The sequence below is a fragment of the Grampus griseus genome (genome assembly GCF_964374135.1).
Source record: "Grampus griseus genome assembly, chromosome: 17".
Classification (NCBI taxonomy): domain Eukaryota; kingdom Metazoa; phylum Chordata; class Mammalia; order Artiodactyla; family Delphinidae; genus Grampus; species Grampus griseus.
Window position 1 is genome coordinate 42,393,621 of NC_139011.1, and position 72,089 is coordinate 42,465,709.

Below are 72,089 nucleotides of genomic sequence, written 5' to 3' on the forward strand. Positions count from 1 at the left end.
CAAATATTGTTTATTAACACACATATGTAGAATCTAGAAAAATGGTACAGATGAACCTATTTGCAGGGAAGGAATAGAGACACAGACATAGAGAATGGACATGTGGACACAGTGGGGAAGGGGAGGGTGGGATGAATTGGGAGATTAGGACTGACACATATATACTACCATGTATAAAATAGAGAGCTTGTGGGAACTTGCTGTATAGCACAGGAAGCTCAGCTCGGTGTTCTGTGATGACCTAGATGGGTGGGATGGGGGTGGGTGTGAGGGAGGTCCAAGAAGGAGGGAATATATGTATACATATAGCTGATTCACTTTGTTGTACAGCAGAACTGATGCAACATTGTAAATCAATTATACTCAAGTAAAAAAATAGCATGTACTCTATGATCCCAATGTTGTTTTATAAATAAATTAATAAATAAAAAAATAAAAGCCAGTAAAGAAGACCAGGAAAGTGATGATGTGGGTCACCATGGTAGAGATGAAGGGTAGTGGATTATGTTGGCCTTAACTCAAATAACCTCCCTCTGTCTCATTTTTCTGTCTCTTCCTCTTTCTTCCCTGTTTTCCTTTCATTCTACTTCTCTCTACTTCTTACCCTTCTCCAGATGGAAAGCTATAACTGATTGTTTACCATGGCCCTGTCTTTTGATCATTTTCTCTGCCCACTATTTGTTCCAGTCTCCTATATATCTTGGGGAGATAAATTGTCTCTAGTAACACTAAAGCAGACAAAACAGTATTAAGCGAAGTCTTGATTTAAAACACATGTGGGAAAATTTAAAGACTTTGAGGTTCTGTATAGGCTGTGCGTATTATTATACAATAATCATTATTATTTAATGAATGCCTTCTATGTGCCAGAAGCTTTCTTAAACTCTGAGCCTACACAGTAAAAAAGGCTAAGCCTCTTACTCAAGCAACTCATCATCCAGTTGGGGGAAAATATACACACAGAGATTTAAATGCCACAAGTATTATAAAAGAAATATAATTGTGTATAAGGCACAATGGGGAGTGTCAAGAAGGAGCTTTGAAGTTGCTTGGGAGGAACTCAAGAGACAAGCTTTTAGTTAAAAATTGTAGTAGGTGGGCCAGGGGCATTCTAGGCAAAGGTAGCACCATGTGCAGAGAGAAATGGCAGAAGTTTACTGTGGATGCAGTGTGAGTTGTAAGGCTGGAAAAGAGCAAGAGATGCTCTTCCTTCCTATTCAGGTAGGAAGGAGAAAGATCACAGTAGGTATTGTATATCATAGTTCTTCACTTGGGTGATGCGGAGTCACAAAAGGATTTTAAGCAAAGAAGAAACATAATCTGAGTTGAGTTTTAGAATGTTCTATGTATGAGATTGAGTGGGAAATGATTATTCTGGAAACAGAGAGAACATTTAGGTGGTGTGACAATGGCCTCAGTAAAAAGTAAGTGAACCTAAACCAAGGCAATATTTTTAAAGAGGAAGATATGGTTTGAGGAGATATTTAAGAGAATAAAATGTACAGGACTTATAAAGTAATTGGATATACTCAGGATTTTGGTTTGAGTGATGCACAGACAATGGTTTTATTTATTCATTCCATAAATATTCATTATATATCTATCAGGCCCCAAGAGAAGTGGTGAGTGCTGAGGATACCTAGATGAAAAGACATAGGATCTGCCTTCGAGAGACTTTAACTTTAGTAGGAGAGATAGACACCACAATTGACAGGTGAAATAGAGCACTTGCATAGTGGAGCTGTGACTGTTACCTCTAATAAGGACCTCAGCGAAGGGCTGTAGTGATATCTTCACTTATGGACGTTCTGAGCTTAAGGAACCTGCAAGACATCCAATGGAGATGCAGTAACCTGCTTATATGGAGCCAAGACTCAGAAGACACACACTTAGGAAAAATCAGGGGTGAGGTTACAGCCAAGATCTTGTGAGTGATGAGATCATGAAGGAGATTAGGTAGTGCCATAAGAGAAAATGGGCAAGGAGAGAAATAAATTTTAAGGGGAAACTGGGAAGAGATGCCAGCAAGTAAGACTGAGAAGAAACTGTCACAGAGCTAAGAGGGGAACAATTGCATCTTATCTCCAATCGCTCTTAAAAGTCCTGCTTTGGTGGTACATAGGGGAGAGGCACCACTATTATTTCTAATATAGAATTGGTACCTGCTATGAAACAGGTACTAAAACAAAATGTTGATTTAGTTAAATGTAATATAGAGATTAAGAAATTAATTGTATCCTAATAGTGTGATGAAGGAAATAGAGAAACAGTACAATATATGAAATCTGAAAAGAATTGGACTTGGTATTTACTGAATTTTTATAAGGGATGCATTTGTTCTAGACTTTATCACCAACTACTAGGCAAGTTACTTGTCCTTATATATTGTACTTGTGCTATGTACTTCAGTGTCCTCCTTGGTAAAATCAGGAGATTGGGTGAGGAGACAAAGTCCTTTTTGGTTCTAAAACTCTGAATCTGGAGACATAATTAGCAGGTCAAGCTGAAGAGATGATGTATTATCCAATGGAGGTGTGCTGTCAGTTCTCACTGATATATTATCTTACTGGGACATTAAATATTTGATAGTGGAACTCTGGTTATTGATTTTTTTTCCCCTAGTTGCAAATGACTTTTGCTTCTGAAGAACGGTAGGCATTGCGGAGTTGTTTATACCAGTAGATTGCATCCCTGCAAAACGAATGTCAAACTATGCATCTGGGTATTGTCTTGATAAATTACATGACTCAGTGATCACTGACCCACATTTTGTAATATGATTTTATAAAACCCATGTTACAACACTAATGGAGATAGGTGCACTATAGTTCTTATACAGTAGAGGCCAACAGTGTTCTTGGAAATAAATGAAAATAGGAAATGTAATTGCAGATTTGCTATTATAAGATTGCATCTAAAGAAAGAATGTTAGGTGGGTGGATATTCTATGCAGAGAAGTTGTTAGAATTTCAAGCAGATTTACTGCATGCCAACAAATAATACTGCTTTGTAAAAATAACTGTTTATTTCTTTGCTTCTAGAATCTGCACTGGCATAGCATGAGGTGTGGAATAATAGGCTTGCCCTCTGTACATATGCTGGGGTGCATGATACTTTGGCGTATGCAGTCTCGGTCTGGGATTTCCTTTTTATGACTTCATTTTCATGGTGGTAGCCTCCACCTGAGGATTCACCACACAAAAAAGATGCTGACCTTATCAGAGAAGATTTTAGCCTCACTCGTGAAAGGAAGAAGAGTACCTCAGACAACAAATTCACCTGTGTTTACAAAAAAAGCATTGGAGTTTTAAAGATTTTTTTATCTTGAAACATAGCAGCTTATATTGTTTTGTCATGTAAACTGCCAAGATAGGAGGAATTTAGTGAGCTTCAACCTGCAAGACTTATTCACAAAATCTCTTTCTAAACCGAACATCTGAATTCCCAGAGTTCTGTGTGTCTGTTCCAGTTTGGGGTCTGAGCTTTTGTAAGTTGAAAAAAATCAATTATGGACTGGCAATTGCACCTGATTATAGCTACTCTTCTAATTTCATTTCTTTTAATAGTGGTAGGAATCTGAAGAAACACTAACCTGGTTTTTGCATACTTTTTGAAAAAAGAGTTTCTAGTCTCTATCTGCTAAATGTCTTAATATTCTATTTTTTGTATCCTGGTCATTCATTGTCAGAATCAAAGTCATGGCAGAAAGGTAAAGCCAAATAAGAAAGGCAGACAATTTAGGTTTATATAAGGACTTTCCCCTTCATTTTTTTTTTTTTTTTTGATGTGTTGGGGCAAGGAAAATGATGAGGTTGGTTCTGGTCAGTTTGAAATCATAAGCCTATTGCATATGCAAGTAGAGATGTGAACCTAGAGGTCAGATGTCACCATCTGCAAGCATTAGTTGAAGTTTGTGCATGGATGAGATTACCCAAGGGAGAACATGAGCAATGAGATAAGTAAAGTGCTGAGAGTAAAATCTTGGTAAAGATCAATTCTTAAGTGGCTATTAGAGAGAGACAAGGAAACTTAAAAAGAAGAGCCAGTCAGTCATGAGGAAAATCTTGAAGGTTAATGTGGAAGAGAATTTTAAAAAGAAAATGGTCAACAAGGACAAATGCTGGAGGGAGATAAAGAAATAATTGCAAGGGAATCTGTCCATCCTATTAGGCAAACAGTAGGATGTTACTGACCATTGTGAGAGCCAGTTGAGTGGAACAGTTGTGGCAGAAACCCAGATTGCAATAGATTGTTGTGTAAATAGGGAAAGAACAAATAGAGCAAATGGTATTTTCCTTTAAAAGAAACTAGTTTTTCTTTAATAAAGTTATAGTATTGCATGTGTGGGGGGAGGGGTTTTATATTAAGATTTAAAGGAGAAAAAAGGATTTAAGTAAGTTGTAATGATGGAAAGGAAGGTCTATTGTGATCTCTTCTGGGACCAGTTTTGGAATTTTATCAAGACAATACAATTTGACAGAACATCAAATATCCCCAACAAACTAGGTGGACATCTCCAATATCTTGAGTTCATTAATAGACATTTTAATCTTCAGCGAAAAACTCTGAGAGATGGTGTAAACCTCTCTAGTGATAGGAAGATCACAAGCCATAAGGCTGCCCATTCCATTTACAAATTCTAAATTTCTAGTCATCCAATGCTGTACAGTTCCCTCAATCCCCAAAATTATTTTTTTAAAACTATCTACCTTATATAGAGATTTCACTTAGTAGCTCTATTTTAATCCTCTGAAATTATTCTTTTAAAAATCTAAAGTCCTCTATATTTTTAACATATATCTTTATACATTTTTTACATCATATACCTTCCATGTTGTCAAATACCTTGACAACATGGAAGGTATATGACACTGAGTATCAGGATCTAGAACTGGACATAGTTCTCCAAATGTGAGCTAGTGTATTTAGTGGAGCCGTTGCCCATCTTGGTTCAAACACAATGGTATCACTGAGAGTCTTTTTTTTTTTTTAATTCTAGCAAGAGGGTCACAGGGCTCTCTAATATAACAGTGTTTTTGACCTTAGAATTTCTATTTTCACATGAAGTGCTATAAAGTGGGGATTGCCCATTTTATTCTTCTACAATAGATTATTTTTTAAACATAAATGCAGTTTAAAATTTTATCTTGCTGGGTTAGACCCTTAATCCTATCTTGTTGAAAGCTTCCCAAATCGTGATAATGTTGAACAATACATTTGCCGCCTTCTTAGCTTTGCATCACCTGTAAAAAGATTTTGCCCCAGTTCTTGACACATTTGCTGAATAAAGTAGAATCAAGGAAAGGGTGTAGAAAAATGCTAACAAAGTTCTTTCTATTTGCTAACAATTTTATGCATTAACATTTTATAGGACAGTTTTCCAAATGGTTACAAGTGTACGTACTTCATAACTGCCTAGTCCATCGTTCTCCACTGTATCCACAAAAATGTGATGAGAGATTGTCAAATGTCTTGGTGAAATCAATTTGCATTTTCTGGCTTAATATCTTTCAAAGTTTCTCCAGTAAAGTCCAAACTCTTTACCACGGTTTTCAGGTCTGACTTTTGCCTGCTTCTCCTACCGTTCTCTCTTCGTGCCTTACTCTACACTTTGAATTCTATGTTCCAGTCTTCTTGAACTTCTTGCAGCTCCTTAAGCCATCATGCACTCTATCACCCTGAAGCTTTTCACCCCGTTTCCTTCATCTGGCATATTCCTGGTCCCCAGTGTCCAGTCCTCAGCTCTTTTGGCCTGTCTCATTTCTCATTGTCCTGATCCTAGTTGAGATGCCAGTCTCTTCAACTACTTTCCCTCGTCTAAGACCTTCCTTTCATCTTTCTTCCTTACATCCATGTTTTACTCCATGAAGACTGACCTTGTCTTCTTTTCTATTTCTCCCTCTAGACTGAAATCCCCTTGAAGGCAATAACTGTGTTTTGTTGGGCATTTGGGGATGAACTCCAAGGACTCAATATATTTTCTTTGACTCAATCATGACTGGTGTTTGAATGAATTTTGCCTGTGATATTCTTTCCATCTACTTTCCTTCTAATATAGTAACCATATAAAAATAGTTTGCACTGAATTATTTTTTGGCAATCTCATTCTGGCCTGTGGTGATCACCCCTTTCCCTAGTAAGTGCATACAAATTATCTAGTGAAGAATACACTTTAGAATGTTCTGGGTATAAAAGTCAAACTCATCTGGCTTTGGAATATGAAATTCCCCTTTTTGAAATCTGAGGCATATGCTTAGCTCTGATCTTCTGGCAATTTTCCCATTCCCTCTGCTTTTTTTTTTTCCAGGACACTAGCAGCTGTGATAACAGCTGCAAATTGTTCTAATTGACTTAGATGTAATGCATCTGGGCTTGAACACATTTTAAAGCTGCTAGACACTCTCTTACTATCTTTCCTACTAAGATTTGTGCTCCATCCATTGCAACCTGAATATCATTCTCCTTCATGGAGGAAAAATGGAAGCAAACAAGAAAGACAACTGTTCTGCCTTTTTCCTTCCATCATCTTCATCAAGCATTTAACTTATCCATTCCTTTGTCTTATTAAAAATCATAGCTTTAAAACACAACAACATTTTTATTTTGCTCTCATCTAAGTTGAGATCTGGAAGTTTTCACCAGCCAGGTTGGTGAGGCAGGAGGAATATAAGTGGATAAAATGGAAACATCAATCATCTCTATGTATCCAAGACCTACTTGGTGCCAGACACTGTGATATATGGAGATCTTTCTACAAATAGGAATTATTCATTGTTCTTAAGGAGCTCATGGTCAAGTAGAGAGTGTCGAAGACCATAGCATTACATTTCAGTTAGCTGTGCGTCAAGCTTGGTTAAAAAAAGAAAAAGAGATGTTGATAATTGTTTTGTATGATTTAGTTTTATGTCCAACAATCCACCCATTCATCCATATAACTTTTAAGTCATGATTCTCAACCATAGTTGTACGTTAAAATCACCCAGGGATTCTGGACTGGGTAGCAATAAAGTAGGTGGATTTGTAAGTATTAGGAAACTGTTATAACACAACAAACCGACTCAATCAGGATCTCTGTGAGTTGAGGGCTGGGGGCGCTATTTTTTTTTAATATATATTTTATTTTTATTTATTTATTTGGTTGCCCTGTGTCTTAGTTGTGGCAGGCATGCTCGTTAGTTGCTGCATATGGGCTCCTTAGTTGTGGCTCGCCAGCTCCTTAGTTGTGGCATGCGAACTCTTAGTTGTGGCATGCATGTGGGATCTAGTTCCCTAACCAGGGATCAAACCTGGGCCCCCTGCATTGGGAGCACGGAGTCTTAACCACTGCACCACCAGAAAAGTCCTGGGGGGCAGTATCTATTAAAGGCTCCCTTAGAGAGTCCATGTTCAGTGAGTTGATTATCACCATCTTAAGAACTTACTATGTGTTAGATAGGGCTGTGCCAGGACCTGAGGAAGATACATACTATCTTATGTAATATAAATCATTGGCCTGCAGGAGGTAATACTTTATGAGTTGACAAGGCATTCTTATGGAAAAGAACAAAGTGCAAATGCAAGCTAGTGTATTGTATGATTAAGAGTCAAAGTGAGAGGTCAAAGCAAAAAAATAACATGGAAGTTATAGGTAAAAGGAGACAAATCTTTTAGGACTAGAGTTGTGAGAGAAGAGGTGGGGCAGGTGGGTTGAAGTTGGACTTTGAAGAAAGCATAGGATTAGCTGAGTAGTAGGACAGGGCCATGCAGTTCTGACAAGGAGTCCATAAATGAGCAAAGCCTTGATGTCAGTAATGAGCATGGAGTATTCTGCGCATTTTATGGACCAGATCAGCCAAAATTGAGCAGAAACTTTATTTTGATGAGCAGTCAGACTAAGGTTATACAAATATGGAGAACTTTGTATGCTATTTTGAGGAAGTTTTACCTTAAAGTACAGGCAATACTTTTTTAATAAAAAGAACATAATCATAAGTTTTGAACGAGCAAATACCGTATATCATTGATCAACCTCAGCTTTGTTATTAATTGAGTTTAAAATCTGCAATACAAACTTGGTAAAGGAGAGAGGAAGCTGGACCTCATGGCCAAATGGAAGTATTCTCTAATGCTCAGATTCACCTGTGCCAGTGTTGTTCTGGTAAATGTGTAACAACCAGCTCTCTGAGGGGAAAAAAAGCCCTAATGTATATAGTGTTTGCCAATTTCCATGATGTAAATACTACCACTGTGACCAATACCAAGCTACCGATGGTTTAAAAGTCAGTTTGCAAAATTCCTAAAAATTTGACATTGACTTTCATGAGCTGATATGAGCTGGCTTCAGCACACCACAGCTTGTGCTTACTACGTGAATTCTCTCCTAATAATGATTTGTCTCTGGAAGATTTGCCTTTGAAGGATAATATTCAGTTTAATCTAAACTTATGTAACACATTAAAAATTGGGGGAGGGGTGCAGAAAATTCCTAACACTTTCAATGTAGTTAAATTGAAAGAACATTTGAACATCCATGTCTTACAACATGCGATTCTAGAAGCATCTTCCACCAACTGAGGGGCCCCGGCAGGCTCAGTGTCTGGGCGGGGCTCTTCTCACCTTAGTTTGATGGTGTTTCTATCAGATTTCCAGGCAAGGGTGCTTTGTACGCCCCTGAAGGAGGAATCATGGGCACTCATGCTCCCATGTCGCTCAGCTCCTGCTGCACTGGATCCTTTCAGCTTTGGCTTTCTGTACCCCCTGCCCCCTTCGTTTCCAGATAACAGCACCTGCCTTGCCTGTGAAAACTCTTTGCAAGACTTTAAGCACCATCAGGCCTGGTCTGATTGCAGTTGTGTCTCCACAGCCCCCATCAGCCACAGTGCAAATTAGCTGTGGTCCTTCCTGCCAGCTGCATGAGGGTGCGAGCGCGGGGTCCATTCCCAGTGCCCAGATGCCACCTGAGGCCCGTGCCCAGCTGATGTGAGCCTGAAAGAGGCAAAGCCACTACAAAGCCCTTCCGACCGATTCACATTTCCCTATTCTCTGCCCCCCAACCCCCCCGCACTCAAAAACAACTGATGTGTGGGTAGGAAAGCCATTTAGTCAAAAATAAAGACTAAAATGTTTTTTCCTTCTGATAATGTTCCTGACTCCGTCCCTCGGTATTATGCTCTATAATGCGCCGTGTGGAGCCATTTTGTCATTGCTTTGGGTCATCCTTGCTCACAATTGGTTATTTACTCAGGGGCTTTTGAAATTATTGAGTTGACACATCTGTCAGACGGCAAAAGCAGAAATGCTGAAAGGTCACTTGGAGAGAAACCAGCTGCTTCAGACAAACCTTTCTGCCTCCAAATAGCACAATCATTACAGCCTGGCAGATGGGGCCTCTGCTTTCATTTCAGGCTCCCCTTGCCTTCAGGTATTTAGCTACACTACCTCATTGCCAGGTCAGCCGGGCCTCCTTGTAATTACCCACACAATAGGCATCTCTCTGCTTAAGAATAACAGCTCCATTTTCTCTAAATAGGAAACCGGTTTCCTCCCAGATAGGAGCTACCCAAGGCTTGCCACAAACTTTCCTATTAGCAGATTAGTTTTGACAGTGGCAAGTATGTTTCTATTACTTCTGCAGCCTTCATTACACCCAGAAACATGAGGCCTGGTCTGATTGAACAGTTTGGAGGGCTTTCAAGGGTCTCTGAGTAGATGGCCTCCAGAGAGTAGGTCTGGGATTCCCTTTTTCCTCCACCTAATCCTTCCTCGTACTCACCCCCGCTTACCTCTGTGAGCCCCTGAGGAAGTGTTGGGAGGAACAGGGTAAAAGGTGATGCCTGTTTGTTCTACTCCACGGGAAGCTTTCATTTAGAGGATTTTTCAGTCAGCCTGGCTCACCTGAGGCTACAGAATCTGAAAGGGGTGTGTGTGTGTGTGTGTGTGTGTGTGTGTGCGCGCGCGCGCGCGCGCGCACGCCTGTGTTTATGGCAGTGAGAGATAATGTAAAATAAAAATTAAAAATGAAAACAAGCTCATGTTGAACCTCAACCATACAGGGAGGAAATTCATTCTTTCATAAAGAAGGTTCTTACAGACTAAACTTCGGGGGACAATTATTATGTCAGCAGCTATAATAACAGCATCTTAACCTTTCAGAGTAATAACAAATAAGTTGATAAATGTAAGGCTGTGTCTCTCAAACTTAGTGGCCATGGGGGTGGTTTTAGAAACCCCAGTTTAAACATGGCTCTTTTCCCTGAAGTAGTAATATTACCAGCAGTAAGGTAAAAGTTTACTCTCTGTTATTAGGGATATTTCAGTGGATAAATTCAAAAAGCACCACATTGAGGTACATGCACGGGGCTGGGGGTAGAAAGGAGTATGGGAGTTAAGAGTTCTAAAGTCAATACATGCTGAGTAGATCACTTGACCTCAGTCTCCCGTTTCAGCCTGTTAGGGCTTCCCACATAACGTGAACCTAAAGACTTCGCTTGGGAAATGCTACCAGAGAGCTTCAAATGGAAAAACAATAACAAAGCTTTCAGCAACACAATATCATGGCAACCCATGATTGATGCCCTAAAAATCAATGATTCCTCTTTAATTTCCCCCTGATCTGCTACCTTGCCCATTAATCTTCAATTTCCACCTTTGAATTCTTTTCATTCTTTTATTCTGGGGGGTTAAACAGTGACTCTGCAGTTAGTTGACTTTAGGATCTGTGAGCTCCAAGAGTATCTGCTATTAGGAGCAAAAGCGGGGCTGTCTGCACTGTACCTCCATAGTCGTATGAGAGCTCCAAAAGTTTTGTTATATACCATAGCTGAGTCTAGCAATGAATCAGGAATTGGAGAGACGTTTGGAAGTGAGACCACCTATGTCAGCGTGACCTAATTGTTCTGCGAAATTCTTCCTCAGTAAGATAAAACTGTAAACCAGTAAATAACTTCTTGCTTCAGGAAAATTCTTAAAGATTACTTTTACCTGGGCAAAGAGTTTGGTCACATGGGCAAAGAGTTCTATCAGGATGATAGATTGCTCATTTAGGCAACAGTTCACTTATCAGATAATAGTTTATCACTACTTGCTTCAAGACGTGTTGCCTTGTACATCAATCCAAAATTAGTATATCATAAAATTTATCTAACCTCAATAATTCTCCACCTTAGGAGAAAGGACAGCCTCTTCAATAAGTGGTGCTGGGAAAACTGGACAGATACATGTAAAAGTATGAGATTAGATCACTCCCTAACACCATACACAAAAATAAGCTCAAAATGGATTAAAAACCTAAATGTAAGGCCAGAAACTATCAAACTCTTAGAGGAAAACATAGGCAGGACACTCTATGACATAAATCACAGCAAGATCCTTTCTGACCCACCTCCTAGAGAAATGGAAATAAAAACAAAAATAAACAAATGGGACCTAATGAAACTCCAAAGCTTTTGCACAGCAAAGGAAACCATAAACAAGACCAAAAGACAACCCTCAGAATGGGAGAAAATATTTGCAAATGAAGAAACTGACAAAGGATTAATCTCCAAAATTTACAAGCAGCTCATGCAGCTCAATAACAAAAAACCAAACAACCCAATCCAAAAATGGGCAGAAGACCTAAATAGACATTTCTCCAAAGAAGATATACAGACTGCCAACAAACATATGAAAGAATGTTCAACATCATTAATCATTAGAGAAATGCAAATCAAATCTACAATGAGATATCATCTCACACCAGTCAGAATGGCCATCATCAAAAATCTAGAAACAATAAATGCTGGAGAGGGTGTGGAGAAAAGGGAACACTCTTGCACTGCTGGTGGGAATGTGAATTGGTTCAGTCACTATGGAGAACAGTATGGAGGTTCCTTAAAAAACTACAAATAGAACTACCATATGACCCAGGAATCCCGCTACTGGGCATATACCCTGAGAAAACCAAAATTCAAAAAGAATCATGTACCAAAATGTTCATTGCACCTCTATTTACAATAGCCCAGAGATGGAAACAACCTAAGTGCCCATCATCGGATGAATGGATAAAGAAGATGTGGCACATATATACAATGGAATATTACTCAGCCATAAAAAGAAACGAAATTGAGCTATTTGTAATGAGGTGGATAGACCTAGAGTCTGTCATACAGAGTGAAGTAAGTCAGAAAGAGAAAGACAAATACCGTATGCTAACACATATATATGGAATTTAAGAAAAAAATAATGTCATGAAGAACCTAGGGGTAAGACAGGAATAAAGACACAGACCTACTGGAGAACGGGCTTGAGGATATGGGGAGAGGGAAGGGTGAGCTGTGACAGGGCGAGAGAGAGTCATGGACATATATACACTAACAAACATAAGGTAGATAGCTAGTGGGAAGCAGACGCATGGCACAGGGATATCGGCTCGGTGCTTTGTGACCGCCTGGAGGGGTGGGATAGGGAGGGTGTGAGGGAGGGAGACGCAAGAGGGAAGAGATATGGGAACATATGTATATGTATAACTGATTCACTTTGTTGTAAAGCAGAAACTAACACACCATTGTAAAGCAATTATACCCCAATAAAGATGTTAAAAAATAATAATAATAAAAATGTATTATCTATATAAAAAAAAAATCTCCACCTTAAAAGGCTCCCCCTTAAAGCACATCTCTGAATCCTATGAACATCCTCTCTGGCCTCCCTCTTGGAGACATTACTAAGGTATCGTCATAGTGTTGCTCTCCATCACTGTGGTAAATCTGATAAACTTAGCTTTGCTGAGTCAGCAGGTTTTCCTGGTGGTCTATTTGTGGGGAGTTGATAGTCAACAGAGCGGATGGGTGTCCAATCTTGAAACAAATCACTACGGGAAGAGAAAACACCTAAAAGAGACCCCAGGAGAGTTCTGATATAATAGTAATTCAGGACACGGGTGATGGAGGGAGGTCACAAGATAGATTTGGAACATGTAAGTATTCTACGAAGTTCCCAGAAGTTATATATGGAGGGAAACTGGTAGAAAAATAGAATTCCTGTGATTCATGGGACAGGGTTTGGAGTCATTATAATTTTGCTATTGTAGAATAAATGATCTTACTTTGATATCTCCAGCTGTTGAAACCTGAGGGATTCTTAGGCAGAAGACATATTCTGGAGCTTTGGAAGAGGCAGAACACTTAAGGCAGGAGGGGTGGGATCAGGGGAGACTTTATGCAGGAGGTAGCTAGCATTTGGAGTGGGTCTTGAAAAATGGGTAGAATTTCCATGAGCATGTGCGTGTGTGTGTGTGTGTGTGTGTGTGTGTGGTTTTGTGGAGGTGGGTGGTAAGGACATTTGGAAGAGAGAGAGGCGAAGGAGGTAGTATAATGAAGTGGTTAAGGAAACGGGCATATGATTCAGATGCCTTAAAATTGTGTAGGTGATTGTGGGCAAGGTACTTGACTTTCTCATTATGAGGATCAAAGGAGATAATGCATGTAAAGTGGTTAGAAAATTATGTGGATCTAGTAAAGACTCAATAGATGATGTCTATTACCATTATTATCACTTATTGTTATTATAGGCTAACACAACAGGGAAGAGAATGGAAAGAAAGCTCAAGGCATATTCTAGGAAAGACTGAAGATTGGGCTATGCATACACGAATACTAGAAAACGATATGGAAAAGCTGGGGCCAACTGTAAAAAGTCTTGAATTTATTATAAAAATATATTCAGTTGGCAGAGGGGAGCCCATGAAGGATTTTGAAGCAGGGGACTGACATGATCAGAGCTGTGCTGGTAATTCATAGGCTGGGTGAGAGGAGAGAAAAGGCCAAAATTGCGAGACCGAATAATGAGCTAGTAGGTTATAGCAAAGTAAAAAGTGTGGTGTTTCTAATACTAGAAAGAATAAATGCAAGAGAGAGCATGGTAGAGTTTTGGGTTAAAATTTCATTTTGTGCACTCAACTCAGACTACACAAATCAGCATAGAACTCTAAACCCTTAATCTAAGACACATCAAGTGAACTTTAGTCACATGTTTAAAACTAGCTCATGCTACTGTCACAGTTTATGCTCTGACCCTCCCTGCTATCTGACACCTGATTCCAAGAGCACAGGGCATGTGAGATGAATGCATAGCAAAAGCAACTAGCTAATGCATCTGAACACTGTCCAGTTTATATTATATTTACATTGCCTAAGAAGTGACTGTAGGACTAGGCCCTTTAAGTAGTAGAGTGTGTTGCTTAGTTTTACTTCAGTTCTGCAAATTCTAACCTACTCTAACTTTTTATCATAGAGGTAGCTAAATTTGATGCCCTCCCCTTCCTTTTGAGTCGATGTCAATTTGGGAAGGAAGCATTAACAAATCCACTGAATATAGTATTTTTTTGAATCAATTCTTGCTCTGCTTTATCTATTGGCATTCAAATTTATTTAATCAGTAGGCTTGATTTGCAGTAAACAGAAAAGCCAGGATTCAGAGCAAGCATCAGGTGACACTAATGTTAGCCTAATTGGTCGATCTGTGTTAATTATCAGGTAACAGCTAAATAATAAAGCCATTCACAGACAGGGACAAAGTGATTTTAAAAGTCTCTCTTTAATAAGGCCTCCCTTCCCTAGAACAGTCTAGCAGCCTTTAGAACCACAACTGTTATTTACAGTGGCTCTTGTTAGAGTTTCTATTTTCAGACAGAAGATGAAACTCAAGGATTGGGATTTAAGGTCAGGAGATTCAAATCAGAGTTAGTGGAAGCCTCACACAGGAGGGAGATCAGCTCCAAGGGTTTGGATGATATTTAGAAGGGAAACAAAGAATGTCATATGTTTTATTCTTAAATAATTAATTAAGCCTTTGAAAAGTCTGAGAACAATCTACACAAAATTCAAACCACCTTCAAAATTAATCAACAAAAAGTAACTCTCCTTTAAGGATTGAGATCATATTGTGTATATAGTGTGGTTTTCTGATCATTTTACTTAACATACTGTGAGCATTTTTTCCCATAGTGCTAATTATTCCTCAAAAATACTTGTCTAACTTTACAATTAAACTGGAGAAACCCTAGGTCACATTTTAGCCTTCTTATATGAGAAGGAAGATATGAATAAGATCAGGGTGGAGAGGGCTTCTGCCAGGTCCAGTGGTTAATCGGAAGTGCCTTGCATAGAAAGGAGGGGAAGTTAATATGAAATGATGCTGGGAGGGGAAACTATGAAGCCATACTAACTTAATTGTCTCTTCCTTGAATTTCTTAATCCATAGAAGATCTCATTCAATCACCCTTTCAAAGTTTAGGTTTTAGGATTGTTAACACGGGAAACTACAGCCTGTGGGCCAGATTTGTCCTCCTGCATGTTTGTGGATAGTCCATGAGCTAAGAATGTTATTATATATTTAAATGATTGTAAAATATCAAAAGAAAAATAATGTTTTGTGACACATGAAAATTTATGAAATTCAGATTACAGCATCCTTAAATTTGTTTTGGAACACAGCCATGCCCATGCATTTACACATTGTCTCTAGGGCTGTTGTCCTGTGGCTTCTTTCCTATTACAAGGGCAGAGACGAGTAATCGAGATGGAGACTGTATGGCCTGAAATGCCTAAAATATTTACTGTCTGTCCTCCACAGCAAAAGTTTTTCCACCCTTGCTCTAAAAGGTGAATTTTTATACTCATATTCACACATTCTTCCTAGAATTTTAAAAGGAATTCTAGGCCCTTAGTAAAAACTTCCTGACATCACAACCTTGTATCTGCTTGTTACTCAGCATGTTTATTTCAAATAATTAATCCTTACTAATAAGAACATTGCAGCTTGGACTAACTTACCATGGCAGTGCTAACACTTTAGAGTCTTCTGCCTCACTTCTGACTTGTCAGAGCTACATGTTATCACACAATTAGAATCATTCCTTAAGGGAAAAATAACTTTCATTAGTTATTTCATTAAATTGAGAAATAAATTTTAAATATTATGTTAACATAAAAATAATATGATTTTAATGTCTTTGCAAAGCCGCTTGAGAGATCCTAGATGATAGTGAGAGCTGAACGTGTAGTGGGTAAAGCTACATGCCAGCCAGCTGTTTGTTCAAACACATATTCACACATTGGAAGATAAAATTACCTGGAGATTGTAGCATACTCTCTCTCTCTGTCTCTCTCTCTCACAAACACTCAACAGCTAAGTCTAAACTGGCTACTGTATAGATATAGTGATTGTTACCCATGCAATACAGTATGTATTTTCACAATATGAGTCAGTTGAATTGTGGCTTAAACATCAGATGTTGCCTTTGTTGACTATGTATTATTTATTAAATGTGGGGGGAGCAACAATTTCATGTTTAACATGTAATATGCACATAATAAAAGGTACCTATTTTTCTTATTGTTATTAGCCACTTGATTAACTTGAGTATGTCTCCAGATAATATTTTGGAGGCCAGCTAATAGAATGCTATTGATATTAGAAGCACAACTGGAGAACATTCCAGAGATTAGAATTCATACTGTGATGAGGTGTCTCCAAGAATGTTTTGCTGCATGTAAGACCAAAAGTGAAGAGTTTTATGGTCCATTTAGAGCAACAGAGATAGAGAAATAGAATGTGGAGTCTTGACAGAAGTTAGTTGTTTGCAGAGATCGCAAACTTGGACCCCCATAGTTGAATATGGCCAGGGATAGCTTTAATTAGCAAAAATAGTACTGGTAAAAAATAAATTTGAATATTTTTAGGCAGGGCATGTACTGTCAAGTTTGCCATGGTCTTTACTATTCCCTATTGCTGAACATTTTACCTTATCCCTAGAGGCATCTGATTTTGTGACACTTGACTAGAAATACTGTTGAGAAATCCATTAGAAAGGTGTTTTACACGTGTGTGTTTTTGTTTGCGTATATGCACATATCAGTAAATAATTAGTTTTGCTGCTAGTTCCTGATATGAAAATAATATATTTAAATAAAGCAATCCCAACTAAAAAGAACTTAAGGCAAATTCTGTAGTACATTTCTTGTGTTTGGGCGTGAAAAAAAATTCCCTCCTCTCCTTTTTTGGTAGCATAGTCTTCTTACTATTTACAATGCTCAAAAATAAAAGTGAGAGGGCCTCAGCTCACGGAAAGATGGCATTCCTCTGAAAATGTGTGCATCTTGGGGTTACAGGAGCTTGCTCTTCTGATCTGAAGGTACTGTAATGCCCTTAGGGAAAGCGCAGAACACTTTCCTGTCCAGAGCAGTTTGAACATGAGCCAGAGTAAATGGATGTCCTCTCGCAGAATGAAGAGGCTCAGATATTATGTAGAAAACTGTCCATTAAATACTTGTTAGACACTGTCCTTTTGCTCTCCAGTGGTCCTGGGTAAGTCTGATTTCTTTTCCAATCACCTATTGTGGGATATTCTGAGAAAGTGACTTGGTTATCTTGGCATTCCTAATGGTAGAGGAAGAAAATTTTGGATAGAGCAGGACGCTGTAGTAAGGTTGGAAAGAGAATTTTTGAGTTAACTTAATGGTTTTTATAGCCAGAGACCATAGAAGGAAAGCTTACTTGGGAGGAAAAAGAAACTATAAAAATGAAATATGGACTCTGACCGTAGTAGGGCAATTCAGGAACACATCTGCCCTTTGTGGGGGCTTGGCCTCTCTATGACAAGGATGTTCCTCACCAAAAGGTAATTGGTGCCACTTGCCTCCATGTATGCACTTGAACTTTTGATCCTAACCTTGGTTCAGCACCTGCCCACTTGCCTTCAGGTCTCCAAGTTTAGTCAAAACTTGTTAAACACTCTTCTGCCTGTTCCTTTGTCTGCAGCCCTCTCCTTTGCCCAGTCTGACCTCCTTCCTCTCTGCCCTGTGTTGCAAAGAACCAACTTTAGATCAAATACTGTGACTGCGCAAAGTTTTAAGGCAGATAAAAGGATAACAGCTCTTACTTTTTCAAGGTTTATAGTGAAAGAGAGAGAGCCACATGTAGGTACTAAAATAGAGAGAAATGCAAAGAGCTATGGGAAAATGAAGGTGGACTTTGTCCCTGATATTTGCATAGCAAAATATATTCTCAATTAGTATCTTGCTTAATCTCCTCATTTTCTTGTGATGCAGGCAGTATTTTCTCTCATTGGAAGGTGAGGAGATGAAGGCTTAGAAGTGAAAGAAGAAACAATGTGTGGAAGATTAAAAGGCTCTAAATGCACTAAGATTGAAAAAAAGTCCCCCCAAAAAGCAAAAAAGGGAGAACAAATAGTCTCATTACTGGAGGATTTAATGTTAAAATGATAGAGGGAAATAGAAATTACATGGTCCTATTTGGCTTCCATATTCTCTAAAAAGGAATAAAAATCCATCAACTGTTAACATTTACTGAAAAGACACTAAAAGACACATTTGATAAAATGAAGCAGTAAGGAAGACAACCATTTTTACCGGAAAGAGGGTAAAAATGGGTATTTATGAGGTTTTTAGGCGTCTGAGTTAAGAACAGTTCTTTCAATAGGGGGGCCTGATTGGGATGGGGCAAAATTCATGATGTAATTGTTTAGAAATGATGGCCAGGTGGATTTTGAAGGGTAAACTATCACGTTGTGAGTCTGGTTGGGAGGCCTATTTCTGCAGAAGGAGCTATTAACTCTGATGAGGGTAGTAGAGTTGTTCATTGTTTGGAGAAATGGATTTTCAGAATGTTCCTGAAACAAAAAGCAATGCAACTTCATTTTCTTGGAAAACTTCCTGGCAGAATTTTCGTGGAATATTAAAGCCATATTAATGCAGACAGGTGAATAGTAAAGTCATATTAATTATAGGCAGTGTTGCAGGTGGCTTCCATTCTTGGTGCTAGTAGGAAAAATAAAAGATACTATTGAGTAAACAGAAGTTCAAGATAAATAAAGAAAATAGAATGAAATTACCTATGTTTAAAAGGAAATCAATTATTGTTAATGCAGAGGAATTATGTAGACAAATGTTTTCTTGTAAACATGTAAACTTATAGATGTTTAGATATTTTCTCAGATTTGCTGCCAGTAGTCCAAGAGAAATTAAAGAAAATGTGAGGGAGATGGCAGAATGCCAGATATGAACAAAAGTTGCCCGGATTTTCAGAAAGACATGGCCTGGTAAGGCTGATATTGAGCCCGTACAAGATTCTAGATTGCTCAGAGAAGTGCCTGGTTTGGATGGATCACTTACCTATTCTAGGCATTGGGAATTCCATGGTGAGCAAGGAAGATGTGAACTTCCTGAAATCCTGATGGTTCCTTCTTGAAAATAAATTCAGAATCTGAACACTATTTTAAAAATAAAAACATTTCTACTCTGTTATTTTGGCTCAAGCCAGCATCTCTTGTCTAGATCACAGCACCAGTCCCCACCCTAACTGGTGTCCCGGCTTTTACCCTTGTCTCCCCTTCTCATCACAGATCTCAAAGTGATCCTTTTAAATATTTTTGGGAAATCCCAAGTCAGGTCCTGTCACTCAACTGTTCAAAATCTTCCAAAGGTGCCATCTCAGAGCAAAATCCAAAATCCTTACATTGACTGCAAGGTTCTCCAACAGAGCCTACATGATCTTGTTCTCTGATAACTCACTGATCTCATTTCCTGATACTTTCTATCCTGCTGACTCCCTCCAGCCATACTGGTATCTCGGTGCTTCTGTGAACGTGAAGCAATGTCTTGCCTCAGGACCTTTGCACTTGAGGTCTTTGTGCCTAGAACTCTTTCCCCTCATTTCCTATTAGCCTGATGCTAATAGGAGGTGTTATTACAGAGAATAGAAATGAGGACCAAGGGAAGGGAGGTGGGGAAGGAGTGGGAGATACAATGAGGTATATTATCAAACTAGTTGCCTAGATGAGACTGACTGCTTGATCTCCTGGCTGTCTTACAAGAAGTTGTATAAGGTACATTTTAGGACAATTTGCTTGAGGGCTGTATTAGTTGGCTTGGCTGCTGTAACAAAATACCATAGACTGGGTGGCATAGACAACAGAAATTTATTTTCTCATAGTTCTGGATGCTGGAAGTCCAAGATCAGGGTGTCAACATGGATTGGATTCTAGTGAGAGTTCTTTGGCTGCTGTCCTTCTGTGCCCTCACATGGCAGAGGGAAAACTCTGGTGCCTCTTCCTCTTCTTATAATGACACTAGTCCGATGGGATTAGGACTCCACCCTTCTGAACTTATTTAACCTTAGTTACTTCCTTACAGGCCCTATCTCCAAATACAGTCACATTGAGTGTTAGAGTGTCAACATGAGTTTTAGGGGGACACAATTCAGTCCATAGCATTCTCTGTGCCACCCCCATCATGCCCTTCTTGCGTGCAAAACACATTTATTTTATCTCAACAGCCCCAAAGTCTTAATTCATTCCAGCATCAACTGTCTAAAGTCCCAAATCTCATATACATATCATCCAAATCAGATATGGGTGACATTCCAGGTGTGATTCATCCTGAGGCAAAATTCCACAGCAGAGACAGAAGGTGGGGAAGGATTTATCCACTGACTCCAATCTCTCTTTGTCCAAAGTTCTATCCCCCAGGCTATAAACTGTTTTCAATGCCTGATTGTGCATTCCTGGTTGCCAAGTAGGGCCTGCCAGCATCTAGAGGGAAGCCTTGAACATGAGATGAGAGGCCAACAGTGTGGCATGAGGCAAGGCTCTGTCAGGTTGGACCTGCATGAAGTTGTTTGGAGCCCGTGTGGGGCTGGTTGGTGCAGTGCTGGCTGGAACAGGGGACTGTAAACCAAAGGGATCTGAAATGGCACATAATAAGGCAGGATTAGTTAAGAGAGAGACTTTCCCCATTGTCTCCCCTGTCCCTTAGCCAACCTAAAAGGCCTGTGTTTAAAAATATTTCTGAATATTTGCTTATGATGCTGAAATTTATTTTAACATGGAGAAAGCATTTTATTACACAAATAGAAATAAAATTTTGGATTGTAAATTGATATCTAAGGAAATACATTGACCAAAAATCATCACACTGAAGAGTAATCAAGCAATTATGGTACAATTATCTAACAGCAGATCCTTTCCTTATCTGATGGAAAAACAGGGAAGTGAAAAGACATGGACACCGGAAAGGGGGAAGCAACTTCACTAAAGAATACACTAAGTAGAAAGGAGGTGGAATTCTATCAGCAAATGTTTATTGCCATGAATTTTCCAGGCACCCTTCTAGCCACTGGTGTACAGCAGGTTACAAAACAGACCAAGCCCCTGTCTCGAAGGTCAGAGTTGGAGGAAGGAACAGACATTAAGCAAACAGTTAAATGAAAAACGTGTCAGTGAGGATAAAACTTACAAATAAATATAAAACAGGGTAGAAATAAAGAGAGGGAAGGGTATTATTTAAATAATTGAACAGGAAATCTTCTAAAATAATATGAGGTTTTAGTAGAGATATAAACAATTGAGAGAGGATGTCATACCGATAGCTGGACAAAGAAGCTTCTACACAGAAAGAATAGCTTGTGTAAAGGCCCTGAGTCAGGAGCATGCTTATTATATTAAAGTAACAAAAAGAGGGGCAATTTATTTGGAATGGATTGAGGTAGGAAGAAAATGGAGGTGATGAATCAGAGGATTGTCTTGTGATGGAGTGAAAAAGGACAGATTTTTTTTTTGGAGGCTAATTAACTTTCTGAGAGTAAGTCCTTTTTACTTCACTTGGATATAGACACACAGAAGGTACAAGGTTTTCTACACTCCAAGTTTAATGGAACACCACCCTGAAGCACCACGTGCACCTTTGCTTATAGTATTTTCTGAACTTCTGCCTCATGCCTTTCGTACTGTACAGGTGGCAGAAATTTCTACTTCAGATAGAAAAGAGTTCAACATGCCTGCCACCCAGCACCAATGGCTCAACAATATCTGCTCTAATGAATCCTCCTTCCTTTATTCTTTGTCCTTCCTCCTCTTAATATGGGCTCTGGGTCCCATCCTCTGAATATCCTTGTTTACAAATCACTGCCCTCTCTCCTTCCTCACTGTGAACTTCTCCTCTTCCGCTGGTACTTCATCTTCATCTTTTAGAAATGCTCGAGTCTTGCCCATCTTAAAAAAACTCCCCCTACACCTGATGACAAACTCTAGCTATCATCAATGTCTTTCGTCTCATCCATAGCCCAGCCTTAGAGTTACCTCTACTCATGTTTTATCTTTTTCTATCACTTTTATCCTTCATCTCCCTCTAGTGTTTTTTTTTTTTTTTTTTTTTTTTTTTTTTTTTTGTGGTACACGGGCCTCTCACTGTTGTGACCTCTCCCGTTGCAGAGCACAGGCTCCGGATGCGCAGGCTCGGCAGCCATGGCTCACGGGCCCAGCCGCTCTGCGGCATGTGGGATCCTCCCGGACCGGGGCATGAACCGGTGTCCCCTGCATCGGCAGGCGGACTCCCAACCACTGCGCCACCAGGGAAGCCCCCCCTCTAGTTTTGATTCTACACCACCTCTCCACAAAACCCCTTTCTCTCAGTTCATCGTTGACTTACTCTTTGCCAAGACTGACTCATACTTCTCAGTTTTCATTTTATGCAACCTCTCTGAAGTTCCTTTTAACAAATCTTCCCTCTCCCGGCCTCCACGATGGCAATTGTTCCAATTTCCTTCCTTCCTCAGTTTCCTTTGTCCTTTTCCAGTTACCTAAATGTATTTATTCTGCAGGGCTGAGCTTCCCTATCATCATAGATAGTGACCCCCTCAGTCCTTGCAGTGGCTAGAGCCTACAGGCTGGGTGCCTGCAGACTTGATCTGCCTTGTCTTTTTAACCCAGTGAGCTGCACAAATGTCTATGTGTCTTGACATGAAAAAAGGCTGGAAAGCATTGCCCTGGGTTTCCATCCTCAGCCCTCCCCATTTTATATTCTAGATACCCTTAGTGATCTCATTCACTCAACTACTCCCTATTCAGAGATGTATTCTAAACCCTTATCTCTAGCTATCACTCCTCTATTGAGTTCTAGATCAATGCAATCTAACCAAACACCTCTTCCTGAATGATCCTCAAATTTAACATGTTAAATATTAATCCTTTTATCTCCAATCCAGTTCTTCTCAGTGAATGATATCACCAACGATCTACAACGGTGGAAATGATTCTCACTTCTTTTAACTTCATTACTCTTACATGCAATCAACCACCAAATCTTCTTGATTTTGGTTTTGTTTTATCATATCTAGTCTTTTCTTGTCATCACTCTGGTGCCACTTCAGTTCAAGTCTTTATAATTCTTTACCTGAAATACTGTGGTAGATCCTTCCTTCTTGTGGGAGGACCATACATCCCTGCCTCAATGAATTCAGACAACGTGGTCTAGGATTTGCTCTATCTGAAGAAATGTGAATGGAAGTTACTCAGAGTTAGCCAAACTGAAAGTTTGAGGGCACAGTCCTCCAGGCTGCCAATTCTGCTTAAAAATTCTGATACCAGCTACAAGGTTAGAGGGAGAGTCCACATAAGACCACCCTCACTTCTGACACCTAGTGCAAGTTCAGAGGTTCCCCACACTACTCTCAGTTTTCATATTTGCTATAAAGACTCACAGAACTCCAGGAAAGCTATTGTTTTCATGGTTACATTTATTATAGGAAACATATATAGATGAAAATTCAGCCAAAGGAAGCCACACATAGAGCAGAGTCTGGAAGGGTTCCACTGTGCTCAGGATGTGTCACCCTCCCAGCATCAATGTGAAACCATATGCATAGTGTATTGCCAATCAGGGAAGTTTCACCTGAGCTTTGACTTCAGAGTTTTTATTGGGGCTCCATTACATCGGCATGATTTATTGATTAATTGCTGAGGTGGTTGACTGAAAGCACCTCTCCTAAGTCCCATGGTTGGTTTTTCTGGCATGGCCACCCCCCATCTTAAGACCACCAGGTGTTGCTGACTCTCTTAAGGTTCATATAACCAGCCCTGGCCTAAATGAAGACATTCCTATGAGGCAGGACATAGATTATCTCCCAGAAACTGGGAGCAAAGTTGAGATGGCTCTGGGCAAAGCCAGATTCTTTACTGTTAATACATGGAAGTGTAGTGGATCATTTCTGAGCAGCAGCTTTAAACACCAGGATGAGATTTGCTATATGTCTTTCCCCTCTGCCAACTGGCTGGCAATGCCCCAGATGAATTAATTTGGTCCTAGAATTAAGACTAAGAAGGATAACAATCTGCTTGCTATTAAGGCCAAAAAGAAGGAGCTAGTGGGGTGTTCTGGGAAAGAATAAACATTTTGGTTTAATCAGTTTGGGTCTTCTTCTGGGATGGAGTCAGTTAATGGATGAGGCAGTTGGCATTTTCAATGAGTCTGAGGCTGTCACGTGCACAGGCAGGAAAGCCAGAAAGCGGCTGATGGGCTGGCCACAGCGCAGCTTGTCAAGAGGGCAAGAGAGCCTCTGAGAGGGAGCTGAAGTGTTGGGTGGTTCTGAAGAGGAAGCCAAGAGTCTATATTTGATCTAGGAGGTAAAAGGATAAAGCGGTTGAAGCAGTTCACAGAAGAATTAATTTCCAGGGAAACAGGATACTTAGCAAATTGTCTCTTTTCCTGAATTGACAGATATGACAGGAACTATAGTAATACATCTCAAAGGATGAGCAGTTTATTCCCGGGGGTACTTTATTTACTGAAAAGTAAATCTCACTGAGGACCTGGCTGGAAATATCTTTTCATTTACTATGCTCTCTTCCTGCTTTGCCTTTAATAGAAAACAAGCCAAGAATGTTCTCAACTAAAACTAAAGACCATACGGCCAGTAGTGAGTTCCAGAGGAACACTTATAACAATAATTGTAGACAGAAGATCATTCTTTCAGGGATTTTGGTTCCCAGGCCTCCTTGCTGAAGTGGAATAGAATAACGCTGGGCAACACTGGGGTCGATGTTTCCTATAAAGTTCAGAGACAGTCGTCGGGTACTCAAGGGGAGAGGAAATACGGACAGAAGGAAAATACCCAGGAGAAGGATCTTTTTTAAAGGGTAGGAGGACCTTACAAGAAGTATGTGGAGCAATTTATTAACTCATGAATAGCTACACTTTTCTCCTTTACTTTTTCTTCTTCTGTCTTTGACACCAAACTTTCTTCTGCTTCTGTCTCCACAATCCCAGCAGCCGCAGTCACTATCCCTGGACAGAGATCAAAACAGAATTGCCTTTAGGAACATGTGAGAATGTTTTTCAAAACCAGAAGAGGAGTGACAGTGATGAAAGCAGGACAGTCATAATGAAATAACCACATATGTAGAGGAACTTTCTTCCCTTCATGTGATGAGCTTCATTGACATGTACTTGGCTTGGTGTAGAAGGTAGACTTTCCTTCCTTTTCTACTGACAGGCAAAGAGAGCAGCTCTTGAGATGGTTGTGGTGGGTTTGAAGCCATCAAATGGCTCATATGTTTCAAAATATCCCCTTTCCAGACCTGGGAATCTGAAAGATGCTTTTCTTGCCATTAAAATCGTTTCTTGGGTGCCTGCTGAAGACATGCAACTTTGATTAAGCCAAGCTGTGGGACCATGGCGTTATCTGGCGAGAGTGAATGCAAGTGTCTACACGACACTTGTATGATGTGGTTGGAATACTTCCTTCTCCCCTTTGGCATCATTTCTGTGAGGACAGAAGCCCTGTCCTCACCGTGGAGCATAGTGTGGGTATGTTTTTATGGGCAAGTCAAGGTCTGGAATATGGATGGACTCCTGTCAGGAGGATGGTGGAAGGCTCTGGTCAAGCACAGGGCAGCATGAGGACACTGTGTGTGTGCATGTGCATGTTGGGAATGCAGAAAGGGGAAGGAAAGTGAGAAATGAATAGGGCCAGTTTGTGAGACAGATATTTTTAATTTCTCACCTGGCAGTACCACTTATTTCTTGACTGTACCATCTTAATTTATGAGCTTTTTCTTTAGTGGTTCCTCTAGGAGGAATTATTACTACGAAGGAGACTATGTTTTAGAGCAGTTTTAAATTTTTCAGAAAAACTTGAGTGTGTAGTATAGAGATTCACACCCACCCCCACAGAATTCTCCCATTATTATCTTCTATTTGTGAAGTACATATGTTAGCATTAGTGAACTGATATCAACCCATTATTGACTAAAGTCCATAATTTACATTGTTTCATGCTTTGTTTTGTATAGTTCCATGGGTTTTGGCAAATGTATAATGTCATGTATCCACCATTACAGTATCATACAAAATACTTTCACTGCCTGAAAAATCCCTGTGCTTCACTTAGTCTTCCCTCCCCCAAGGTTCGTCCTTTAATTGAATATGGTGACTAATGTAATAGTCAATTAAATGTATGTGCCTGTGATATATGAATATGCAAGTATATGTGTGTGTATATATACACAAACACACAAACTTTCTTCTAAGTGATGCAGTTTCCTTCTGGGTGCTTTTATACTATCTCTAATAAAATCAGAATCTGCATATATGCATATATGCTCTACCTTGAGTCTGAGGTGTTTTCTTTGATGGGACAGTATTATTATCTATCATTAAATCCATGGAAGGTCACACTTATCACCTTAACACCATCATTGTGATCCTTAAGATGTCCTTGTAAATGCTGGATGCCATGGCAACGGATGTTATCAGGATCCAGTGCTGCTGAACTTCTCTTAATAAATCAGGCATAATTGGCATATATGCATTATAATGAATTAAAAGTTGTTCAAGTGGAATGATTTTATATTGTGTCATATTAAGTCATTAAATTTGCTTGTCCTGATCTTCTTTCAATGTTGGTATTTTTGCTTAGCTTAAAAAAACCCTTACCTTTTACTACCAATTGCTTTAAGAGTAGATAGTTAAAATAACATATTGTGAAATAGCTTCATGCATTGTTTATGTATTTATATATATATATTGCTTTTGACAGTTAAATTTAAATTCTGATGGGTTTAGGTCAGAGGGGAATGAGTTACAAGACTGTCTTTTTTCTTCTTCAGTGGACTGAGGATGCTTGCAGGGCACATCAAGGCACCTGACTTCTGTCTGGTCAGTCATGGTGCTAGTTAGTCGGGTGGGTAAATAACTCATGGACTGAGTGCATGTGCCAGAAATGATTAACCCACCCACTGTGCTCTCATCTTATCTTCTTGGTTGGCTCCAAATCTGGGGAGACACCAAGAAGAACTAGCTGTTCAAAGCCTAAAGGCATGGCAGAAATTAGGAAGTGTGAATGGCACAGTGTCTTGCTACTGAAAGAGTCATCAGAGGGTGAGCACATCCATCTTCTGGGAGCTTGTGAGAAATGCGGAATCTCAGGCCCCTCCCCAGATTGACTAAATCAGGACCTGCTTGTAATTATGAGCCGCAGACCATTTGTGTGCACAGTAAAGTCTGAAAAGCACTGGCTTAGGGGTTAGGGTTACTGCATCCCAGAATAGGAAGGCTATGGACTTGAATTGCAGCTCCACTACTCTTTAGTGGTAGAAATCAGGCAAAGTTCTCAGTTTTTGTTTCTTAATCCTTTAACATGGGTATCACAGTGTACTTGACTGTTAGGGGCAAAATGACCTCATGAATGTAACGTGTCGAGCAGAGCACCTCGTGCATAGTGGCGCTTGTTTCAGCTGTGATTACAGCTGGTGGGAGGGTCCATGTGACTGGGGAATCCCAACGTACGTGAGAGAGAATGAGTCCCAGCTGGAAAGTGTGCAAATTAGTAAAAAATGATGAACAACCTTAGAATTTAGGAGACGACGAGAGAGAGGAGGAACTCTAACCAAGTTCCCTAGTGACTTACAGGGCCAGAGTCCACCTTCCTAGTACATTTTGGCTTCTCTAGTATGTGCGAAACATCTTGGGTATTCAGGAATTCAGTATCGTTGAAGGTTCTTGGGTTCTCAGAAAGTAGAAGGAGGGTGAACAGGTAGATGAGAAAGGACACATTTCCTTAGAATCAGAGGAGGCCATGTCTGGAAGGACCTGAAATGTTATCTGGCCCATACATCCATTTCATATTTCAGTTCTCACTGAGGTGTTGCCCAGTCTATGACTGAATACCGTCTGTGACTGAAAACCCACCACTTCTACTGAATTCACTGAGATGTGGCTGCTGTCTGTGGGCAGAGAAGTGTTTTAGAAGTTGGCTGACTCAGATATGTAATACCCAGCACACAGACAAAACAACGAGAGAATTTCAAACAAGTTATCGATTTTCACAATCACATTTATTGAAGCATCTACTTGTTCCAGGCATCAGGTTAGGTGCTGGGGACAAAAATCTGAATACGACATAGAGATCATACTTCTGTTGAGTTCTTGGTCTAGATGAGGGGTAGACATATAAATAATAATCATAATGCAATAAAGGCAATAATAGAAGAATGAATAAGTGGGCAGGATAATAAAGAAAAGGGTCATTCATTTTGTTGAGGCATGTTGGGGATTTTTTGATCAGATGATTTTTGAATTGGGTCTTAATTATAGGCCGCTAGTATTTGCTGAATGAATAGATGGACATGTGAATTGTGTGCATGTGTGTGTGTGCATGTGTGTGTGTCTGAAAGTGTGCATGTGTTCTTGAAGGGAACATAGCAGATGTCTAGTATCTTGTAGTCCTGAGATGGGCTGCTACTCCATCCCTCCTTCTCATCTATGAAGTCAAAACAAGGACAGTTCTTACTGTTTTCTAATAAGTAATATTGCTTTGCAGATCCCACTTTAACACACTCAATGTGTGATAATAGAGATTTGTAAAACATAAATAAGAGCGTGATTAGACACAGAAAATCATTCTTCACTTTATAGAAGGATTTATTTTCAGAATGTTTATAATTTCTCTTTGTACATTTCAAATGTAATTTGACTTTTACTCTCCAATATTTTTTACTTAAAAATTTTTTTTCTTTTTTACTCTCCAATATTTTGAATACCTGTACATTATCTTGTGATATGCTAACTACTTTAAATGCAAATATTTTGTAATTCATTTGACACATTTCACCGTGTTCACCTAAGAAAAACTTCTAAATATCTGAATACTTAGAAGGTTGTCTTTGGCTTTTTGGACATCAGCTTAATACAAAACAGTGCTTTGTTACAAAAGGTGTAAACGACTTAGAAACAGATGAATTATATTTCTGTGAATAAATACAATTAAATGTTTAAAAGCTTGGATAAAAATAAGTGTTCAAAACCAATGGCTGAACAGATAGGCTGGAGGTGTGAGTAACCTCAAACAGGTTAGCGTTCCCTTCCAAGTCCATCTCAAAGTGTATTTTTGTTTACTCATGTCTGTTTATCCACACATGTTTAATGTTGGTTAGTGTTTGTAATGGATTTGGAACTGTCAAACAGAGTTAGACTACTTGGCACACACATGAAAGGAACCGCACCTTAAACCACTTCATCATACCATAGACTTACCAGGTATGGCAGTCAGTAATCCCTTATCATTTCTAGCTCTTGGCTGTCTTGTCAATGTACACTTGTTGCATCCAGAAATTGATTCTGGATTCTATTGCCTCTCTGGAGTGGGCATTATTGAACCAGGTCCAGAGTTTGCTCAATTAGATGGGACCAGTAAACTGAATTCCCAAGCAGATCTGATGTTGGATATCCAGAAGAGGGCAGTAGGACACAGAGATTAAATTCTAGTCAACCAGCCACTACAACAAACAATGGCTGCCAGCACCTTCTCAGTGTTAGACCGAACGCTTACCTTCCCTTTGATGCACATGGGCAACATGGTGTCACCAAGAGAAGACACTAACACTTTCTGCAACCCTACTATGTGTCAAGCACTAACTAGGTATTTTTCACATGTGTTAAATCAAAACAATCCTGAGATGTAGGTGATATACTATTTCCCTTTATACTATTAATGAGAAAATCAATGCTCAGAGAACTCAAGCAACTTGCCTGAGGTCACATAGCAGGTGGTAGAACCAAAATTAAAATCCAGATCTGACTCCATAGGCTCTGCTCTACCATATCAGAATTTGACTACTGACCCCACCACTCATAAACTTACTGACCTTGGGCAAGTAATTTAACCATTCGGAACTCCAGTTTCTAAATCTTCAAGGTAAGACTAACAATATCCTCTTATTTTTAAGAATTAGTGTCTGGATCAATTTTTCCATGATAGTTTCTGTCCAACCGGGAAGGTTTTGTTCATTGATAACATTTTAAATTAGAATTATAGAAAATTAAATCTAGAAGGGACACAGGAGAGTTATCTAACACTTTCATCTTAGAGATGATAAAAATAAGACTGGAGTGTTTATATGACTTGCATATGATCAGAAAACTTGAGAGTGACAGACATTGGAACTCAGGACTGGCAACTCTTAGCTAACTTTCTTCTCTCATCTCTCTGCATCGTTTGTTAGGGATGCAGACACATGGAGATGTTGATGACAGTAACGTTGTTGATGAGGGGGTGAAGATAACAATAAATGTGCCTGAGGAAATTATAGAAGAGTTATTTCATTTTAGAAGGAAATTATTATATTAGTAAATCCTGCTTCCCTTGCTCTGTTCATGAGGGAGGCCAGTATATGTCTAAGACTATAAGATTTGTCCAAGACTGTTGATTGACAGGAGGATGGGAAAAGCCAGGGTGTGTATATTTACGATACTCTCCAAATAAGAAATGCTAAAATGCAGACTCCAATCAATGCTAATCTTAGATTTACACGATTCTCTATCAGTCAATGTCACTGGCTTTCCCAAGGATCTGTGATGGAGAAGTTGGCTATGTGGAAACAATGTGGGAGATTGATCTAATGTAGCAGTGACTCCTTTGAGAGATTTTTAGGTAACCCACCATATTTTATTCCATTTCTTATAGCCTCTTCCGTTTTGAATTTGGTATAATCTTTCTAGTTCTCCAAGTCTTACACTCATAAAAAATTGGATAAGAGGAAGACAAAGGGAAAAAAGAAAGAATGGGAAGGAGGAAGAAATGGTTTACTTTTCATCATCAAGAGGCTGAGAGGCCAAAGCAACTTGCATAAGTGTTTGAAGAATTCCCCAGGTTCCACTGGCTTCTGGATTTACTGACTAGAACTAGGAAAGGTGATAGTCAATTAAATGAATGCAGAGAGCTTTCTATGTAAAGTACCGGCAATCAGAATGACTGGTTTCCTTAATTCACCCAAAGATGGCTTTTTGTGTTAAAATTGTTTGAAAATAGAGATTTATAATAGTTTAAGGATCTATCCCATTGCTCAACCTGGGGATAGTTTCCCAGATCTTATACATTTTTAAAATTTCATCAGATCCTTAGAACTCTCCATTCCCCTTGCAGTGCTGGGAAAAGAACTTCTCAGGAGTCTGGAGAAAGGCAACTAGGGTGGTGAAACATGAACATATGTTCCTGGAGCTATAATATGGCTGTCCTGGAGGTCAAGGGATAGGACAGGTGGAGACCAGTGATATTATTGCTTCCAAATTCACACTTGAGCATCTGCATTCCTCATTGACTATTAGTCATACAATGCCTGTTCCAGTTTTCTGTTATCACTTGCCAAATCTCGTACAGGCATACCTCAAAGATGTTGTGAGTTTGGTTCCAGACAACTGCAATAAATTGAATACCGCAATAAAGTGAGTCACACAAATTTTTTGTCTTCCCAGTGCATAAAAAAGTTATGTTTACACTATACTGTGTCTATTAATTGCGCAATAGTATTATGTCTAAAAAATGTACATACCTTAATTAAATAATACTTTATTGGTAAAAATTGCTAACCATCATCTGAGCCTTCAGCAAGTCATAATCTTTTTGCTCGTAGAGAGTCTTGCCTCGATTTTGGTGGCTGCTGACTAATCAGGGAGGTGGTTGTTGAAGGCTGGGGTGGCTGTGGGAATTTCTTAGAACAACAGTGAAGTTTGCTGCACCGATTGACTTTTCATGAATGATTTCTCTGTAGCTTGCAATGCTATTTGGTAGCATTTTATCCACAGATCTTTCAAATTTTGAGTCAATTCTTTCAAACACTGCTGCTGCTTTATCAACTGCATTTATGAAATATTCTAAATTCTTTGTTGCTATTTCAATAATATTCACGGCATCTTCACCAGGGGTACATTCCATCTCAAGAAGTCACTTTCTTTGCTCATCTATAAGAAGCAACTCTTCATTCATTAAAGTTTTATTATGAGATTGCAGCAATTCAGTACCATTTTCCGGCTCCACTTCTAATTCTAATTCTCTTGCTATTTCTACCTTATCTGTAGTTACTTCCTCCATTCAAGTCTTGAACCCCTCAAGGTCATCCATGAAGTTTGGAATCAACTTCTTCCAAACTCTTGTTAAGGTTGATATTTTGATCTCTTCTCATGAATCACAAATGTTCCTAATGGCATGTAGAATGGTGAATCCTTTCTAGAAGGTTTTCAATTTACTTTGCCCAGATTCACCAGAGGAATCACAATCTATGGCAGCTATAGCGTTATGACATGTTATTTCTTAAATAATATTACTTGAAAGTCAATATGATTCCTTGATCCATGGACTGCAGAATGGATGTTGTGTTAGCAGGCATGAAAACAACATTAATCTCACTTTACTTCTCCATCAGAGGTCTTGGATGACCAGGTGCATGAGCAGTAATATTCTGAAAGAAATATATATATTTTTCTGAGCAGTAGGTCTCAACAGTGGGCTTAAAATATTCAGTAAACCATATCATAAACAGATGTGCTGTCATCCAGGCTTTGTTTTTCCATTTATAGAGCACAGGAGGAGTAGATTTAGCATGATTCTTAAGAGCCCTAGGATTTTTCCAATGGTAAATGAGCTTTGACTTCAAGTCACCAGCTGTGTTTGTCCCTAACAAGAGATTCAGCCCATCCTTGAAATTTTGAAGCCAGGAATTGACTTCTCCTCTCTATCTATGAGATTCATAGATGGAGTCTCCTTCCAATGTCAGATGGTTTCGTCTACATTGAAAAATCTGTTGGTTTCGTGTAGCCACCTTCATTAATTACCTTAGTTAGATCTTCTGGATAACTTGCTGCAGCTTCTACATCAGGATTTGCTGCTTCACTTTGCACATTTATATTTTGGGAATGGCTTCTTTCCTTAAACCTCATGAACCAAGTTCTGCTAGCTTCAGACTTTTCTTCTGCAGCTTCCTCCCCTCTCTCAGCCTTCATAGAATTGGAGAGAGTTAGGGCCTTGCTCTGGATTAAACTTTTGTTTAAAGGAATGTTGTAGCTATTGGATCTTCTATCCAGATCACTAAAACTTTCTCCTTGTCAGCAATAGGACTGTTTTGCTTTCTTATCATTTGTGTGTTCACTGGAGTAGCACTTTTAACTTCCTTCAAGAATGTTTCCTTTGTACTCACAACTTAGCTAACTGTTTGGTGCAAGAGGCCTAGCTTTCAGTGTATCTTGGCTTTTGACATGCCTTCCTCACTGAGCTTAGTCATTTCTAGCTTTTGATTTAAAGTGAGAGACATGTGACTCTTCTTTTCACTTGTACACTTAGAGGCCACTGTAAGGCTATTAATTGGTCTAATTTCAGTATTGTTGTATCTCAGGGAATAGGGAGGACCAGGAAAAGGGAGAGAGATGGGGGGAATAGCCTGTTGGTGGATCAGTCAGAACTTACACAATATTTCTTAATTAAGTTCACCATCTTATATGGGTATGGTTTGTGGTGCCCTAGAACAATTGCAACAGTAACATCAAAGTTCACTGATCACAGATCATCATAACACATATAGTAATAATGAAAAAGGTTGAAATATTGTGAGAATTACCAAAATATGACACAGAGAGGAGAAGTGAGCAAAAGCTTTTGGCAAAACGGTGCCAATAGACTTGCTCAACACAGAGTTTCCACAAACATTTAATTTGAAAAAAAAGAGCAATATCTGTAAAGAACAATAAAATGAGGTCTGCCTGTATTTTATTTGTGTTTTATAAATTCAGTATCATGTCTCCATATAGATATGCCCAACCTCAACTCATACCTAGCACCTAGAATAGTGCCCTAAACACAGGTTATGATAATGCTTATTAATAGTTTTGAATGACCCTCTGAACAGGATAAAACTTCTGACTTCTATCCAATCTGTATGGACTGATTTGGAAGATGGATTTGGGGATGTGAAATATAAAGAAATAGGAAAAATAACACCAGTGGACTGGTAAGGTAATCTGGTACTTTTGAATGCAGAGTTTAGTATATTAACAAATGACAATATTGCCTGTGAATTGCTGAAATAACTCCTCATATGTTGCCTGCTGAATGGCAGCAAATTGTAGTACAGCACTGCTAATGGTGTGGAGTGTGAGAGATGATAGGTCCTGGAGGATGGAGCCTGCCCAAGCTTCATTGTGTAGAGGGCCGGTTGCCTCAGGAAAGTATTATTTTAGCATGGTAGATATTTTATGGAAGTTATAATAATTTTATCTTCCATAGCATTCCTGTAAGAAAGTTGATAAAATACATACACACACTCATAAATGTGTGTGTATAATTTTTCGCTAGACAGCCTTTACCTATAGATGTGTTGAAATTTTAGATATTAGAATGACCATAGAAAATAAGAGATAATAAAATATGAGAGTGAAATGATCACAATAAATATTGAATATTTGTATTGTCTCTGATAATAAATAAGGTACTGTTTCTCCTTGAAATGTGGTCAGTCATATAAAAGGTTAACAAGGTCAGTGGTGTTTAATACAGATTAGTGGTGTGTTGAGTTATGAGAACAACAAAGGTCTGACTTTGCCATTTGTCCAGTAGGTCCAATGATGGATATTCAGAATATCTTATATCTCATCATTCTGTAACACCGCTATCACTTTTATCATAAAAGAATTATGTTACTCCATACATGAAAAATGCATTCTTGAACCACTGTGAATTAGTTTTTAATGTACTGTGACCTTGGATTGCCCTGGGATATTAATGCTAAATGATTACTTCTGAATGCTTTTTGAATAGCTGCATAGTACAATTAAATACGCAATACATCATGGATGACATCGTTAAATGCCTCTTCTGATCAAGGAACCCAAAGAGGTCTTTGGAATGATGGTAATTCTGCACTGCTGAGGATGGGAGAGAAAAGAATCTCTTGTTAGTACTGAAATAAGTACAGGCAGAAGTAGATGATAACCTTTTCTTGGGGTTAGTCAATGGGAAATACATTTTTGATTAAGAACCATAAAGGAAGATGATTTTTGATCACTGCCAAAGTACTGTCCCATTATATCTGCCAAATGCTCAAGGTGAATAATTGTCATTAGTCTTTCTGAGTGACAAGTTGACAAACAGTATGTATGGATATTTGTATGGGCATGCGTGTATGCATGTGTTTGTAAAGGTATAGATAAAAGAGTAAAGAACTTTGTTTATATTCTAGCCCTTTTTTGAGAATGGGCTTATATCGAATTACAATTTGTCTCAATGTAGAACCTCATAAATCTTACGCTTAATCAAATTTCTTTTCATCCAATTATTGGGCCTGGGGCAAAACAATGACAGATGAAAGTGTGGTGTAGAAGAGCCAAGATGTAGTAAAGGATCTTTGACCTGTTGGTCAGTGGTTTAAATCCAAGCTTGTTGGGCGGTGGCTGAAAGTGATTTGTTGTCCAGCTGGCTGCGAGCTGGTGGCCAGAACCTAGTTGTTAGCTGACTCTACAGTCTACAGAAAAGCCCTGAATTCAGTCCGCCCCACCCAGCCCCCAACAGAACTGGACTTACCTGTCTAGCAGATGATCTTTATCTTGAGGAGATATAAAGTTAATCTGTGAAAAGGCTGCTTCAAAATGGCCCACCGCTAATGCTGTTTGGTGAGTGATTTGTGGATTTCAATCTCTGAGCTAGCAATAAGGGGAACTTACAACTAATGAGGAACTCAATTTTTCTTGAACTGGAGCTATTTTAAAAAGAAAGCACTAAAAAGGATTTTGGTTCTGTTTCATGAAAATGAGCTGCAATTGTGCAAGTCAGTCCAACTTCAGAACTCAGCCCTAAGTGCACCGAACTTACCAGGTCCAGCCTCGCCATGACCTCATGCAAGACCTACTAGAGGTATTGAATCAATACTGAAATGCTCCAGTGAGTGCCTCCCAGAGATGCCCTGAGCATTACAAACTCAGTGAGCCCAGAGATGGAAGCCACATTTCCCAACCCCTCACTCCCTGCTCCTGCAATTGTGGGCCTTGCTAGCTAGGAAAATGTGACCTTGTATTTTAAATGTTAGTATTTTGGGGTAATAGCACCAGCTTAGATGTACCAATCCTTCTTTTCTAAAATGATATTGATGTAAATTAAATGTAAACATATTAGTGCTCCCATCTCAACTGATTGACTTCTTGGGTAAGCCTTTTAGGACATTGCTATGAGTACACGTGCATACCTGCCATTCTAGCATTCAGTGTTCTGCTGCTGTTTATTCATAGGGATTTGCATTTTATAATTATTTATTTGTTTTTATATTTATCATGTGTTTCTCCAGTAGGCTGACACTTCCAGGAGGCAAGGACTTTGTTTTGTGTTTTTTTAGGTACACTTCATCTAGCAAGTGCCTGCTACATAATGGGTACTCAATAAACAGTTGTGGGATAAATGAATGAATGAATGAATGAGCACACTTGTTAGGAACATATTTACATGCCTGTGTGAATGGAGGAGGGCGTCTAGGAAGAGGAAAAGTGTGGGAGAGTAATTTTTTAACTAATCAAGTTGTGGGCATGGAACTTAATTACAAAAGAGACAATATAAATGCAAAAAATTCAGAGCTCTTCAGTGAGGCAGAGTGGAATCAGAAAAGCTTTGGTGCTTCCTTGCTGGCTTTGCAGTTCACTAACTATGAGCTAATTTTCTTCTTAAATGTGTTTGAGAAGCTTTATTTCTTTCATATTTCAGAGTAGGAAACAGGCTCTACGTCAGTTCAGATTCTCACAATTTCCCACCTGGGTTTATGGCAAGAGTTTTCTAACTAGCTTCTCTGATCCAAAATCTTCCAGCCCCATCTCAAACCCCTCCTTCCTGGAGCTGACAAGGAAATCTTTCTAAAATGCAAATCTGATCATGCCATGCTGCAGCTTGAAAGCTTTCAATTGCATCAGATTGCCTTTAGGATAAAATCCAAACTTTTAGTGTGGCTTATAAGGCCTTTCTTGATCTTACCCTTCTCTGTTCCTCCACTCTCATATCTCATACCTTCTGTCCAAACATGGCAGCTCTTCCAAGCCTAGCTGCCCCACTGCTCTGTGCTTTTGCAAATGATAGTTCCTTACTTCCCTTTGTCTGATTAACTCCTTTCCTTCCTTCAACACTGATTCAGGTTTCACTTCTTCCAGGAAGTGTGTCCTGATACCACTCCTCTACTCTCCCAAGGCCAGGTCCCCCTAGACATCTTTCTCTCATGCTCCATTACTCTGTGGTAGCCCAGAGCACCCAGATAAGTCTATTGTGATTGAGTGACTCTTGTCTGAGCTTTCGCCAGCTGTTGAGCACCTTCAGGTACTCTTTTCTTCCATCTCTGATTCTCTGGTGCTCATGGAACCTATGCATAATAGATGCTTAATGAGTGTGTGTTGAGGGAATTAGGGGCTCATTCACTGCCTGGTGGCACTTTGGTTGGCTGTTGATGACAGACTTTGAAGTGTGTAGGGACTGAAGGTCAAGTGTAAGGGAGAGAATGAGGGAATGATTGTTGGTCTGCTGAGGTTAGCTGATTAGTTAGTTGTCAGGTCTTTGTTTTACTCGTGTTAAATCTAAAGCAAAGCCAAGCAAAATAAAACAAAAAGCCACTGGAAGAAAAAGTGAACATTTTTTGGCTGGGCTCATGATAATGTGACCTAGAAATAAATGATCTCTTCCTCCTTTGAAATCCCATATTTCTCTTATAGACCTGACCTTATATTGTGGTTACGTATGCTCTCAGTTTGTTGTAGCAGTCAGCTTACATTAAGTTATACTGTGTAACAAACAACCTCAACATCTTTCTGGCTTACAATGACAAAGGTTGACAATGTGCTTGTGTTACATTTCCATCATGATTTGTCATGGCTCTTCTCCTTGTCAGGACCCAGGCTAATGGAGAACAAGCCCTATTTCTGTCTGGGATATTATTGAGCTCATGGCAGAGGAAAAAGGGAAATCATGGCAAAGTACACATCTGGTTTTTTAAACAATTGAAATATAATTGACATATAACATTACATTAGTTTTAGGCAAACAACATAATGATTTGATATATGTATAATATTATGAAATGATCACTACAATTAGTCTAATTAATAACCATCACCACATATAAAAAATACAAATTTTTTTCTTGTGATGAGAACTTTTAAGATTTTCTCTATTAGCAACTTTCAAATATACAATACAGTCTTATTATCTACAGTCATCATGTTATACATTACGTCACCAGGGCTTATTTATTTTTTAACTGGAATTTTGTACTTTTTACCACCCTCTCCACCCCCTGCCTCTGAAAACCACCAATTTGTTCACTGTATCAATTTGTTTGTTGTTAGATTCCACATGTAAGTGAGATCACATCTGGCTTGAATTCTTCTGCCTGGAAACACTGCCTCTGCCTGTATTTCCTTAGCTAAAGCAAATCCTAAGTGGAGATGTATTATACTCCCATGGGAGGGAGGGCCACCAAAAATTATGAATAGTAATGCAGTTTATCACACTCTCCCACTGGAGTGTAGACTCTTGGAGGGCAGGAGTTTTTGTGTTCTCCGCCTTACAAGCCTCAAACGTTGCCAAAGCACATTACTTGTTTTTCTGAAATAAAGAGCAGAAGTGGTATGCTTCAGAAATAATGAAAATTTATTTGGAATACCACTCTCTTTTATCAGCAGTTATGTTTCACTTTGTGTGATACTAATTACTTAAAAGCCCTTATTATTTTTTCCATTAAATATTTAATGATTAACATTAATTTGAATATGTTAATCTGTTGCTTGCAACAGTATTCTACATCATTGACAGAGGTATGTCCCATTTCCCCAACTAGTGTTGACCAATTGCTTGACACTAGTTCTCCATTATTTCCTCCATAGCAAATTCCATAGCTTGTACTTAAGGCCCTCTGTGATCTGGCACCAAGCCAACAACATTTCTAGCTTTATTCCTGGCTACTTGTGCTGCCCCCCACGTCCAGTTACAATGAGTTACTCCCTTTCTCTTTGTGTGTTCCGTGATTTCCCACCTTAGTGTCTTTGCTCTGATGGTTCACTCTGCCTGGAATGACTTTGCCCCATCAGCATATGTTCAATTCCTTCTCAGTCTTCACAATGAAGATTAAGTACTACTTCTCTCACAAAGTCTTCCCAGATCACCTAGGGAATGTAATCAACACCCACACATCATGCCCTTTATATTTTTCTTTTGGAAATTAATTTGCTTTATCTTGTCAAGGAGGTTAGGACACAGGCTTTGTATAATTAGAACAGAATTTGAGGGTCTACCACTGAACCTCTTCTCAAAACTTGGCTGAATTTCTTATCCCCTGAGTCTTAACTACTTCATTGTAAATAGAGAATAGGAATAATAACATAACATATTGGAAAAGTTATGTGAAGTGATCTATCACCATCCCTGACATATAGGAAGTACTCAATAAATGAAAGTCATTACCTAATATAGTTATGTATTCACTGGATAGGATTTCTCTGCTTCACCTATTTAGTTCCCTTGGTGACATCACACAGAGTAGGTACAATGTAGATATTTGTTGAGTGAATGAATAAATGAATGAATGTGAAATGATGCTAGAAAAATGACCATGAGGCTCACCTTTCAGTGAAATCAGTGTTGCTAGACTGAGTGTTCATTCTTTTCCCTGTGGCTGAGTTTGCCTAGATTTTTAATAACTTAGGTCCAGTGGTAGCTGGCCCATATCCAGTGGTAGGGTGGGGAGAGAGATGGAAACTGTTACAAAAACACTTAGAAGGTGTCCCCTGGTGGGGGATCAAAGAAAGTGGAATGAATATTCTCCCATTGTATTTGCAATAGGAAATTACTGTCCAGTGAACCCAGATAAAACCGTTTTATGTGTCATCCCAATAGTTGATTAGAAGTGTCTTATTTTTTCTTCCTCTCGTTATGGCAGACTGAATAAATAGTTATATCAAAAACTGGGTCAAGAATTTACATTGTAAATCCTTGATGTACTGCAAACATTTATTGAATGGTAAGTGGCAAGTCTAGAGCAATCATTTACCAGGTCAACAGAATGCTGTTTGGAAAAATCACAAGCTATATATTTTGGAAATCTTGTGATACGTTAGTGTTTTCAAAGAAATGCAATTTCTCTTTTATAAGGCATAAATAATGTCACAGCTCATTTTAGAGCACTATATTCATTTAACTCTCCCAAAAGGGACTCTTTTAAATCAAGCTAAATATCACTCCTTTCTTAAATTGACAATGTTGTCAGAGTTTTGGATCATTGTCCCCCAGAAAGACAACTACAGGAACTGCTTAAGTGGCAACAGAGGAGGCGTCTAGGTCATGATTAAACTGGAAGCCTCAACTCAAAGCCAGAGTGGAGCTCAGCTGCTGGGTTAGTTCTCAATATGGAGGTAACTTGATCTTTGGACACACTTTTTAGTAAATCAGACTCTTTCCCTGTGTTTTAATTTTCTGTTATCAGTGTAACAAATTACCATAAACTTAGTGTTAAAACAACACTAATTTATTCTCCTATCATTCTAGAGATCAGAAGTCTGAAATGAGTCTTCCAGGGCTAAAATCAAGGTGTCAGCAGGCTTGGTCCTTCTCAAGGCTCCAAGGCTTCCACTTTGAGAGGCTGTTAACATTCCTTGGCTTGTGACATCTCTCTAATCTCTGCTCCTGTGATCACATCGTCTTCTCTTCTACTGTGGTCAAAACTTCCTCAACCTCCCTCTTATAAAGGCATTGTGATTACATTTAGGATCCACCCTGATAATCCAGGATATCTCCCTACTGCAAAACGCTTACATTTAATCACATCTGCCAAGTCCCTCCCTTTGCTATATAAGGTGGCATTCCCAGGTTCTGGGAACTAGGACACCAACATCTTTGAAGTACCATTATTCAGCCTACCATACGTTGCCTTTCAAAAGGTTTTCTGTATCCAAACTATAAAGTTGACTTTTTGAAAACAAAGAATAAAGTACTGGCTTTCCCAGAAGGGAAATATAAGGTGTTTCAAAAGGCTATAGATTGGGGAATATTCTGATTTTGCTTCTAAAGTGTGACTCATGGTTTGGCCTCCACAGCACGGTTTGTTCCTGTCATTGTGTGAGTTTGGATTTGTTTCTACATTCACATTCAAGGGGCACAAATCCATTGATGTGATGTTGAGCTATGAGAACCATCACGGGACTCACTTCATCTGGCACAAAACAGATCTGCTGGCACTTAATAGTCTAATCAGGTATTTATATAGTCCCTCCCCCATACCACCTATGGTCACCGTGTAATCCCAGGAGACTAGGATCACGCTGCAAACCTAGTAAATTACTGTTCAAAGTGGAATTGATTCTTAATCTGCTTGAAATTAGATGTGGAAAAATTCATCTCCACCTACTTCAATTATTGTATCTTTCCTTATAACTCTGGGTAGAAAATAGTTTAAACCTTAATTCTGATGGTTCTTAATTTTATGAGTTTCATTAAAACCCCTGAGAGTCATTTAATATAATGGAGTTCAATGCTGATATTCAAATGCATTTCTTCTGAAATAGATTTTTACCTTTTATTATAGAGATTGAGCTCCCATTTTTAACACATATGTTCTCAGTGCTTATGCTAATTTCATTGCTTATCTTTAAAACTGGCATATCATTGTTATCGTTATTATTATTATTGTTATTATTATTATTGTGTATTGACCAAGTTGAATGCCTCATTCTCAAGGGATTGCTGTCAGAGTTATATAATATAAGAACAATGGCTGAATGTTGTTCATTTTAAATGTGAAATTATAAATCAATTACAGTGGTGGCTAAAACCCCTTCATGACATGCCACAATTTACTTCCAATGACATTTAAACCTATCTCACATGCTGAACAATCTGTAATAAATTATGATTTTTTTTTTTTTTTTTTTTGCTTCTGAAATGAAGCTATAATTATGACAGTTGAATTCTTGTTCTGGGAAATAAGGTGGCATTTAATTCCTTGAGAACAAATGACACTCACAAAAGAACAGTTAATTATTCTCAGCTGCAAAGGAAAGGAGGAGGAGAGAGAAAAATTATGAAAAAGAACATGGTAGCACTTTATGTGAAGTATCTATTAAGTAATCCTTAACTAAGGCTGAACTACAATTGAACTTCTGGGCTGCCCCTGAGCCCAGGTAACACTTTTTGTTATTTCAGTTCTCAATAAAATCCAAACAGGAGGAATTAGCAACTTGAAACTTCCTCTGTTCCTTGCACATGATAATATAAATGTTCTCACAATCAGCCTTGGTTCCAAGAATGCAGACCTACATTCTAACGCAGTTAAATCAGACCCAGTGGGTAGCATGGTATTAGTTTTCAATTACAGCCTTCCTAATTCAGGGCTTTAACTGCTGTAGTTATTCAATCTATAGTGCAAATAAAGGGAAAGGAAAGCATTGCACCTCCAGAATTTGTTGTGTTGTTGTTTGTTTCTAGTTTAAACAGCAACTGTGCTTCCATTGGCTTTTCTCTGCTGGCCCTTTCCTGTTCATTCTGGCAAGAAGCCGCAGTGCAACTGAATATGCCAGCAAACAGGAGGCCACTCTTCCTTGCTAGTTCTGACACCATCAGCTGCGATGTTAGCAGCCTGCTATTAGAGACGCCTCTTTCTTTGACTTCCCTTTCTTCCTTGGGAGGAATAGATACTCTAGAGAAGGGCCCTGCTGAGTGGAATTCCCCATTTTGACTGCAATTAGGGATTGTGACTTGATTGATTTGGGGGCTCTCTGAAATGTAGCAGGATCAACACAGTTGCACACAAAACAAGGCATAATCCACTGGGTTAAATTAACGTTAAATCAGAGATGATTGGATTAATTGCTATTACATTTTATCTTCTGTGCACATGTGCTCTTGGCAGGCTTTCAGAGCCTTTTTAAAATTAGCTTAGAACTGGATGGAAATGGTACAGGTGCAAATGATTTGTGCACTGGGTCTTTCAAGTACGCAGTGGGCTCATAAGAAGGTGCATTTTTTTCCAAATCATATTTTGGATGTGATTTACAGAAATCTGCACTGAGAATAAACTTGGCATCACAATACAGAAGGTATAGATGTGTTAAATGGCAAAAGGACCCTGTTGGCTAGAATATGACTTGGAAAATGGATTTCCTTCATACTGTGGCCTTGGCACTATACCTCTGTTCAGTTTTCTTCCCTTACATGCTTTTCTGCCCTCGTGAGAGTCTGTAGGGTTCTGGAGACCGATGTAACAGAGCACTTAGTATGGCATCTGATACCCCGGAATGTATTCTTCAAAACCTACATCCCTTCAACAAATTTTAAGGGTGAAAAGTTGATACGATGGTTGTTAACAGGATGAATCTGTTTAACAGAAAAAGTGTGGAATGATCAGTTCAGGGGCATAAGGCAAAGGTAATCAAAGGCTGGTATCTTTTATGTACCCTTTTGCCCATCAGCCAGTGGCTCAGGGTCACTGCCAGACTGATGGTCTAGAAACCTGCTAAGTCACTGGGAGGAAAGTTTACATTTTTGTACTTTAGGAAATGGGGTGCATCAACAGCTCCTTTTTAAGACCATTGTGTGCACAGCACTATAAACAGGTACTGTGGAGGAGACAAAGACTTCATTCTGGGGCTGGTCATATTTTGGATCAATACAAATAAGTAGGTGAGAGCATGATTTCTTCTTTTTCTTGGCTCGTTTCACTCTGCCAGCAATGTCAGGCTCCTGAGAACAAGCAGCGAAGGTCACAGGCATTTTCCCGCCCTGGGAAGTCTCCCTTCTGTAGGCCCTTTGCCTCTCATGCGTTTGCTATTGTCTAGTTTCCCTGACCTGAGCATCTTGGCTATTTCTCTGGCCTTGCCTGGCTCATCCCTGCTGCAAGCCCTGTTCAGACAGGGGACCTTCTCCATGTGACCTGGCTTCTCAGACAGGTCTCTGCTTGACCCCTGTCTTTCAGCCTCCCTTGTTTCCCCTCATGGACACTTGTTCCCAGCCTCTATTCCACGCTGTGTCAGTTTCCCAAAGAAAGTGCATTTTAATCTATGCAAATATCCAAATGCAACAATAATTGGGAACTGAGCTCTCAAAATTATTTCAGTTTATTAAAAAATATATCTCACCTTTTTATATATTATTTTGAAAGGTAACATATTTGTGATTACGTTCACATGATGCCCACAGGTACAGTGAAAAGAAAGTTTCCTTCTCATCCATGACCTCTGGTGTTCCAATTCCCCACTTCAGAGACAACCACTGTTATGGGGTTTTATTTTTCACCTGTTCTTCCAGAAACATTATATGCATATAAAACACACATACATGTATCCTCCACCTCAGTTTTACACACAAATATAATGATAGCATACTCTGCACATGGTTCTATGTCTCTTGCTTGTTGTTTGCTTAAATCTATGTGGAAGATTGTCCCATATCAGTACCATTCTTTTTAAAGTGTCCACAGTGTTCCTGGATGTGTTATAATTTATTGAACCTGTCACCTACTGATGGGTATTTAAGCTGTTTTCAGTTTTCTGCTTTCATAATGTTTGAACCTAATTTTTAATATTCTTATGCATGATATCTGAGAATAAAATTCCTATAAATAAAAACTTAAAGATATTATTACAAACTTCAACTGCATTTTATGTGAAGTTATCACACTTAAGAAAAGGGCACAGAAACATATGTGCCCCTCAGTGAATCATCACCAGTGGAAAGCCTGTGTAACCACAGTTGAGGTCAAGAAAGACAGTTTGCCATCACCTCAGATAGCCCCTTCCTAGTCCATTCCACTTCTTGCCTGTTTCCCTCCTCCACTTCTTTAATCTTAATACTATAATTTAGTTTTTCTTGCTTTTGAACTCTATATAGTTGATTTATATAGCACTATAGATAATGTTTGTGTCCCCCCCAAATTCATATGTTGAAACTTAATCCCCAAAGTGATGGTGTAGGAGGCAGGTCCAATGAGGGGTGATTAGGTCATGAGAGTGGAGCCACTGTGAATGGGATTAGTGCCCTTTTAAAAGAGGCAGACATCTCCTTCACCTCTTCTTCCATTTGAGGACACAGTGAGAAGACAGCCATCTGTGGACCAGGAAGAGGAGACTCAAACTCTGAATGCGCTAGCAACTAGCAACTTAATCTTGGACTTCCTGGCCTCCAGAACTGTGAGAAATAAATGTTTTTTGTTTAAGCCACTCAGTCTAGAGTATTCTGTTATAGTAGCCTAAACAGGCTAAGACACAAAGTGTGCAATTTTTGTGTCTTGCTTCTCTGCTCATTGTATTTGTGAGGTTGTCCATGTTGTTTCATGTAGCTGTAGATAGGTCAATTTTATTGGTGTGTATTATTCTGTTGAATGGATGCACCACAAATTATTTATCCATTCTGTTGGTGAACTTTGGGTTCTTTGCAAATTTGGCTAATTTGAATAGTGCTGCTCTGCATACACTACTACTGGGTATATGATCTGGGAATGGGGTGGTTGGATGATGGGCTCTATTTAAGTTCAACTTTAGCATATAATGAGAAACTGTTTTCCAAATTTATATTCATAACAGCATGTATAAGAATTCCCATTGCTCTACATTCTTGCAAATACTCCATAACATCATTCTTTCTTTTAAACATTCTGATAATTGCATAGTGGCATATCACTGGGGTTTTAACTCATATTTTCTCGATTACTAATGAAGTTGAGTATGTTTCCTTACATAGATATTCTCTTTGTGAAGTGCCTGTTATGGTTTCTTGCCCATTTTTCTTTTGGACAGTAAGAGCTCTCAGAGTATTTTATATATTCTTGCCTGTTGTTGGTTTTATGGATATAAAACAAACATTTTCTTCCAATCTATGGTTTGCCTTTTCACTTTCTTAATGTTATCTTTTGGTGAAAAATGTTCCTAGTTTTAGTGTAGTCCAATTCAAAGACTTTCCCTTTATGGTGATTTTTCTTTCTTTGTGGCATGTGTGTTGCTTAAAAAATATTTCCTTAGTTCAATGTAATGAAGATATTCTCTTATATCCTAAAGTGTTACTGTTTGCCTTTATCTTCTGGGAATTGATATTTTGCTTGGCAGGAGGTACGAGTCAAGTTTCCTTTTTCCCACAAGGATATCCAACTGACTCAGCACCATTTACTTAAAAGGCTATCCTTTTACCTCTGATTGCATTGTTATGTTGTCATAAATCAAGTGACTGTATATTTATGGATCTATTTCTGGACTTTCTTTTTTATTCCATTGGTCTATTTGTCAAACTGTCACCAATATCATATTTCTTAATTATAGTAGCTTTATAATAAATCTTGCTATCTAGTGGAGCAACTTCTCTCATCTTGTCTATCTTGAAGAGAGTTTGCATATTTTTAGCTACTTGCATTTCCATATAATTTTAGAAATGGATCATCAGTTTCCTCAGAAAAAAATGTTGGGGTTTTAAATATGATTTCTTTGACTCTATAGAAAATCCAATGGAGAACCAATATATTTGTAATACTGAGTCTTGTATTACTGGAATCCTATGCTCATGAATGAGATTGGTCCATAATTCTCCTTTCTTATAATGGTTTTATCAGGTTTTGGCATCAAGATCATGCTAGTCTCATAAAAATGAGCTATTTTTATATTCTCTAAGGGGCTTGTATAGATTTGTAGTTATTTCTTCACCAATAAAACTTGGATCTGGAATTTTCTTGGTAGGAAGATTTTTATTTACTGATTTAACAAATTTAATAATTATAGGACTATTTTTACTTTCCTATTTCTTTGAATTTTTTTAGGATTTGTGCATTTCACTATATATATTTAAATAATTTATTTTTTAGAGCATTTTTAGTTTCATAACAAAATGTAGAGGAAGGTATAGATATTTTTGATATACCCCCTGCCTCCACACATGCATAGTCTTTTCCATTATCACTCACCAGAATGGTACATCTATTACCAAGGATGAACCTACATTGACGCATCATAATCATCCAAGTCTATAGTTTACTTTAGGGTTCACTTTTTGTATACTCTGTATGGGTTTGGACAAATGTATAATGATATATATTCATTGTTATAGTATCATAGAGAGTATTTCCACTGCCCTAAAAATATGCTGTACTCTTCCTATTCATTCCTCCCCCAGCCCTCACCCCTTGGCAACCACTGATCTTTTTATAGTCTCTATGGTTTTACCTTTTCCAGAATGTCATATAGTTGGAATCATACGGTATGTAGTCTTTTCAGATTTGCCTCTTTTATTTAGTAATATGAATTTAAGTTTTCCTCATTTCTTTTCATGGCTTAACAGCTCATTTATTTTCAGCACTGAATAATATTCCACTGTCTGGATGCACCACAGTTTATCCATTCACCTACCAAAGGACATCTTGGTTGCTTCCAAGTTTTGACAATTATGAATAAAGCTGCTATAAACATCCATGTGTAGGTTTTTTTGTGAGGACATAAGTTTTCCACTCCATTGGATAAATACCAAGGAGCATGCCTGCTGGATTGTGGGGTACGAGTATGTTTACTTTTGTAAGAAACTGCTAAACTGTCTTCCAAAGTGGCTGTACCATTTTGTGTTCCTACAAGCAAAAAATGTGTGTTCCTCTTGCTCCAAATCCTTGCCAGTGTTTGGTGTTGTCAGTGTTTCAGATTTGGGCCATTCAAAAGATTTGTAGTAGTATTTCATTTTTGTCTTAATTTGCATTTCCCTGATGGCATATGATATGGAACATCTTTTCATATATTTATTTGCTATCTAAATATCTTCTTTGGTGAGGTGTTTGTTAAGGTCTTTGGCCCATTTTTTAACCTGGTTGTTTTCTTATTGTTGAGTTTTAAGAGTTCTTTGTACATTTTCATTAACAAAATATTTGGTCAACCATCCTTTGTCAGTTCTATTTTTTGCAAATATTTTCTCCCAATCTTTGGCTTGTCTTCCAATTCTTTTGAATTGCCTTTTGCAGAGAAGAAGTTTTTAATTTTAGTAAAGCGCAGCATGTCAACTATTTCTTTCATGGATCATGCATTTGGTGTTACATCAAAAAAGGCATCACCATAGTCAAGGTCATCTAGGTTTTCTCTTATGCTATTTTCTAGGAGTTTCATAGTTTGCATTTTACATTTTGACCTATGATACATTTAGAGTTAAGTTTTGGAAAGAGAGGTCTGTGTCTAGATTCTTTTTTTCTTTGTTTGTTTTTTTTGCATGTGAATCTCTGGTTGTTCCAGCACTATTTATTTCTTAAACAGATTATCTTTGCTCCATTGTATTATCTTTTCTCCTTAGTCAAAGATCAGTTGACTATATTTATAGGGGTGTATTTCTAGGCTCTCTATTCTGTTCCATTGATCCATTTGTACATTATTTTTGTCAGTACCTCACTGTCTTCATTACTACAGCTTTATAATGTCTTGAGGTTGGGTAGCATCAGTCTTCCAACTTTATTCTTCAATATCATGTTGGTTGTTCTGGGTATTTTGCCTCTTCCTATAAACTTTAGAATCAGTTTGTCAATAACCATAAAATAACTTGCTGAGATTTTGAATGAGCTTGCCTTGAATCTGTAGATTAAGTTGTGAAGAACTGACATTTTGATACCATTGAGTTCTCCTATCAATGAACATGAAATATCTCTCCATTTACTTTGGTTCTTTGATTTTGTTCATTAGAGTTTTGTAGTTTTCCTTGTATAAATCTTGAACATGTTTTGTTAGATTTATACCTAAGTATTTCATTTTTGGGGGTGCTGATGTAAAGGATATTGTGTTTTTAATTTTAAATTCCACTTGTTCATTGTTGGTTTATAGGAAAGCAATTGACTTTGTATATTAATGTTGTATCCTGCAACCTTGCTGTAATTGCTTATAAGTTGCAGAAGGTTTTTTTTTTTTTGATTTTTTGAGATTTTCTACATAGACAATCATGTCATTTGTGAACAAAGACAGTTTTATGTCTTTCTTCCCAATCTATGTACCTTTCATTTAATTTTCTTGTCTTGTTACATTAACAAGGATTGCCAGTACCACTTTGAAAAGGACTGGTGAGCATTTTGTTATAGTTTCAACAATATCTTCTTAAGATCTTTTTCACAATATTGTCTTGTCATTTTTTAAAATATCTTCTGACGTTCTCCATTTCTAACTTAAATTGATTATTTGTGGCTTTTCTCTTTTTTTCTTGATCTGTGTCTTGGAGAGGTTTCTCAAATGCATTGCTTCTTATAATGAAACAACTTTTGTTCTTGTCAATACTGTCTATTTTATGTGTGTCTTCTATTATATCAGTTTCTATTCTTATCTTTCAGTTTCTTTTCTTTTATTTAGGTTTATTTCACTGTTCTATTGCTAACTTCATGAGACAGATGTTTAGCTTTTTGATTTCATCTTTTCTTCTTTTGTAATGAATACCCTGCATTTCCCTCTGAGAATGGGCCTAACTGCATTCCACAATATTTTGATTATCATAAGTTAGTCAAATAATAAGTATACTTATTAATTCATATATATATGGAGATTTTCTACGTTTTTTTGTTAGTGATTTTAAGTTTAATAGATTTGTAGTTATAGAACATATTTTGATCATTAAAATCCTTTGAAATTTGTTGAGTTTTCTTGATGACTTAGCATATAGTCAATTTTTAACAATGCATAGTGTGTGTGTGAAAAGAATGGGTATTCTGCAGTTGTTGGGTACTGTTTTCTACAAGTCAATTAGTTTAAGTCTATTAATTAGTTTAAGTCGATTAAGTCTATTAATCATGCTGTTCAGATCTTCCAAATGTTTACTGATCTTTTCTCTACTTCTATCATTTACTGAGAAAATTGTGATTGTGTTTTCCACTATGATTATTGGCTTTTCTATTTCTCCTTGTAGTTCTATATTTTATTTCTATATTTTAAGATTGTGATATTAGGTAAACACAAATTAAGAAAGGATTAAAATGGTTGACCCTTTCTTATGTTTCCCTCTTTGTCTCTAGTTATGTGTTTTATCTATTTTGATACTGGTATAGTTTAATTAGCTTTTTTGTATTAAACAATCATTAGGATTGCAAGTGTGGGCGGCAGTAGTGTCTGTGGAGACCACGGCTGCGGCAGCACTCCAACTCACTCCTAGCTGCAGTCTCCACCATAGAGCCGGGGAGAGAGCCTCCGCCAGCGACCCAGGGCAGCACAGGCACCCAGACCCGAACTCCAAGTTGGGAGACAAGCTGAGTAAAAGAAGGGGTACAATGTGAATGATGAGAGGGCTAAGGACAAAGACAAGAAGGCCAAAGGAGCTGGGACAGAAGAGGGGGAAACCCCGAAGGACAATGAGACCCAGGGTGCTGCAGAGACCCCAGAGGTGAAGGAGGACAAGGAGGAGAAGCTGGAGAAGGATGCCTAGGATGCTGCCAACAAGCCTGAAGACAAGGAAGGTGAGAAAGACAAAGAGGCAGCCAAGGAAGACACTCTGAAGGCAGAGACGGAGCAGACGGAGGGAGCTGAGTGGAAGCCGGGACCCCCAAAGGATGCTGAGCAGGAGCCGGCGGCTGCCTCCGGCCAGCTGCAGGTAGCAACGCCCCTAAAACTTTGGAGACCTAGGCTGCGGAGCCCTTGGCCCCACCAAGGATGACAAGAGCAAGAAGGGAGAGGAACCCGCAAAGCCTCAGGCTCCTGCAGCTCCTGCCGCGCAGGAGACAAAAAGTGACGGGGCCCCATCTTAAGACTCAAAACCCGGCAACACTGAGGCTGCCCCATCCTCCATGGAGATCCTGGCAGCCACGGAAGCACTCAGTTCCATGCCCAAGGCCAAGCCCCTGCAGCCCCCACAGACGAGGTCAAATCTGCCGAGACCCCAGCAGCTAATTCTGATCAAACCTTAGCAGTGAAAGAGTAAGAAGGACAACCAATGGAACGAAGAATACCGCTTAACAACAACCTGTCTCTCTGACTCCTTCTCTGTCTTTTTGTCTCTCTGTCTCTCTCCTATACTAACTTGTTTCAAATTGGAAATAATGGTATGTATTGCCCAAGAACAAGCATGTGGTCCTTTCAAGGGAGGGAGGGTGTTGGGAGAATCCAAATAGTATTTTTGTGGGTAAATACCTAATATACTTTCAGTCAACTCTACCAATCAGTCCTGGATTTTAAAGATCAATGTCTGAAAGTACAGTACACCTTTTGTACCTGAACTGCTGTTACATGCACTCCGCCACTAAGATCTGAATGTCTTGTCTTCTGCAAGGGGATTGGGAGTGATGCGTTTGATTCTGCCCACAGGGCCTGTGCCGAGGCAATCGGATGTTCATGAAGGCAGCATTTTCTGTTTTCTTTTTCATTTACAGCTTTCTTATTTTGAAATTTTTTTAATGTTGTGGATGAATGCCAACTTTCAGACAGCCTGCTTAGCCTGTTCACATGTATCTTGATGCCAATACTCCATTCTTCCTCCCCAGGTCTTTTTGGGAGTAACAAACATTCTTTCATCCTACTTAGCCTCCCTAGATTTCTCATGACCAGTTAATGTATGTCCATGGTTGGGTGCACCTGTAGTTCTGTTTACTCGTCGGTGGAAATGAAAAAAAAAAGTCTGCATTCATCACAGTTCCAGTTTTCTCTTCCATCCTGTCACAAACTCCAACACATCACTCATTAGAAAATGGAAAAAAAAATAAAAAAACAAAAAAAAATGTGTACAACAGATGCATTGAAATTATATGTAATTGTGTAAATGGTGCAACAGTAATAAACAATTAAAATAAAAAAGATTGTAAGTGGTATCTTTTCCATCCTTTAATTTTCAACTGTTTGTTCCTTATTTTGAGATGTATTATTTATAATCAACAAATAGTAAATTTTACAAGTTCAATATGACAACTTTTGTCTTTTAATAGGAGCATATAATTACTGACATTTTGGGTTTAAATCTCCTATTTTATATTCATCTTCAATTAACCTAACTTTCTTTATGCTGTTTTCCTTCTTTTTTGCCTTGTTATTTTGCTAGATTTTTCTTAATATCCTATCTTTGCCCTCCTCCCCCCAATCAACATCAGCTTGGTAGCTATACAATTACTATTCTTTCAGTGGTTATCTTGAATAATACAAGGTGCATCTTTAAATTATCCAAAACTAATATTGCTTGATTCTTTTATCCATTTTCTTGACATTATAATGATCTTGAAATACTTTAACTCCATTTACTAGCCTCTCAACTTTTGTGCTATTTTTTGTCTTGTATCTTAATTCTAAGCACTGCTTCTTTGACTTTCTGTGTTTCATGTTTACTATTTTCTTCTTACTTTACTTTCAAAAACAGAAAAAATCCTATCTTTACAGAACTTATATTGCTACTGGGGGGACAGTCAAAGTAAAAATAAATAACAAAACATAGAGTATATCAGATGATGATAAATATTTCAGAGAAAAATAAAGCAGGGAAGGATGATATGAAATGTTGGGAAGCATGGTTGAAATTGTAAATGAGGGTGATCAGGGAGGACCTTGAGGTTTGAGCAAAGATCTACAGGAGTTAAGAAATCTAGGAAGATATCTATAGAAGAGCATTTGTAGACATGGTATTTTCTATTTGCAAATGGAAAGGCTCTGAGGTAGAATTGTACCTGACATCTTCCAATATCAGCTAGGAGGCTGGGATGGCTGGAGGTAAATGAGTGTGAGAGTAGAAGTGATGATATCAGAAGGGTTTTTATGAAGAGGTAACAAGGTGGGAGTCAAGTGATTTAACTAGGGCTTTGGTAGAAGGATTTTTGGCTTTTATTATGATATAAAACCCAACTTAAGAGAAACAATGGTAGTTGAATGCAAAATACAACTTTTCTTAGCTTACATTTTTAGAGGGCTTATTATACACCAGGCACTGTTTTAAGCTCCTTATGTGCAGGATTTTATTTCATAGTGTATAAGAAAAATGTAGATTTCACACAGGTTAATTAACTTACCCAGGCTCACAGCTTGTATGCAACAAAGCTAGGTGTCACGTCCATGAGGTCTCTTAATTGTAATTCTACATTTCTCTGAATTGTCATTTAATGACAGAATATTTACTGATCATCTGGAGAGATCTAACTCTGAACTCTATCAATGAGCTTTTCTGCTTCCTCTTATTTCAGTGCACATAGTGTCAGCAAATGACCCCAAGATACTCAGTTGGTTTACCATGTGAATTATTTACTTGTTCTACGTTTTATTGACACATGCTATACACCTAATTCTGAGCCATTTTTTCAGAAATGCCTAATGCCAGTCCACAAGGATGGAGAAAGTTACTGTAAATGGATACATCCAAACTAAACATCATTACTGAAAAAAAAAATTGTGTCTCATAGAGGACATTGGTATATGAGTTATTTTAACCTACTATAAAATCTTTCACCTATATCTGAGTGACTGGTTATGTTCCTTTTACACTTTTTATAATATAAAAGACAAATTAAATGAGTAGACTATGCAAGGAAAACCTGTACTTGAAATAATCCCATGTTACATTTGTAATGTCACAAATGAGTAGTATATGCATTCTTTAGTCTATCACCTTTATCTTCATGCCTGATTAGCCCTCCTCAGAAGCAGGGCTGCTGGATAACCCAACCCCTGTGGTACAATCAGGAGGTTGTGCAATTCATTATGTTTTGTACACAATTTGGCCAGAAACCTGAAGATTTATTGATGCAATGTAAAATATTAGGTGGCAGGTAAAAATAGGCCTGTTAATGAATGTGATTAGAACAGCAGCTGGAATGAATTGCAGTGTTTGCAACATCAATGGAATTAATAGACCTTAAAATATTCAGCGAATCAATTAAAAGTCTTCTTTGGGATTCAAAAAATGTGTGTTCATGTGCTTAACTTTAAAATGAGCACCGGGAGAAGAAATGGCCAAACCTTCTGTCAGAAAAGTGTTTAAAGATTCCACAGGCGTCTGACTGTTTCTGGGTCCAACCAGCTTCTGAAGGAAGCCCTCGTGGGCTGAGCGGCAGGCAGCTCAGAACACAGGCTCCAGACTGTGCTTCCAAAAATTAAACAAGAGAAGCATGTGAGAGCAATTGAAATGGGTATCCTGGCCACACTCCCTGAGGTTCTGCAACCTCATTAACCTTTGAGAAGAACACAGCTTCCTACCAGGATGAAAGAATAAAAGAAGATGATAGTTTCTTAAGCGTGTTCTTCTCTAATGGTCACCCCAAAGACCTTGAAAAGTTTCAAGCCAGAAGTTTTGGGCTGAAGAGTCTTGTATAAAAGTCCTTGGGAGGAATTACTTGGACAGCATCATGTACAAGCAATGGAACATAGATATTATCTAGCATTCCCAAAACTAGATTAATTAGCACCCATTCCCCCAACTAACAAACAAATTAAATAGGCTTTTTAAAGCTATGCCTTTATGTCTTTGCCTCCAGGGAAGAGTCAAAGAAAGCACCCATTGTCCTCATAATTGTTTTACAATGCAAAGTTGAAAGTTTCTCTTTAAATTAGTATAAAGTAGAAGCATAAGATAATAAAGCAAGGGAAATTATTTTGTTTAGACTATGATTGTCTAAAACTGTATTTTAATTTTGGGGCTATATTCATGCCTTATTCCATGGCTAAGTTCAAAAGATATCTACTTGTTCGCAGGTTAACTACCTCCTACATGATTTCTTTTTTTTTTTTAATTTCCCTCATAGACTTTATTTATTAAATTTTTCATTTTTTTGACTGCGCTGTGGGGCTTGTGGGATCTTAGTTTCCTGACCAGGAATTGAACCCAGGCCCTCAGCCGTGAAACTCTGGTGTCCTGAACACTGGACTACCAGGAAATTCCATCCTACACAATTTCTATGATATTTTTTTTCTTATTGCATCAGTAGGGAGCTGGGCAGGGTCAGAAATCGAGCTATCATAACTTTTGCAAAGATGACTTCAGGATTTCTGAACCTGTAAAACATCCTACTGGTTTCTTAGTGCCCATGGCTCCAAGCTACAATGTTACCCCTAAACCTAAGCAGACAGAGAGAAAGCCATCATGTATAGTGCTAAAGCACAAAACAGAAAACTTGAAAATAGGTAAGAAATAGTTTTGAATTTATTTGAACGTCAGCACTAGAAGCAAATCGGTCAAACCAGAGGAACATATGACATTAAGTTAGAGAGAGAAGTCTTTGTGGGTGTTTCAAGGAGCTTGGCGGTTGAGGTGCTGGTGTCTTATTATGCCATGTTTTGTGTCTAAATATATGGCTTTCCTTTCCCTTGATTTAGTGATGTCATGGATGCTACACTTATGCTTCACAGTCATGACTATAGACTTTTTATTTGACATATAAATGCAACAAAGTAAGAAGAAAAAAGAGTATGAAAAATTTCTGAAGTAATAGAGAAAGAGTTGAAGGAAGGGATAGAGAGAGATGAGGGTGTGTGGACACTTCCGAAAGAAGGCCTGACGTACAACCAGTAGATAACTAAGTCTTGGAGATGTAACGCACAGCACAGTGACTGCAGACCACAACACCACATTATAAACATCAAACTTAAGAAGGTACTAGATGTGAATTATTCCCACCGCAAAATAGAAATGATAATTATTTCATGAGTGGAGGTGTTAGCTAATGCTATAAGGGCAATCATATTGCGATACAGAAATGTATCAAATCAACATGTTGTACACTTTAAACTCACACAATGTTTATATGTTAAATATATTCCCACTAAGAAAAAAGAAGACCTGTTTCAAATTCACTCAGCTGTGAGGGATGAAAAGCAAGAAACAGGAGAGTGGGGAGAAGAGGTTGGGGAAATGAGAGTATTTATCTCATGACCACAAAGGAAAAGTTAGAGACTGTAGCCAGGGTGGTGGAAAATAGTGTTGAGTATCATCATGGTGCTAGTGACAGATTGCAACCTACGATTTATATTTGGGAATCTTTGTAAATCAGATATTGGTGTGTTAAAGAGTGCCTATTTTTTGAACATTTGCCTTGGATGTACCAGTGTTTTTTTTTTTTTTTTAATTTTTTAAAAATTAATTGATTAGGGCTTCCCTGGTGGCGCAGTGGTTGGGAGTCCGCCTGCTGATGCACGGGACGCGGGTTCGTGCCCCGGTCTGGGAGGATCCCGCGTGCCGCGGAGTGGCTGGGCCCATGGGCCATGGCCGCTGAGCCTGCGCTCCGCAACGGGAGGGGCCGCGAAGGTGAGAGGCCCGCGTACCGCAAAAAAAAAAAAAAAAAAAAAAAAAAAAAACTTAATTGATTAATTAATTAATTTTTGGCTGTGTTAGGTCTTCGTTGCTGCGTGCAGGCTTTCTCTAGTTGCGGTGAGAGGGGGTTACTCTTCGTTGTGGTGCACGGCCTTCTCACTGTTGTGGCTTCTCTTCTTGTGGAGCATGGGCTCTAGGAGCAGGGGCTTCAGTAGTTGTGACACACGGGCTCAGTAGTTGTGGCTCGTGGGCTCTAGAGCACAGGCTCAGTAGTTGTGGGACATGGGCTTTGTTGCTCCACAGCATGTGGGATCTTCCTGAACCAGGGCTCAAATCCGTGTCCCCTACACTGGTAGGTGGATTCTTAACCACTGTGCCACCAGGGAAGTCCCTGTACCAGTGTCTTTAGCCACACTGCATTTTCTTTTAAGACAAGCTTAATGCTTTTCTTTGTCATTCAGCACATCTACTGTCAGAAGTGGATGATTTGCTGACGTTTTAGTACGAGTCTATTTCCTCACTAAAGGCTGAATTAGAGACTTTATGCACAAAATATGGATTTCAAGAAATCTCCCTGTCGGGTTTCCCTGGTGGCGCAGTTATTGAGAGTCCGCCTGATGATGCAGGGGACACGGGTTCGTGTCCCGGTCCAGGAAGATCCCACATGCCGCGGAGCGGCTGGATCCGTGAGCCACGGCCACTGAGCCTGCGGGTCCGGAGCCTGTGCTCCGCAATGGGAGAGGCCACAACAGTGAGAGGCCCGCGTACCACAAAAAAAAAAAAAAAAGAAATCTCCCTGCAGATGTTAATGTGCTTGAAGGTCAATGAAGTAAGGTATGTTTTGGAAGAACATAATATAAAGCATTTTAAAAAATATAGATTTGAGAGATCTTTTGCAAGCCTTATTGTCTAAAATGCAACGCTTAGTTTATGTGAGATTAATATACCCACAAAAGAAATCATTACTTGTACTTTGACTGAGTTGTTTCTGAAGCTACTGTAACACCCAATCTCTACTGAATGCAGTATGCCGGCGCAGCAGTGAAACTATAACTCTGTCTGGTGGGATTATGTTGTTTAAGTAGAAAGCAAGATTCAGGCAAGGTGTTTTGCAACAATGTGTCCTCCAAATAACAGAGTATTTACTGATTCACCAAGAAAACGCCAGTGTTCAAAAGGGCTGTGGATGTCACAAGCAATTAGTGTGTCCATGAAGGATCTTTTGCAATTCCCAGAGAAGACAGGAAAATGTTATATAGAATGTCAAATATAGGGGTCATTTCAAAAGGAATGGATACCGACACAGAGCAAAAGACAAAAAGATGTTTTATATTACAGTTTCAAAAAAATAATCTTAAGGTCATTTGATACAAGACAGGATAATATCTACCTTCTTTTGAAATGTAATGTACATGAAGGCAAAGTGTTCTATGTCATTTCTGAGGTAAAATGTTACCATTTTGAGCATATTTCTTTCCAAAAGACTTCATACTAACAATAGCCTATACATATTAAAAGAGTTTATAAGTGGCATGTAAATGAAGTACCTAAATCCTAGTGTTCAAAAGTCCTACCTTCTGCTGAAAGAATTGCTCATCAGGTATTTCATAGCCTTTGTCTAAATTGTCAAAGAGGAGCAGACTGCCATTTGCTTTTCTTAGAAACACATTAACCAATTTAGTGCTTTGACTCAGATTTGGGAAGATATTTGTGGGCACTGGTTGGGAGAATGGTTGATTCTTTGAGGCAGGGCTCTGGAGGCCATCGTGAAAGTTACCTCTATCTCTGTGGGCCTTGTAGTGCTTTGAATGGTGGCCTCCAAAAAGTTATGCTCACATCCTAATTCCTGAAATCTATGGATGTTATCTTATTTGGAAAAAGCATCATTGCAAATGTAAGTCAAGGATCTTGAGATAAAGAGATCATCTTGGATTATGTGGTGTGCCCTAAATCCTTATGATGTCCTTATGAGAGAAAAGCAGGGGGAGATTTGAGACAGAAGAAAGGACACAGGATAAGGCAATGTGAAGACACAGAAGAGATTGGAGTGATACGGCCACAGCTACAGGAAGTCGGGAAATGCCAGTGGCCACCAGAAGCTGGAAGAGGTAAGGAAGGATTCTCCCCAGAGCCTCCTGAGGGAGTGTGGCTTGGTGGATACCTTGATTTTGGACTTTCAGCCGGCAGGACTGTGAGAAAATAATTTTTATTGTTTTAAGCACCAGGTTTGTGGTATAACTTGTTATATTTAATGGCCACAGGAAACTAATATAGGAACCTTTAACTCCTATGGTTCCTATATACCAAAATAAAAAGAACAGTGTGCCGTGTAGAACATGGTCTAGCTTGCTCATCCTCCATGTCTCATTCTGCACTCACAGGAGGTCATAAACACACTGAGAGGTGACAGAAAAGATGGAGCAAATAGTTCTAAATTCCAAACATGTGAGGAAAGATAGGAACCATTTCTTATGGCACGCTTACCACGATATCTCTCCTTGTTCCTTTTTACTTGCCTCCTGTCCACCATTTTGGCCTTGGGAAGAAACTGAAAAATAAATATACAAACACACAAAAGAAGAAAACAGACACAAATCTAGGATAGGTATAAATTAACAATGAGAAAGTAATGTGATTTTTTTTTCACAACCTTAACATTTGATGAAGTAGGTAGATTATACAATCAAATTAGGAGACAAAATATTTCTATGTCTTGCCAAAGCTGCTGAAAAAACAAACACAACAGTGTGCATAACATCAGTTAATTTTAAACAGTTTTTTTTTTTTTTTAGTCTTGAACAGCCTGGAGTATATTGTTTTGGCCCTTATTGAAGTCAGAGACTTTGTTCTTGGTCCCTAGTTTCTGTTCTCTCTCTCTCTCTCTTTTGCCATACTTTGAGGTGGGGTTCCTCAAGTTTCCCTTAAAGGGGATAAGTCTTCTTGATCTTATTTCTAGATCTCCTCAGTCAATTCAATTTAGGATGTTAGTTCAACAAATTAACTTGTCCCTTCACTAGTGTATTTTAGCTTTGGGCCTCTTGGATTTAAGTAGGTTACATATTGATGTTTTATTAGGAAACTTTGACTTCATACAGGCTTCATAAAATAGCAGCCCTGTCCTCTAAAGTCTAAAGTAATGGAGGTTCCTCTCAGTGAAAAGAAATATATATCTAGACAACCCTGCATGCTCAGTCAAGCTGGGGACTGGGAACATCTGAGGATGCGTCTAGATATTTGCTCAGACTGCTGCTACTGGTGAGGAAACTCTTGTCTTCTTTGGGTTAAGAAGAAGAAGGTAGTGCTCTCAAAGTGAAGATAGATTCAATTTGCTTCAATTCAAACAGTTGTAGGAATAATTTGCTGAGTCGGCACATTGCAAATGGCTTTGTGGAATGCTCTCATGGGGACCACAGTTGCTCCAGAAGACGTCTGCTCAAACTGCTCAACTGCCATGGCCTGAACCTGGATCTTCAGGGCTTCCTGATCTGTCCACCATTTTTCTTTCCTTCACTAGGTCCCTCTGCACACATTCTACTTTAACTAAGCCTAGCCAATTAACAGTGATGTCATGCTCCTGGGATTTTGTCAGAGATACCTGTCCCTTCATCCCTGCCTAATTGAGATCCTAGTCATTTCAAGGTCATGCCTAATCCAAACCTCCCAAACATAGCTACATACTTCCTCCTCAGCAGTCAAGCATGTCACACTGCTGGAACCTCTATCCTGGCCCTTCTCTCATCTGTTCTGATTCACAACTGATGCTCTTTCTGACTCTCTCCTACTAAACTGTGACTTCCTGGGGACTTGGGTCTTACTCTTCTTTGTATAACTCACAGTAACTGACAGGGGACTTTTTCTCTTGTATCTGTTCAATAAATATTACTTAATGAATTTAAAAATTCATAAAGAGCTTCTAGAGAAAAATGTGATTTGGACAGTTATAAATAATTTTAATCTCTCAGAGTTGCTAGAGAGCCCTGAAGGAACAATTGCCTGGAATACCCAGAAATCAAGTAAATGTTTGAAAATTAAGAAAACAATTCATTGTCCATAAGTATATAGACAAAAATGTTGGAATTAGCTCAGAATTTGCCTTGTGCAATTTACTGTAGATGGTAAAACCAAAGATCATTGTTGCAAAACTCAGTCGTTTAGAGTGTCTTGCTTGGGTTGAGGCAACAGTCTCCTAGCTGGTTTCCATCCTGCATGGTATCTCCTTCAAACCACAGTCTTCACACAGGAATATTTAGAAAATAAAAAGGTGACCTTGCCTTGATCCTGCTGTCGGGATGATGTCCAGATGCTGTGGCCTGGCATGTAAGGCCTCTATGACCCTCCCTTGCTTGCCTTTCCAGTGATGTCTCTGTAGATTGTTCACACTCTCCTTTCAGATTCATTGCTTCTTTTCTGATTCCATGCTCTCTCAGACCTCTGTTTCTCGGGGGATTTTTTTTCCCTGAATTTTCTCCTTCTTCTCATCTTCAAAATAATTCCTTCTTATCCTTTCAACTTAGTTGAAACAAATTTTTCAGACTGAGTGTGCTCCATGTGCAAATGCTATCATAGCACCTTCTAGGACAGCACTCTGTCCTACACTCTGTCCTAGTAATTGATGTCTTTTGTTTTTTTCCCTATAGAGGGCCAGGATTGCATCTTATAAGTCTGGAGCTTTGGGAATCCTTAGTGCAGAGGAGCTGTTTTAGGCAATGATACAGATAAGTTTCCCCAGAAAGAACATGTAGACTAAAGGGCATCAGGCTGAGAAAGGAGACCCAAGGAAGACCAACTTTCACAGGGTCAGCAGAAGAAAAGTACCCACCAAAGGAGACTAAAAAGGAAGAGGAGAGTCAGAAAAGAACCAGGTTTGGAATCCAAGGGATGAAAAAGTTTCACATTGAAAAAAGGTTCAGCTGTGTGAAATATTGTAAAGAGATCAAGTTAAGTAAACACTGAAAGGTACTCATTGCATTTAGTGCTTAGGAGCTCATTGGTGGCCTTCACAGGAGACCACAAGGTCTTTTTCAAGGAATTAGAATGCACACAAACACTCTCACACACCCAGGTACACAACATGTGATTTGGTTTGAGCCTTTGGGATGCCTAGGTTGGCATATTTACTATACTTTTGTCATTAGGGACATAGTCCAGGCTCGAAGCACAAAGAGATATTCGGTAAAAGTTGAAGGAGGATATATTTCTGTGCTTTGGATATGATTTTAATCCTAACTCCTGTTGTATAGTATAATCTTTTATACTTCATCAGCTTCTCCAAACCTCACCTACTTTCCAGGTCCTCAGCTGCTAATGAGACTGATTGGTTCTGTGTGGGCCTGTCCAGTTTTGCCACCTGAGGCTGGCCAGCTGTACCCCTGGGGTCTCTGGCTCCTCAGCCGTATCCAGGCTTGGATGCAGCAGGTCACTGCATCACTGGGATGGGCTTTTTCAGCAGCCATTGAGGGAGTTGGATGACCTGACTTGGAATTTGGGGAAGGAACTCCCTGTGTGGTGAAGCTGGGAGACTGAAGATGGGAAGGAGCTGAACAGAAAGATTTCCTCTCCTTCCTCCTTGAAGGGACTGCTTTGAGTAGCTTCTCTGCACAGCCCATCTGGAGACATCCCAGGTGGCTGAGTAGTTGCACCTGCTGAGCCACCAGCTGTGTGTATTGTCGCTTTGGTAAAGCGGTGGTCAGTGCAGTGACACGCTGTGGCTTCCCAAGCCTGCCCTGTCACATTCCCCTTTCATTAACTCTCACTGCCTCTGGACTCCACTTTTCAAATAAAGCACCCCTGTCCAGGTTCTGTTTCCAGGCTGAGACATTTATCTCCCATGTCACTAAGGATGCTGGTGATTGTGGCAATACCAACAGCAAAGCCCAGACTTTTCTAGTCAAGAACTGACCTGTCCTTTTCTTCCCAACCTCATGGCAATTGATAGAGCAAGGATGTCATGTGATTTGAATGACGTGAATAATTGGTCAGGATTCATTTTGACTGATATCCTGCCTATTTTGCAAAATTTAGAAAATTGGATTGAATAAAGAAATTTTTGTTTATTTGGGGGACGAGAATGCAAGATCCACATGCCAGCTCATCACTACAGCACCAGGCTCTGACTTACTCTTCTTGGCTGCATATAGCAGGAGAATAGGACCATTCAAACACCAGGAAGAAGATGATTTTATTAAAACTCCACCAATCTACTGAGTCTTCCATCAGTTGGGCTCCATCTGCACAGATGTGAAATTGTATTCTGTTGAAACAAGAGTCCTTTAGGTTAAAAGTAATAAATATTATCTTACTTAATTGAGAGGTTTTTAGGATTGTTTCATAGGCTTTTGGCAACCCACCCTCTCCTCCCAAGAGGAAAAGTGAAAGCAGATATCCTGGAGGAGAAGGAATAAATCAAGTGCTGGAATCTGGAGTGGATCCCTTAGCAGCTGGACAAGAGCTGAGAGAGTGGGTGGGGATTCTGAAGAGGAATTGAGGGGAGAAAATAAAACCAGTAAGTGCCAAATTCTATTTCTAGGAGTTTGGTTATGAAAGTTAGGATACATAGGATGGTTGCTTGAGGGAGAAGCTTTCATCCTTTTGTATTTTACTTTTTCAATATTGGGTTGACTTTATCTATTTACATACTGAAGGGACGGAGCCATCCATTGAATTAGAGTGTTGCCACAAAGAGAAAATGTTTCCCTTGTTATCCAGGTGACTCTTGGGATCTCACGTGAGTTCTGAAATTTTATAGTCATTTTGCCTGGGCCTCGGTGTCCCTGATTTGTAAAATGAGGACACTGCACTAGGTGGTCTCCATGGTTGTTGGGACAGATGGAAGTTTCATGTGCATTCATTTTGCTGTGTAAGGCTGTGTTATGGGACCTGTACTGACTTATTTTCAAGTCCCTCACTCTTTCTTCCATCTCTGAATCTCACGGCAGAAATATGTAGTATATCACTGACCACCCTTATTCTAACGGCAAGGTTACTATTCTGAACACTGTATGTGAGGGAAACATTAGGGTGGGATAGTAACAAAAAATTAAAAGTAACAAAAGAATACTTTGAGAGATTGGTTGCACATACTCTAAAGTACTGATGTGCCCAAGGAAGATGATGGAAGTACAGATAAGTAGAGATTAGGCCAGCTGTAGACAGAGGGGGGATGGGAGAGAGGGAGAGAAAACTAATGACTTTACCATTGAAATAAACATCAGGAGCCCCAGGTTCTCTTCCTAGTTGGGCAAAGCTTTACCAACTCTCAGCCCTACCAGCCCTCTCTAAAATGAAAACTATCACACCTCCTTTTTGTCTCTCTGCAACTTGGTGGGAAAGATATGCACAGTCTGTCTTACAAGTTTTTCTTGGTTCTTCTTGTTCATTGTCCCAAACAGTTTCTGTGACTGTTAGCTGATTGATGCTGCAATGTCTGGGGACACAAGTGAGATAGCCTCTTAAATAGGAGAAAAGCACATATAATTTGGGTGAGTGGGGGTGGTAGGCCTACTAACTTGATTCTACTTTCTGAGAACCTACAATCAATCGAGGACTGTGCCCCGAGCTGGTGCACAGCAGTGAACAAGACCACTGGGGTCCATGGAGCCCCCATCCTGGATCAGGCTTTCTCATGGGGACATGATCATGTATTCTGTATAATGTTAAATAATTATTTCTCATTTTTTCATAGATGATTTAGAAGAATGATGAAGATTTTATTCATTCAATGAACAAACTTTTGTTGAACACCTACTGTGTATCAGTGAACTTTCAAGATGTTGGGGATAAAATACAGAACAAGGCAGACTCTGTTCTGCCTCTTTGGAGTTCGTGCTTCAGTGTGGAAAACAGAGATTGAGCATATAATTATATGTGGAGTGGTAAGTGTTATGAAGAAATAAAGAAGATTGAGAGGCCCACACAGGCATGTATAACTGGAAGGTCAGAGAGCAGCTGCTGAAGAGGTCATATTCAAGAAGCTTAGAGCTCATTCTCAATTATTTGAGTTTGGAAAATGTAATGCATAGTAAAATTTTAATCTCTCATTTGACTTCCTACTCTTAGCTAGCATGACTATGAGTCATCTCTGTAATCAATTGCTGCTTATTAGGGAGCTACATCCTCATTTAAAAATTAATATAAGCAAAACATTATTAGAAAGGTAACTTTGGTACAAATAAATAAATAAAGGGTTCTAAAGACAAATACTATTTAAAACTTAACTGCTGTGTTCAGTTATCTGTGCCACTTTTTCTGAATATGGATAGTTGAGAACTGACTGTAAAATACTATTTCTAGCAGTCAATTGATCTCTTCTATAGATCAATTTTAATTTTATTATTTGTGCTTCATTCTTAAAGAGAGTTAATGTTTCCCAATTTACCTTGTTGTGTTTCAAATTAACCATATCCTATGACACTCTATGAAATCATTTCTGAAATTCTAGCTTGAGATACTAATGACTTACTTGCTGTGACCATTAGCAGACTGATGCTGCTAGGGACAGATAGACAATCAGATAGCCTTTCAAATGGAAGAAAATACCTATGATTTGGGTAAATGGAAGAGGTTGGGCTACTAGCTTCATTAAGACCTGATGCTCTTACCACATCAATTCAACATAGTATTGGAAGTCCTAGCCACAGCAGTCAGGCAAGAAAAAGAAATAAAAGATATCCAACTTAGAAGGGGAGAGGTAAAATTGTCACTACATGCAGATCACTAAGGGCTCCAGACAAAAACTACAAATCTAATAAATGAATTCAGCAAAGTAGCAGGATACATGATTAACATTCAGAAATTGGTTGCATTTCTTTACAATAACAATGAAATATCAGAAAGAGAATGTAAAGCAACAACAACAAAAATATCTTTTAAAAATGCACCGAAAAAAAAAAAACCCTGGGAATAAACCTGACCAAGGAGGTGAAAGACTTATATGCTGAGAAACATTATAAAAGGAAATAAGAGGATTCAAAGATATGGAAAGATGTCCCATGCTCTTGGATTGGAAGAATTAATATTGTTAAAATGGCAGTACTACCTAAAGCAATCTACAGATTTAATGTGATCCCTATCAAATTACCATGACATTATTCACAGAACTAGAATAAATAATCCAAAAATTTATATGGAACCATAGGACCAGAATTGCCAAAGCAATCCGAGGATCAAAAACAAAGCAGGAGGTATAACACTCCCAGACTTCAGACAATACTACAAAGCTACAATAATCAAAACAGTGTTGTATTGGTACAAAAACAGACATATGGATCAATGGAAGAGAATAGAGAGCTCAGAAATAAATCAACAAAGGAGGGAAGAATATAAAATGGGAAAAAGACAGTCTCTTCAACAAGTGCTGCTGGGAAAGGTGGACAGCTGCATGTAAATCAATGAAGTTAGAACACACCCTCACACCATGCACAAAAATAAACTCAAAATGGTTAAAGACTAAACATAATACATGACACCATAAAACTCCTAGAAAAGAGCAAAGGCAAAATATTCTCTGGCATAAACCATACCAATGGTTTCTTAGGTCAGTCTTCCAAGGCAATAGAAATAAAAACAAAAATAAACAAATGGAATCTAATCAAACTTACAAGCTTTTTGACAGCAAAGGAAACCATTAAAGAAAAAAAACATGAAAAGACAAGCTACAGAATGGGAGAAAATATTTGCAGATGATGTGGCCGATAAGAGCTTAATCTCCAAAATATATAAACAGCTTATACAACTCGACAACAACAAAACAAATGACCCAATCAAAAAATGGGCAGAAGGCCTTAATAGACATTTCTCCAAAGAAGACATACAGATAGCCAGTATGCACATGAAAAGATGCTCAACATCACTAATTATTAGAGAAATGCAAATCAAAACTACAGTGAGGTACCACCTCACACCAGTCAGAATGGCCATCATCAAAATATCTACAAACTATAAAGTCTGGAGAGGGTGTGGAAAAAAGGGAACCCTCCTACACTGGTGGTGGGAATGTAAATTGGTACAGCCACTATGGAAAACAGTATGGAGGTTCCTTAAAAAACTAAAAATAATGGATGGTCCTAGAGTCTGTCATACAGAGTGAAGTAAGTCAGAAAAAGAAAAACAAATACAGTATGTTAACACATATATATGGAATCTAAAAAAAAAAAAAAAAAAAGGTTCTGAAGAACCTAGGGGCAGGACAGGAATAAAGACACAGATGTAGATAATGGACTTGAGGACATGGGGAGGGAGAAGGGTAAGCTGGGACAAAGTTAGAGAGTGGCATGGACATATATACATTACCAAATGTAAAATAGATAGCTAGCGGGAAGCAGCCATATAGCACAGGGAGATCAGCTTGGTGCTTTATGAGCACCTAGAGTGGTGGGATAGGGTGGGTGGGAGGGAGATGCAAGAAGGAGGAGATATGGGGATATATGTATATGTATAGCCGATTCATTTTGTTATACAGCAGAAACTAACACATCATTGTAAAGCAATTATACTCCAATAAAGATGTTAAAAAAAAAACAACTAAAAATAAAATTACCATATGATCCAGCAATCCCACTCCTGGGCATATATCTGGACATAATAATTCAAAAAGATACATGCACCCCTATGTTCATAGCAGCACTATTCACCATAGCCAAAACATGGAAACAACCTAAATGTCCATCGACAGATGAATGGGTAAAGATGTGGTACATATATACAATGGAATACTACTCAGCCATAAAAAAGAACAAAATAATGCCATTTGTAGCAACATGGATGCAACTAGAGATTATCGTACTAAGTGAAGTAAGTCAGAAAGAGAAAGAAAAATATCATATGCTATCACTTATATGTGGAATCTAAAATATGGCACAAATGAACCTATCTACAAAAGAGAAACAGACTCACAGACATAAAGAACAGACTTGTGGTTACCAAGGGAGAGGTGGGGACAGAGAGGGATGGACTGGGAATTTGGGGTTAGTAGATGCAAACTATTAGATTTAGAATGAATAAACACCAAGATCCTACTGTATAACATAGGGAACTATAACCAGTCTCCTGGGATAAACCATAATGGAAAAGAATATTAAAAAAATAATGTATATATGTGTAAAACTAATTCACTTTGCTGTACAGCAGAGATTGGCACAACATTGTAAATCAACTATACTTTTTATTTTTAATAGATCTTTTTTTGGAGTATAATTGCTTTACAACACTGTGTTAGTTTCTGTTGTACACCAAAGTGAATCAGTCATATGCATACATATATCCCCATATCCCTTCCCTCTTGAGCCTCCCTCCCATCCTCCCTATCCCACCCCTCTAGGTCATCGCAAAGCACCGAGCTGATCTCCCTGTGCTATGCTGCTACTTCCCACTAGCTAGCTATTTTACATTCAGTAGTATACATATGTTGATGCTACTCTTACATCGCCCTAGCTTCCCCCTCCCACCCTGTGTCCTCAAGTCCATTCTCTATGTCTACGTCTTTATTCCTGCCCTGCAACTAGGTTCATTGGTACCATTTTTTTTTTTTTAGATTCTATATATATGCGTTAGTGTATGGTATTTGTTTTTTTTTTTAATGATTTTTAAAATTTTTTATTGCAGTATAGTTGATTTACAATGTTGTGTTAGTTTCAGGTGTACAGCAAAGTGAATCAGTTTAACATATACATATATCCACTCTTTTTTAGATTCTTTTCCCATATAGGCCATTACAGAGTATTGAGTAGAGTTCCCTGTGCTCTACTGCAGGTCCTTATTAGTTATCTATTTTATATATAGTAGTGTGTATATGTCAATCCCAACCTCCCAATTTATCCTTCCCCCCTTTACCGCCTTGCAATCATAAGTTTGTTTTATTTTTTTTTAACGTCTTTCTTGGAATATAATTGATTTACAATGTTGTGTTAGTTTCTGCTGTGTAACAATGTGAATCAGTTATATGTTTACATATATACCCATATCCCCTCCCTTTTGTGTTTCCCATCCACCCTCCCTATCCCACCCCTCTAGGTGGTCACAAAGCACCAAGCTGATCTCCCCATGAGATGCAGCTTCTTCCCACCAGCTATCTTACATTTGGTAGTGTATATATGTCAGTGCTACTCTCTCACTTTGTCCCAGCTTACTCTTCCTGCTCCCCACGTCCTCAAATTCATTCTCTATGTCTGTGTCTTTATTCCTGTCCTGCCCCTAGGTTCATCAGAACCTTTTTTTTTTTTTTTAAGATTCCATATATATGCATTAGCAATATGGTATTTGTTTTTCTCTGTCTGACTTCCTTCACTCTGTATGACAGACTCTAGGTCAATCCACCTCACTACAAATAACTCAATTTCATTTCTTTTTATGGCTGAGTAATATTCAATTGTATATATTTGCCATATCTTCTTTATCCATTCATCTGTTGATGGGCATTTAGGTTGGTTCCATGTCCTGGCTATTGTAAATAGTGCTGCAATGAACACTGTGGTTCATGTCTCTTTTTGAATTGTTTTCTCAGGGTATATGCCCAGTAGTGGGATTGCTTGGTCATATGGTAGTTCTATTTTTAGTTTTTTAAGGACCCTCAAAACTGTTTTCCGTGGTGGTTGTATCTATTTACATTCCCATCAACAGTGCAGGAAGGTTCCTTTTTCACCACTCCCTTGCCAGCATTTATTGTTTCTAGCTTTTTTGATAATGGCCATTCTGACCGGTGTGAGGTGATAGTTTTGATTTGCATTTCTCTAATAATTAGTGATGTTAAGCATCTTTTCATGTGCCTCTTGGCCAGCTGTATGTCTTCCTTGCTGAAATGTCTCTTTACGTCTTCTGCCCATTTTTTATTTGGATTGTTTGGGTTTTTTTGATATTGAGCGTTATGAGCTTTTTGTATATTTGGAGATTAATCTATTGTCCATCATTTCAATTGTAAATATTTTCTCCCATTCTGAGATTGTCTTTTCATCTTGTTTATGGTTTCCTTTGCTGTGCAAAAGCTTTTAAGTTTAATTAAGTCCCATTTGTTTATTTTTGTTTTTATTTCAATTACTCTAGGAGGTGGGTCAAAAATGATCTTACTGTGGTTTGTGTCAAAGAGTGTTCTTCCTGTTTTCCTCTAAGAGTTTGATAATGTCTAGCCTTACATTTAGGTCTTTAATCCATTTTGAGTTTATTTTTGTGTATGGTGTTAGGTAGTGTTCTAATTTCATTCTTTTACATGTAGCTGTCCAGTTTTCCCATCACCACTTATTGAAGAGGCTGTCTTTTCTCCACTGTATATTCTTGCCTCCTTTATCAAAGATAAGGTGACCATATGTGCATGGGTTTAACTCTGGGCATTCTATCGTATACCATTGATCTATATTTCTGTTTTTGTGCCAGTACCACACTGTCTTGATTACTGTAGCTTGTTGTATAGTTGGAATTTGGGGAGCCTGATTCCTCCAGCTCCATTTTTCTTTCTCAAGATTGCTGTGGCTATTTGGGGTCTTTTGTGTTTCCATACAAATTGTAAAATATTTTTTTTTCTAATTCTGGGAAGAGTACCATTGGTAGTTTGATAGGGATTGCATTGAATCTGTAGATTGCTTTGGGTAGTATAGTCATTTTCACAATGTTGATTCTTCCCATCCAAGATCATGGTATACCTCTCCATCTCTTTGTGTTGTCTTTGATTTCTTTTATGAATGTCTTATAGATGTCTGAGTACAGGACTTTTACCTCTTTAGGTAGGTTTATTCCTAGATATTTTATTCTTTTAGTTGTGATGGTAAATGGGATCGTTTCCTTAAATTCTCTTTCTGATTTTTCAGTGTTGGTGTATAGGAATGCCAGAGATTTCTGTGCATTAATTTTGAATCCTGCAACCTTACCAAATTCATTGATTAGTTCTGTAGTTTTCTGGTGGCGTCTTTAGGATTCTCTATGCATAGTATCATGTCATCTGCAAACTGTGACAGTTTTACTTCTTCTTTTCCAATTTGGATTCCTTTTATTTCTTTTTCTTCTCTGATTGCGGTGGCTAGGACTTCCATAACCAAGTTGAATAAGTGGTGAGAGTGTACATCCTTGTGTTTTTCCTGATCTCAGTGGAAATGCTTTCAGTTTCTCACCATTGAGTATGATGTTTGCTGTGGGTTTGTCATATATGACCTTTATTATGTTGAGGTAGGTTCCCTCTATGCCCATTTTCTGGAGAGTTTTTATCATAAATTGGTGCTGAATTTTGTCAAAAGCTTTTTCTGCATCTATTGAGATGATCGTATAGTTTTTATTCCTTAATTTGTTAATATGGTATATCACATTGATTGATTTGCATATACTGAAGAATCCTTGCATCCCTGGGATAAATCCCACTTGATCATGATCCTTTTAATGTGTTGTTGGATTCTTTTGGCTAGTATTTTGTTCAGGATTTTTGCATTTGTGTTCATCAGTGATATTGGTCTATAATTTTCTTTTTTTTGTGATATCTTTTTCTGGTTTTGGTATCAGGGTGATGGTGGCTTTGTAGAATGAATTTGGGAGTGTTTCTCCCTCTGCAATATTTTGGAAGAGTTTGAGAAGGATCGGTGTTAGCTCATCTCTAACTGTTTGATAGAATTTGCCTGTGAAGCTCTCTGGTCCTGGACTTTCGTTTGTTGGAAGATTTTTAATTACAGTTTCAATTTCATTACTTGTGATAGGTTTGTTTATATTTTCTAATTCTTCCTAGTTCAGTCTTGGAAAATTGGACCTTTCCAACATTTTGTCCATTTCTTCGTGGCTGTCCATTTTATTGGCATATAGTTGTTTGTAGTAGTCTCTTATAATCCTTTGTATTTCTGAGGTGTCAGTTGTGATTGCTTCTTTGCCATTTCTAATTTTATTGATTTGCATACTCTCTTTGTTTTGATGAGTTTGGCTAGCGGTTTATCAATTTTTTTAATCTACTCTAAGAAACAGCTTTAATTTTATTGATGTTTGCTATTGTTTCCTTCATTTCTTTTTCATTTATTTCTGATCTGAACTTTATGATTTCTTTCCTTCTGCTAATTTTGGGGTTTTTTTGTTCTTCTTTCTCTAATTGCTTGAGGTATAACCTTAGATTGCTTACTTGAGATTTTTCTTGTTTCTTGAGGTGAGATTGAATTGCTATAAACTTCCCTTTTAGAACTGTTTTTGCTGCATCCCATAGTTTTTGTGTCGTTATGTTTTCATTGTCATTTGTGTCTGTGTATTTTTTTATTTCTTCTTTGATTTCTTCAGTGATCTCTTGGTTATTTAGTAGCGCAGTGTTTAGCCTGCATGTGTTTGTGATTTTTATAGTTTTTTTTTTCCTGTAATTGATTTCCAATCTTATAGTGATGTATTCAGAAAAGATGCTTGATATGATTTCAATTTTTAAAATTTTCCAAGGCTTGATTTGTGACCCAAGATATGATCTATCCTGGAAAATGTTCTGTGTGTGCTTGAGAAGAAAGTGTATTCTGCCACTTTCAGGTGGAATGTTCTATAAATATAAATTAAACCTATCTGATCTATTGTGTCATTTAAAGCTCATGTTTCCTTGTTTATTTTCTGTTTGGTTGTAAGTGGGGTGTTAAAATCCCCTACTATTATTGTGTTAATGTCAATTTCTGCTTTCATGGTTGTTAGCTATTATCTTATGTATTTTTTTTTTCGGCTGCCTCCCACTAGCTGTCCATTTTATTTATTTATTTTTACAACTTTATTAGAGTATAATTGCTTTACAATAGTGTGTTAGTTTCTGCTTTATAACAAAGTGAATCAGTTATACATATACATATGTTCCCATATCCCTTCCCTCTTGCATCTCCCTCCCTCCCACCCTCCCT

At 38.5% G+C, this 72,089-nt stretch overlaps 1 pseudogene across 1 annotated transcript; it reads left to right on the forward strand.

Moving 5' to 3' along the window:
- Positions 1 to 25,481: 25,481 nt before the first annotated feature.
- Positions 25,482 to 50,979, forward strand: LOC309835230 (brain acid soluble protein 1-like; annotated as a pseudogene). Its single transcript has 2 exons — positions 25,482 to 25,616; positions 50,326 to 50,979. The product of its transcript is annotated as a brain acid soluble protein 1-like (transcript).
- The last annotated feature ends 21,110 nt before the right edge of the window (positions 50,980 to 72,089 follow it).